The sequence below is a fragment of the Amia ocellicauda genome, chromosome 1 (genome assembly GCF_036373705.1).
Source record: "Amia ocellicauda isolate fAmiCal2 chromosome 1, fAmiCal2.hap1, whole genome shotgun sequence".
NCBI lineage: Eukaryota > Metazoa > Chordata > Actinopteri > Amiiformes > Amiidae > Amia > Amia ocellicauda.
This window is the reverse complement of record NC_089850.1, coordinates 19056745-19113699: the sequence shown is the minus strand read 5'-3', so window position 1 is coordinate 19113699 and position 56955 is coordinate 19056745. Positions and strand designations below refer to the sequence as shown.

The 56955-nt window shown below is 41.9% G+C and overlaps 4 protein-coding genes across 5 annotated transcripts; 3 read left to right on the top strand and 1 right to left on the bottom strand.

The window, feature by feature from the left end:
• Nucleotides 1-14688: 14688 nt before the first annotated feature.
• On the top strand, nucleotides 14689-16296 carry il17a/f2 (interleukin 17a/f2). The gene is made up of 3 exons (XM_066713213.1): nucleotides 14689-14721; nucleotides 15429-15631; nucleotides 16056-16296. The coding sequence occupies exons 1-3, from the start codon at nucleotides 14689-14691 to the stop codon at nucleotides 16294-16296; spliced, it is 477 nt and encodes a 158-aa protein (XP_066569310.1).
• A 1212-nt stretch (nucleotides 16297-17508) lies between these two features.
• Nucleotides 17509-24691, bottom strand: mcm3 (minichromosome maintenance complex component 3). Its single transcript, XM_066697637.1, has 17 exons — nucleotides 24504-24691; nucleotides 23294-23406; nucleotides 22956-23164; nucleotides 22511-22641; nucleotides 22129-22367; nucleotides 21890-21998; nucleotides 21598-21751; nucleotides 21318-21449; nucleotides 20902-21110; nucleotides 20580-20754; nucleotides 20290-20416; nucleotides 20025-20175; nucleotides 19649-19789; nucleotides 19114-19220; nucleotides 18789-18880; nucleotides 18624-18696; nucleotides 17509-18355 (listed from the first exon to the last, which is right to left on the bottom strand). Exons 1-17 carry the CDS (start codon nucleotides 24576-24578, stop codon nucleotides 18157-18159), a joined length of 2436 nt encoding a protein of 811 aa, XP_066553734.1. The 5' UTR covers nucleotides 24579-24691; the 3' UTR covers nucleotides 17509-18156.
• A 2223-nt stretch (nucleotides 24692-26914) lies between these two features.
• Nucleotides 26915-32314, top strand: paqr8 (progestin and adipoQ receptor family member VIII). The gene is made up of 2 exons (XM_066697626.1): nucleotides 26915-27033; nucleotides 30357-32314. The coding sequence occupies exon 2, from the start codon at nucleotides 30411-30413 to the stop codon at nucleotides 31455-31457; it is 1047 nt and encodes a 348-aa protein (XP_066553723.1). The 5' UTR covers nucleotides 26915-27033; nucleotides 30357-30410; the 3' UTR covers nucleotides 31458-32314.
• A 5619-nt stretch (nucleotides 32315-37933) lies between these two features.
• On the top strand, nucleotides 37934-56386 carry LOC136730429 (uncharacterized). 2 transcript variants are annotated; one of them, XM_066697611.1, is made up of 7 exons: nucleotides 37934-38074; nucleotides 47201-47338; nucleotides 49803-49866; nucleotides 50485-50551; nucleotides 51083-51244; nucleotides 52592-53283; nucleotides 55164-56386. In XM_066697611.1, exons 2-7 carry the CDS (start codon nucleotides 47205-47207, stop codon nucleotides 55203-55205), a joined length of 1161 nt encoding a protein of 386 aa, XP_066553708.1. In that variant the 5' UTR covers nucleotides 37934-38074; nucleotides 47201-47204; the 3' UTR covers nucleotides 55206-56386. The 2 variants fall into 2 exon arrangements, with proteins under 2 accessions (XP_066553708.1, XP_066553698.1); XM_066697601.1 differs by having other exon boundaries at nucleotides 37935-38208.
• The last annotated feature ends 569 nt before the right edge of the window (nucleotides 56387-56955 follow it).

Here is a 56955-nt window from a genome sequence, read left to right as displayed (position 1 = left end):
TTCTTGGGGTCATTCCTCCTCCTCCAAACACGGCGAGTTGAGTTGAGTTGATGCCAAAGAGCTCGATTTTGGTCTCATCTGACCACAACACTTTCACCCAGTTCTCCTCTGAATCATTCAGATGTTCATTGGCAAACTTCAGACGGGCCTGTACATGTGCTTTCTTGAGCAGGGGGACCTTGCAGGCGCTGCAGGATTTCAGTCCTTCACAGCATAGTGTGTTACCAATTGTTTTCTTGGTGACTATGGTCCCAGCTGCCTTGAGATCATGAACAAGATCCTCCCGTGTAGTTCTGGGCTGATTCCTCACCGTTCTCATGATCATTGAAACTCCACGAGGTGAGATCTTGCATGGAGCCCCAGACCGAGGGAGACTGACAGTTATTTTGTGTTTCTTCCATTTGCGAATAATCGCACCAACTGTTGTCACCTTCTCACCAAGCTGCTTGGAGATGGTCTTGTAGCCCATTCCAGCCTTGTGTAGGTCTACAATCTTGTCCCTGACATCCTTGGACAGCTCTTTGGTCTTGGCCATGGTGGAGAGTTTGGAATCTGATTGATTGATTGCTTCTGTGGACAGGTGTCTTTTATACAGGTAACGAGCTGAGATTAGGAGCACTCCCTTTAAGAGAGTGCTCCTAATCTCAGCTCGTTACCTGTATAAAAGACACCTGGAAGCCAGAAATCTTGCTGATTGATAGGGGATCAAATACTTATTTCCCTCATTAACATGCAAATCAATTTATAACTTTTTTGAAATGCGTTTTTCTGGATTTTGTTGTTGTTATTCTGTCTCTCATTGTTAAAATACACCTACCATTAAAATTATAGACTGATCATTTCTTTGTCAGTGGGCAAACGTACAAAATCAGCAGGGGATCAAACAATTTTATGGAGAAAGAAAGGCAATTAATACAAACATCCTAAAACTCTGAATGGTATTTTTTTTTCTTTTTCGCTGAGGTTACTAACACCTCATTGTGCGAGCCATAAGCACACTCAAACACTTATCTGAAAAGCCAAAATGTTGAGATCAAAGAATGTTCAAAAAAGCTCCACAATGATTAAAGGATCTGTCGTTACTTGCTTGGTTGTGGCGAACAATTCTTACTCAGGCTCTTTGGTTGAATTAACCATGAAGGCTTTTAAGGTTTGTTGTCTTGAGGTGAAGCTTCTTTAATGTGGCTTATACTTTCTAGTACTTCTTTTCGTGAATGTAGGACGGACTTTTGTGACGATCAAACTTTTTTGAACACTCAGAAAACTCACGTAGACTGACTGGAATAATATCTTTACAAAGGAAAAAGGAAAAAATACCCTCCACTATAGCTGACCTACATTTTTACATTTGCTCACATTTGCAGGGTCATATTAATTCCAGGGACAACACCAATTTAACCTTTAATGTCGCATTAAGGTTTACACCATTTTTAAAAGATAATTAAACACCCTAGAGAATCACAACAACAAAAAGTGTATTTCATATTTGTGTGTCATATCTTTACATGTAATGTCTATTTGATAAAAAGTGAAAGTGAAACAGGCCCCCTAATTAACTGAGCAGCTTTCAGTTTGTTTGTTCCTTCTTTACATTTATTTTCAAATATTTTGATTCTGTGTCACAGGAAATGTTCTCCTTGGCCAGACAGAGGGGGAGATATCATCTGGCATGCAGCATCCAACCCTGACAGGACTATGCTGGGATGTCTCTACTGGCCTCCTCCATTGCCTGGAGAAGGGCCAGACTCTCATGAGGTTTGTGATCATACACCTTCCACCGCCATGCTGAAAAAAACTCCTCTATTGGACTGAGAAATGGGGAATAGGGTGGGCGATGGAGAAGATTAATCCTGGGATGGGCATGGAACTCATGTTGTCGGGAATGAGAACCTGCATGTGCTGCTCAGGATCCCCTGGCCCTCTCTGCTCTGGCTGAAGAATATTAGTATGGAGATGGGCAGTGTTGTATGGCCTCAGAGTGGCATGGCAGTGCATGTTGTGGCTCATAGCTGCGCATATGGTGACATTTCCCTCACACTGGCCAGGTAACTCAATGATTGACCAATGATGTTCCTTCCTCTCCTCTGCTTTTCACTCTTCCTTTCCCTCTACTTCTACCTCTACAACTACTTCTCCCTCTAACTCTCGCTGCCTTGGTCAAACCGTGGTTCTTGGTGTTGGTCTTGGTTGTCTGTTTGCTCAAGTGCTACCTCCTCCTCTTTCTTCATCGCCTCCTCCTATCACTCTTCCTCTACTTTACCTCTTCCTCCAAATCTACCTCTACCTCTTTCTGCCAAGTTTGCTTCCATTGCTCTCCAAACATGGGAGTGCTCAACTGTGGCCTTTTTATCCATACTAAAGGTCTGATTGCAAAATGAACTCTTACACAGTTAGTCTTTGCACATGTGAAGAGTGAATGTGAACAGTTGGTAATTGAGCTTAGATTGTTAAACTGTTGTCAAGGTTGTGCCAAATGTAGAGAATTGTGTGTTGTGTTTTGCCAAAAGTCTGTTATAGAATTGCAATCTGTGTGGAAAGCAGAAAATGTGCCAGATTGCAGTATTGCAGATTTTATGTATTGTTCTGGTAAATTAACACAATTTCATTGTTTGATGTGACCAGTAGATGGGGCTACATGTTTTTATACCCATGCTAATTATTTGAGGGCAGACTTCCTTTCGTTTACAGTTTTTCCCAGTTGTTTATATATCCCAGTCACCACTGTGTGTAAGGTTGTGTAGACTTTTTATAATGGTCATTGTGTTAACAGTTTAGGGGTATTGGAGTATTATTCAGAGAATAGTGTGTATGTGAAAAACTTTAATGAAACAGAAATCTCTTGTTACTTGAGTAGAGAGGCAGTGCAAGAACAGTTGTATTAATAGAAGGAAAGGCTGATTATGAATCCAACTGTCAGCTATGGCAATGACTAGAAGTGACTGAAGAAATAGAGAGTCTGTGGTCACCACATTTCTTATGATGTTAATGGAAAGAAGGTAAATGTGGAAAGTCAACTGTCTACCTTGCTCATTCCATTGGCACATAAGAGGGTTTCTTACTGTCTCATGAATTAATCAACCAATGAATGAATGAATTAGGCACACACTTTATATAAGGCATCTTATAAGGTTAACAAAAGTACACTATAAATCAATACATTATATTAGTATCCATATCAGTGCTCTTGTAGTGTCATTCAAAATATATTACAGTAACTATAGTAAGTATAGTAACTATACTATAGTATATTTAACATGACACTACAAGTGCACTGATATGAATACAAAGCACACACAAACAAGGAGAGATATTCAAATGAGCTATAATACTTACCAGTGACTCATATCCCATGTAGACGTATTGGCAGACAACTAACAAGTAGATACTGGCCTGGGTGTCTAAGAGGCTGAGAGACCAGAGCTCCACACAGTTGTATAATTTTAACTGCATTCGCTTTATGTGTGTTTTTGCCCCCCACAGTTGTAGACAATTGGAAAGGCCTCATTGTCCATGTAACTCATTTGAATGAAAATATCAGCTCTACTTTTTCAGCTCTAATCTTCCTTTAAGAAAAACGAATTCCCTTATTTTATTAATTTTATATATTTTTTTCTTTGTTTCATTTTGGTTGTTGATGTTATTACCACTTTTTTTTTTTAAGACAATTTTGCAAGATTGCATAGCTGTATGTGTGTGTGTGTGTATCTTTCATTGTACACAGGCCAGAAGTCGTTCACTGTGTCACTGAAACGTTCCCACATTGCTTGATTAGACAAAGCAAGCAAGCTTATCCTTTCTGTCAATGCACTGGTTTTGCTGAGCATCAAGACAAATTGGCCTGTGGGATCATCAACCCATCTACCTTGCCTTGGGGACAAACTAGCGGGGCTTTACCTTGCACAATATGTGAAGTGAGCTGACGTCTGAGATTCTTGCCAGCAGCCACAAATAAAATGAAAATGCACGTCTGTATAATATATACGTTGAAATATTGGGTTTCATCTACGTGACATTGTTAAGGTACAGAACGGAATACGTGTTCTTCTGCAAAACAACAATTGGCATATCTTCATCCGAAATGAATTTAATAAATATTGCAACGTGCTAGTTGTTGCCAAAAAAGATAGCGAAACTTGCAGACATTGATACCACAGGCAGCTTGAGAAGCACATCTGTGTCTTGGCCGAGCTTTGAAGTTGGAACGATGGTCCTTTAATGCAGCTGCATCTTTGTTGTCACCAATAGCACATACAGTGCAATCCTCCAAAAATAAGAACAGATTTTCAGTCACAGTTCTGCTTTGAGTCCTAAATTACCGTAAAAAAAATATATATATTATTGCTTGGCACCATTCACGTTATTTTAGCTGTTTTGAAAATAAGAAAGAGTTTATTTTTTTAAATAAGGAACATATATTGCAGACAATACATAACTGCAATAATGAACAAAAAAAACTTAAGACAAAATTGTAAGGGGAGGGGCAAAGAGAAGATTCTGTGCTTTTGAATCATACACAAATCAGGTCACAAAAATGCTGATTTGGTTTCCTGAACGGAGGATGCTTACACTCATACTGTAAACGGTACGAGGCAGGAGTTCAGACCTAAAAAAAAACCACATGAAGGATCTCTGAAATGACTTCAGATGCTGTCGAGAGCAAGAGTCACTCACAGCTCTGAGTCACCACTAGGCCTAAAGCCTCAGTCGGCTATATTTAGGTCATATTTGGAAACAACCAATAAAGGAAATTCTTATCAGATTCGTATCAACTCATTTACTCAACATTTCAATCATTCCAACTCTTGCCCCCAAGGCTCTCAAACAAGGTATGGTTTTCTTGGGTATGGAAACTTCTGGGCTTCCCAGCTTCAGCTTTACTGCCAGCTCTTTACAGAGGATATATTGAAAATATGCCCCCTTTCCTGAGTTATATTGTAGCAGTGGACACCAGCTCTGCCCATTGACTCACAATCCTACAATCTGGACATTTCTCCCAAGTTCTTTTCTTCTCCTGCCCTGGACCATCGTTTCTGAGATGGCTTGCTAGACCAAATGAGTGAGCGTTTATATATACAGGCGGGGGCACAACTAGTGTTTCACAGAAGGGGGTTTAAGAGATAATTGTGCGCCCCTGAAACACCAAGATTTACCACAAAACACAACAACAAAAAAATGCTTAAAGTTTGTATTATGAAATATCGGTACTCAAGTACTGAGCGCAAACCAAGAAAATGGAAATATAAAAAATAATCTGTTGAAAATATACCAGTTAATTTTGGATTTAACAAATCACCTCTATGCAAATTATAATAAAAATAACAACAGTTTAAAGTATATGACTTAGGGTGCTTTCACACATTTTCTTGTCTCCTTGTGTGCCGTATATATATGATGTTTTAGTCATTTGCTGGGTATGGTCAGAGAAGGTATCATTATGCATTAATAATAATATTATGCTGTTTATATTAATTGAGTTTTAATCTGTCCATCCACCAATTATTGAATTTCAAACAGTTATAATTTCTGAGGTTAATCCCCTTTGAATAGAAGATGCACCCAGCGATAGCCTTGCATCTGGCCATTACTCCTGCACAAAAGCTATTACTTTGTGTAAATCTGAATGGTTTCTCCTTCTGTAAAGACCCAGTTTGCGACAACGTCTCTTCAAAGTTCAAATACTTTGTGTATTTTGTGATTTGGGAGGAATAGAACTAGATGAAGTAACGCATGAGAAAGACCTAGGAGTCTATGTGGACTCCTCACTTTCTCCATCCAAACAATGTGGGGAAGCAATAAAAAAGGCAAACAGACTGTTAGGGTATATTGTCAAAAGTGTAGCATTGAGAACAAGGGCAGTGATGTTCAGACTGTACAATGCACTAGTTAGAGCTCATCTGGATACTGTGTGCAGTTCTGGGCTCCACACTTCAAGAAAGATATCGCTGCTCTAGAGGCAGTTCAGAGGAGAGCAACCAGACTTATTCCAGGTCTGAAGGGAAAGTCCTACTGAGAGACTGAGGAACTGAACCTTTTCACCCTGGAACAGAGGAGTGTACATGGGGACTTGATCCAAGTCTTCAAAATCATGAAAGGCATCCACCACATCAAACCAGAGGAGCTTTTCCAGATCAGCAGGGACACACGCACCCGGGGACACAAATGGAAATTGGGCTTCAAGGCATTCAAGACAGAAACCAGGAGACACTTCTTCACACAGCGAAGCGTCACAATCTGAACAAACTCCACAGCGATGTGGTTGAAGCTGAAAATTTGGGAACATTTAATAATAGACTGGATAGGATCCTTGGATCACTTAGTTATTAATGGACACCAAACGAGCACGATGGGTCAAATGGCCTCCTCTTGTTTGTAAACTTTCTTATGTTCTTATGTTCTTAACATAGCTCTCGTTTGAAAATCCTCAGTACGTGAGATCTGAAGAATGATGTGAAAATTAGAAAATTAAGATAAAACGTGAATCACAAAACTAGGTGTAAAAAGAAGAAAACAAAAATTACTAAAAAGGGAAGAAAGACCAAACAATATGTATTACAAACTAATAAAATAATGTTAAATCTAACATGAGTATCTTAGTTATAGACCATTATAGCATCTGTTCTGAATATCAAGTGCTTGAATATATGCATGATATCTTACCTTCTATTAGGTGTTCCCCAATTCAGAAAAGAAGCAATAGCGGCAGAAGCTAAACTGTTAAATAAAGTGTGTGGCTACAAACTCTGGCTACAAGGACTTAAAACACATGTCAGATAGACCAGGAAAACATGAAAATATTTAAAGGGACGTCCAGAACAATCCAGAAGGAGCTGTTAGATTGCATGTGTCAAGTGTACAGGAGGACATTAAAGTGCATTTGTTGCTGTGGAGATGAGACAACAGACGTGTATAAAAATTCATCAGTGAGTGTTATTTTGACACGTATTATAGAAGAATCGAGGGAGCATGTGTTTGTATTACAATCGTGAAGATATTTATTTTTGACACATGTATTAGTATTCTACAGCACAGTTATATATGCAACATTTATTTTCTTCAATCTGCTAAATTCAGCAAATAAATCGAAACTGTGCGTTTCAATTTGCAGAAATATGTCAAGTTTAAGTTCATTCACTGCAGAGTTGTGTTAACTTCCTTTCACCAATGAAAATCAGCAAACGTAATTTGGAGAGCAGTGCCCAAACTTTTGCATACAACTGTATATTCGTATTGGTATTTTTGTGTTATAGGGGGTTGTGATATAATGTGATATTATATATATATATATATATATATATATATATATATATATATATATATATACACTCACCTAAAGGATTATTAGGAACACCTGTTCAATTTCTCATTAATGCAATTATCTAACCAACCAAACACATGGCAGTTGCTTCAATGCATTTAGGGGTGTGGTCCTGGTCAAGACAATCTCCTGAACTCCAAACTGAATGTCTGAATGGGAAAGAAAGGTGATTTAAGCAATTTTGAGCGTGGCATGGTTGTTGGTGCCAGACGGGCCGGTCTGAGTATTTCACAATCTGCTCAGTTACTGGGATTTTCACGCACAACCATTTCTAGGGTTTACAAAGAATGGTGTGAAAAGGGAAAAACATCCAGTATGCGGCAGTCCTGTGGGCGAAAATGCCTTGTTGATGCTAGAGGTCAGAGGAGAATGGGCCGACTGATTCAAGCTGATAGAAGAGCAACTTTGACTGAAATAACCACTCGTTACAACCGAGGTATGCAGCAAAGCATTTGTGAAGCCACAACACGTACAACCTTGAGGCGGATGGGCTACAACAGCAGAAGACCCCACCGGGTACCACTCATCTCCACTACAAATAGGAAAAAGAGGCTACAATTTGCACAAGCTCTCCAAAATTGGACAGTTGAAGACTGGAAAAATGTTGCCTGGTCTGATGAGTCTCGATTTCTGTTGACACATTCAGATGGTAGAGTCAGAATTTGGCGTAAACAGAATGAGAACATGGATCCATCATGCCTTGTTACCACTGTGCAGGCTGGTGGTGGTGGTGTAATGGTGTGGGGGATGTTTTCTTGGCACACTTTAGGCCCCTTAATGCCAATTGGGCATCGTTTAAATGCCACAGCCTACCTGAGCATTGTTTCTGACCATGTCCATCCCTTTATGACCACCATGTACCCATCCTCTGATGGCTACTTCCAGCAGGATAATGCACCATGTCACAAAGGTCGAATCATTTCAAATTGGTTTCTTGAACATGACAATGAGTTCACTGTACTAAACTGGCCCCCACAGTCACCAGATCTCAACCCAATAGAGCATCTTTGGGATGTGGTGGAACGGGAGCTTCGTGCCCTGGATGTGCATCCCACAAATCTCCATCAACTGCAAGATGCTATCCTATCAATATGGGCCAACATTTCTAAAGAATGCTTTCAGCACCTTGTTGAATCAATGCCACATAGAATTAAGGCAGTTCTGAAGGCGAAAGGGGGTCAAACACAGTATTAGTATGGTGTTCCTAATAATCCTTTAGGTGAGTGTATATATCTTATAATTTGATTGTGTGTTGCATTTTATTAAAATGTAACAATTTGTATTTCTTTAAGACTACAAAGAACAACATTGTGGCAAATCACACTGTATTGTTATTTATTGTTTTAATATGCTTTCTCACGATTGTTGGTGCTCACAAATTGCAGTAACTCGAAAACCTAATAGTATCACTGACCGTACTGTGACATCATTTTCACTCAGAGACCACCTACCCTTTAAACGTGTTGTACGTTTTTGCAATAAATTAAGGATTGGGGTGCAAATATTCATTATGTTACACGTGTTCATAGGTTTTCTCACGCCCCAGCAGCTCATAACCCCACAGGCCGCCACTGGTCTTACCTTAACTATGCAGTACTGAAGTTGTTGTTGCTGTTATCGATGTTGTTCATGCTCTCCTCATAATTAGTAGTTTTTTCTGGCTTTTTAGAAGAACTGTTAAAACAAAAGTTAGATTTTTCATTGTACAGCCAACTGTGTGTGTGTGTGTGTGTGTGTGTGTGTGAGCACCAGCTTTGCTCTCTCGCCAGCAACCGCAGCGCTGATTGGCTGTTAAACCAAACAGGCTACTATTTAGTCTCCATCAACACATCACGGTACACATCTGCCGCCTTTTCCCTGACCAATCATGCCAGTCTCAGGGTTAGCAATGTATTTATAAAAATCGTCTATATTGTAATTCAACACCCTCAGCACCCCCCTTCCGCACCTATGTCCATATTCCCTGTTTTTCCCAGTTTATGTTTAGACACTTTTCTTCCTCATTTGTAATCAAAACTTTCTCTGTGCTCAGTATTCAGCATTACTGTAGGTTGTGCCTGTATGTACAGTGTCTGTTATTTTCAAAAGATTATGTCAGGCAAAATATACCATCAACTTTAAAAAGTTGTGTTGCACTAATTAGTCCTGCATAATTGTTTTAGACAGCTTGTTTAAATAGTTTCACAGACATTTCCCCATTCTGTAAATCAGGCCAGGGTAAGACTTGATTCTCTCTCAACCTGCTTCCAGTTACCAAGACAAATTAAAGTCTACTGACCATTACAATCACGCCTTACATAATTGCATAAGGACCACTGCAGTGCTTTGAGGATGAGACAAGTGACAAGTGAATTACTTAAGTACATTTTCACATTCTATATACGAATGTATTATAATAATGTATTATTATCACCAGTACTTTAATGTCTTATTTATGTTATGTTTAAATTACAGATATGTTTAATGAAATTTCAAGATTTGTAATGAATGCCCAAATGAAAACCGACTGTTCTTCTCACCTCATTTCAGAGACTGAGTCTCTGGAGGAGGGACTTTTGGAACCTTAACCGGGCTATTATTTCTCAAGAGAAAGACACAGCTTTCTTTACAGTAGTTAAGCTGTTATCAGCTCCAAGGATGTGGTGATAGGGAACTAGATCGATATCATGTAGCTTTTAAAGCAGTTTGAAGATTGCTGTATGAATTCAACATTCTCAGATCAGTCATCAAGGCTGTGGTTGATGGGTTATTTTTTTAATGATGAGACATTGGACTCAAAATGTCTAAATTTCCCCATCTGAATTGTTTTATTTATATTTATATATATATATACATACACACACACATACATATATATATACACACATACATACATACATACATACATACATACACACACACACACACACACACACACATACATACATACATACATACATATACACATACAGTGCTGTGCAAATGTTTTAGGCGGTGTGAAAAAAGTGCTGTAAAGTAAGAATGCTTTCAAAAATAGACGTTAATAGATTATATTTATCAATTAACTAAATGCAAAGTGAGTGAACAGAAGAAAAATCTACAGTAAATCCATATTTGGTGTGACCACCCTTTGCCTTCAAAACAGCATCAGTTCTTCTAGGTTCACTTGCACACAGTTTTTGAAGGAACTCGGCAGGTAGGTTGGCCCAAACATCTTGGAGAATTAACCACAGTTCTTCTGTGGATTTAGGCAGCCTCAGTTGCTTCTCTCTCTTCATGTAATCCCAGACAGACTCGATATTGAGATCAGGGTTTTGCGGGGGCCATACCATCACTTCCAGGACTCCTTGTTCTTCTTTACGCTGAAGATAGTTCTTAATGACTGTCGCTGGATGTCTGGGGTTGTTGTCATGCTGCAGAATAAATTTGGGGCCAATCAGATGCCTCCCTGATGGTACTGCATGATGGATAAGTATCTGCCTGTACTTCTCAGCATTGAGGAGACCATTAATTCTGACCAAATCCCCAACTCCATTTGCAGAAATGCAGCCCCTCCACCATGCTTCACTGTTGCCTGCAGACACTCATTCGTGTACCGCTATCCAGGCCTTCGGTGAACAAACTGCCTTCTACTACAGCCAAATATTTCAAATCATGACTCATCAGTCCAGAGCACCTGCTGCCATTTTTCTGCACCCCAGTTCCTGTGTTTTCGTGCATAGTTGAGTCGCTTGGCCTTGTTGCCACATCAGAGGTATGGCTTTTTGGCCGCAAGTCTTCCATGAAGGCCACTTCTGACCAGACTTCTCCGGACAGTAGATGGGTGTACCAGGGTCTCACTGTTTTCTGCCAATTCTGAGCTGATGGCACTGCTGGACATCTTCCGATTGCGAAGGGAAGTCAGCATGATGCATCTCATCTGCTGCAGTAAGTTTCCTTGGCCGACCACTGCGTCTACGATCCTCAATGTTGCCCATTTCTATGTGCTTCTTCAAAAGAGCTTGGACAGCACATCTGGAAATCCCTGTCTGCCTTGAAATGTCTGCCTGGGAGAGACCTTGCTGATGCAGTATAACTACCTTGTGTCTTGTTGCTGTGCTCAGTCTTGCCATGGTGTATGACTTTTGACAGTAAACTGTCTTCAGCAACCTCACCTTGTTAGCTGAGTCTGGCTGTTCCTCACCCAGTTTTATTCCTCCTACACAGCTGTTTCTGTTTCAGTTAATTATTGTGTTTCACCCAACATATTGAATTGATGATCATTAGCACCTGTTTGGTATAATTGTTTAATCAGACACCTGACTATATGCCTACAAAATCCCTGACTCTGTGCAAGTGTACCCAGAAGAATTGATGCTGTTTTGAAGGCAAAGGGTGATCACACCAAATATTGATTTGATGTAGATTTTTCTTCTGTTCACTCACTTTGCATTTAGTTAATTGATAAATATAATCTATTAACATGTCTATTTTTGAAAGCATTCTTACTTTACAGCATTTTTTCACACCTGCCTAAAACTTTTGCACAGTACTGAATATATATATATATATATATATATATATATATATATATATATATATATATATATATATATATATATATCTATATCTTAAACAAGGTAGTTGCACACAGTCCTCTTTAATGACTGCAAAAAGCTGACAACAATAGCCAGGCTAACATATGAAGTGGGTTTGCTTGACTTGTGGTTCCACTGAAAGCAGGACAGGCATTTGGACTTGCCGACTCATGCCTTATCAAGTCATATCTGTTTAGTTGACACACATAATTATTTTTCTACGTGTTGTCTAGCAGGACAGCTACACTACTTTTTAAAATTAAACATACGCATATTTTTAAAGGTAGATATGGATTGTTTTTTTAGATTTATTTTATAAAATTTAGATTGATTGTAGTATAAATTATTAAGTTTTTGTATTGTTTATTATGTTTAGAAATATTTCATAGATTCTTCAAGTGATATGATTAACAGAAATTATGGATAGATTGTTGCATGAAAATAGCAACAGGACACTTTTTAGAAATGTGTTTTGTAGTGACCATACTCTATAGCGAGTACATTGCAAATTGTACATTTTGCTAAATGTGAAATTATAAGTAGATAAGAATTTCATTAGAACGCATTCAGCATAATTATCAATAAGTTATTACGGAAAGATTTACGAATGGCTACACATACAGTAAATGCAATTATGAATGCCAGGACTGCAGATGATGTTTCACAAAGCAGAATTGGTGCAAAAGCTGTAATTGTGTGTGTTAAACACTTTTCTACTGAAGGTACACCCACATTGTTGGTCATATCCTAATCACATTTTTCTTTTCAATAGCGATGGTGAGATACGGTATGTATAACGATCAAGATAGTATCTCTACATTATCTCATATACATTACATTATCTTAAATATGCCCGCCCCCACAACAAACACAAGATTTAACACCCTCAACCACTGAAAAACTGTCCATCTGCCAAAATGAAAATACTATTAGAAACTTATGAAGAAAATAGTCCAGGTTCATTACAATGTATTTTCTGTAATAGTGATATTATAGCTTGTAAAACATCAATATTTATTCATACTTCTTGTTTTGTTTGTCATTTTCACACAAACTGAAACAAATATGACAGAAGAAATCCTGAAGTAGCTGAACTTATGATCTCGCCAAATGTACACAAATGATAAAACTCTATGCCTCGAGTGTGTACACGCTGTAGTAGTTTTATTCATCATTTTAATTACATTTAACAGGTTGCCTTCAAAATGCTCTCATGTTTATTTTCCTGGAGAATACTTCCTTTATAAAGGTTTATAACAACATTAATAATGCTTTCATATGTTGCTATTCGCCATCTATTTATTCTCATATAAATGGCTTATTGACTGCTATAGATACAGAAAGTAGTATGTTTATACATATAGTACAGGCATACGGACACTTGGAATCAAAAGAATCCATTTAGACATCAACTGTGAAAGAGGGTAATGAAATATTGGTCTACTTGATAAAATAAATAAGTTCATTATCTAACTTCGAGAGCCTCCAATTGTAACGAAAAGCAGCAGACACTGTGGCCCTACAGGGACTGAGTTTGTGTATTAGTGTCCACACAAGGAATCCCCAATGGGAATGAAAACTGCCCCTGTTGTGATCAGTCTGTGTGTCTGTTTGTCAGGGAGGATCAGAGGCGCTCCCTCTGCTGCAGAGAAGGGGAGAAAGCCATTCTACACATAATAGCTGCAGTAACTCATGATCCCAAGAAGTCAGTCGGCTTCAACACAGATGGGGGAGACTGATGCAGATATGCCACATAGCTCTCTGATTGAAGGGGTGTCTCCTGCTTTCTGTTGCACATGCCTTTAGACTAGGCTTTCACTTATGTCCCCTGGGGTCCTTGTATCCGTGCTGTGGATGTTCCTGTGTATTGATATGGTTGGTACAATTCAGGATTTAGAAGACCTGAATCAAGTCCCCACTTCATCTTCACCATTCCAGGTTCAAGACTCAGTTTCCCTTATCCGTCTGAGTGAGATGTTCCCTTCAGACCTGGAATTAGCATGGTGGGTTTCCTCTGAGCTACCTTCTTGAGCAGCAACATTTGTCTTGTAGTACAGTGACACACATGAACCACCACCTCTGAGGCAAATAAACACAGACCTTACTGAAAGTGGACTAGACTTTACTGTGGGATGTTATTTATTTATTTATTTTCTCTCATACATGTGTGCTTATTAGTGCTAATCTCAAACAGCAGTGCTGACTCGCAGGTCGTACACTCAGTAGGAAAAGGACCCATCATGCCTGCCTCCAGAGCAACTTGGACTGTTTCCTGTGAATGGGTGAATCCATTGCACTGCAGTGCCAAGCTCATGCTCAGGAGTTCTGGAAAATGTAGTTTACACACTTAAAAAACAGCAGGGGTCTCCAGCCCTGGTCCTGAAGAGCTACAGTACAGTACAGGGTCTTCTGGGCTTCACAGCATCCAAGCTCTTAGTGACCTCATTGAACCTGCCCATATGGAAAACTCTTATATTTACTATTTGGAAGATTTATATATATATATATATATATATATATATATATTCCAAATTCCACTTGTCTGGGTTTGTGTGATTTATTTGTATCTCTCAGGAATGTTATAGCCACAGATGTTCGTATCAGAGCCTAAAGAGGTCAGAGAAAAAGTGTCATTTGATCAATTCAATAGTGACATCATATCAAGTAATCAGATAAATAGAGGTGCTTGCTTGCCACCTCCCCATGGTGAGGAACAGAAGCATTCTGATCATATCAAGGAGACCTCAGTCAAAGCAGAGTTTAGAGAAACGCACAGCTTAGCGTAGACGTGTCACAGCCTTTTTCGGCGCTCGAAAGATGTTTTTCAAGAACAAAGCCTTCAGGTGTTTGGTGAGTTGAAAACCTTTGACTTGCAATCATGTGGTGAAGGGAATCAAATTTGTGCTGCGCTTCCTAGCAAAGCCACTTTATGGGTTTGATATGTCTCACATGGTCTTCAGCTGAAGGCACACTGTGACAGTATCGTACATAAGGAACAGCTTACTGAACAGAAGACCAGGGTAAAAAGGGAAAACATTTACATCAGCGATGGCAAAAGGCATGTGTGAATGCGATTACATTTCATATCTTAATTTTAGAAATGTTATCAACTGACAAATGTATAATTCTACAGTTAGATTTGAGTTCCTGTCATTCTGAAAGTAACAAGTCTGAACCACTAAGATAAAAAATATAAATGTACTTAACAGAAAAATAAATGTTCTACTTTACTAACAATTGCATCGAAGAACCATTAAGGCATTGTTATTGTTTTTGTTGTTTTTTCTGATTTTTCTTTAAACATCATGTGTGGAATTTTGATCAAATTCACATTATTCAAACAGAAAAGCATGTCAAAGTTGTCGTTTTTTTCTGATAGTTAATACACATTTGCTGACATGCAAATTCTCTTCAGATTCTGAAGATATCTGATAAATGATTATAGTTTCATGAGCAACTGATTAAAACACACACACACACACACACACACACACCATCATTTGATAATTTGAGACCTCCCCAGTGCATGATAGTTGCTGTCTTTCTGCTGTCTGCAGTTGTTTAGCTGCGTGGTTCTCCTTGTGCTGCTGACTGCAGAGGCACGCAAGAAGAAGAAACAGTGCGGGAAACCAAAGAAGAATTTGCTCAAAAATGCTGTGATGCTAATCGTGGATTCCCCAGTGAATGGATTCTCAAGGAACAGCACCAACTCTCTGCACGGAGACGTCCTGGAGAGAGCTGTCGCCCCCTGGAAATGGAGGTAATTCTGGGGGTATTTGTGTAGCATAACCTGAACAAAGGTTCATCCTCACATGACAGCAGAAAAGAAAAGCCTTAAAACTAACATGCAACAATACACACACATCTAGCTCAAAGGCTATATACATGTCAAGTTTTGCTATTTTTGCTTCATCAGTGCCATCGCCCTACTGGGAAACAAACATGCTTTGTAACGTATTTTAATTGATAATTACACTGTGTTCCTGACTCCACTTGGGGGCAGTATAATTTAATTTTCATGTACGTATGGAGGAGTATTTGATATTGTGTTGCCAGGGAATAATTAGAAAAACAGTCTGGGTCCCCAGCAACTGAATATGTTTGCTTTAATGAATAAAGAAGACAGTAAGTAGTAAGGGCAAGGTGTAAAACTCTGCCCAGAACTCAGACCATGTCTCTTCCAGGAGGAACCACGATGTAACAAGGATACCGGCAACTATTTTCGAGGCAGAATGCAGCACCACCTACTGCACCATCATCAAGGGCCAGCAGGACATGAACTACAACACCAAGGTCATCAAACAGGAGATGATGGTGTTGCAGCTCGACCTCCAGCTCAGCAAGCCTGGATGCAAGTCTGTCTACCGATTGGTGAGGATGACGTTCGCGGTGGGCTGCTTCTGTGTGCACGCCCGGGTCATCTGAGAGCAGGAGCCTGCAAGAGCCAATCCAGTCTGGCTAGTGTGCAGTGAATTGGTAAGGAGCCGGAAAGTGAAGCGAAACCTGACAGACATCTAGCATGAATGTTTCAAATGAGCCCTTATTCCTGTGAGCTGTAAAACCTAAATCTCCCAAAGCCAGTAGTTATGTACGTCCAAGGTTTTCTAATGATGGTTCCTAGATGGCAGAGGACTGCCACTGAGTACCAAAGGGTAGGTCAATGGGGAGGGGGGACAGGTTTTTTAATTAGTCATTATTTTCTATGCAATATATTGAAGTAGATTAAAAATGTTATGTATATATTCATATTCTGGATATAATTCGCCCTTTGATGTAGTTATGCAACCAATTCAAGACTATTACAATGTTATTTATTGATATGTTATTGAAAAAATATATATTTATGTATTTATTAAAATCCATAAAATACAAACATTGTGTGAGATTGTTAAATGCAGGGTCATTAAAATTCATGTTCAGCAAAATTGCAATTTCTCTAAAACACTTTAAGTGCCTTAAAGATTTAACAATTCATTCCTGTTTGTGGATCGCTGGGAAATATTTTTGAAACTGAAATCAAGAAGACATGCATTTGTGTCTATGTATGTAAGTATTCACACATATACATACAGCTCTGGAAAAAAGATATCTGAACTTTTTTCCAGAGCTGTATGTGTAGTTATGGTAATGTTAAACTCACAGAGTTCCTGACGGTATGAAATAAAATTTGCCACCCTGAACTCAATGCACGTGTACACATTATTTTACAAGTTGGTAGCTTTCATTCATATGGGTGGCACGCCATGCAACTGGAAGACTGTCCAGAACCCCAGTCCAGGAGGAGACAGTATCTTCTGGCTTTGGTTCAAACCCTGTTCCCAGTTCTCATTAAGTCCAATTAATGCAGGGGTTCCCTTTTTTCTGCCCAAGGACCCCTATGCCAACCAGATTCTGGCTGAAGACCCCCACCTACAAAAATCCCTGTGGGGTCCCAGTTTGGGAACCTCTGAATTAACTGAATAACGATCCATAAATAAACTCGCCTCTGTTCTTACTTTAACACAAACACACAGACTGGAAATTCCCGTCCACTTGACAATTCTCATCCTGCATGTTCCGCGGATGCCATGAAAACATATTGCCTGTGCACATTAACGGTCATGTGGGGAAAGGAAGGAAAGACGAGCTCCAGCAGCCTTATAGAAAATCAGGTTTAATCCAAACTTGTCTGTCTGCAACAGAAGCAAATTATTTTAGATTTCTGAGAGAAGCATTACAGCTTTCTCTCCTTTTTGAAGACACTTGAAAACATTTTAAAGCAGAGGTACAAATATTTACATTTCTTTCACTTTTTTTACATTTACAAAAAAATCTCAAAAACAAAACCAAAAGGTACTGTGTCCTTAGATCAACTTGAACTGAATGCAAGTCTGTGAGGTGAAAGGCACATACAGAGTCTGTAAGCTTGGCTGGTGAATTCTCAGTAAATGCTTTAGTGCAGAATGGCAAGAGCCAGAGTGATGTTATTATTCTGCCTGTTATGATTTAAAGATTGGGAAACAGCAAGACTATGAGTGATAACTTAAACACTGTTTGGAGATCAAATTAAAAATAAAACAATTAAAATACGCTGGCTTCTGACTTGAAAAAATAAAATAAAATAAAATGGGTTTCCCCCCGTAAGGAACAGAGGAGCGGGGTTGCCTTAAGAAGCCCAAACCCGAGTCCAGGCCTCAATGGACACAACAAGACTCAACTGAGGAAAGCCCACTCTGAAATGCAGGTCGTCAAATGCGCTTCCTCTCGCTTGGTGCTTTACTCGCACTCACTGCTGCCCTCGCGCTGTCAGATGAGGAAGATGATGTCATTGGAGAGCATGACCTGGTTGTCGTCCTGCATGCGATCAAGGGCAGCGCTCACTTCCTGCTGGGTGAAGGGTGCCGAGCTGCCCTTGTTTATGGCGTCCATCAGGCTCCGCATGCTGATGGACTGAGCGTGGGCCGCCTTGAACACTTCCAGCAGCGCCGCCTTGAACTCCTTCAGCCTGCAGAGCACAAGACACTGAATACGCCGCTCTCTGGCTACACGGCCAAAAGCCTTTCCGTTCATTTGCTTATTTTTTTGTAACATAATAAAAACAACCGCCAGTACAAGTGGTTAAATTAAGATCTTTAACTCACTTTCAGAAAGCCCCACTCTTCAAATTACATCCGTTTTACTGAACTAACCAACTTTAGACTCACCAGCATTTTCAAAAGTCAACTTGAAAAGAACCACCAAATGTCTTTCGAGCTCATTGATAAGGCGCTCACCTGTCAGAGGAGAGTCCTGCAGCTTCCGCCACCTCCATTGGCTCTTCTCTGGCCTTGGGAGTGTGGGCTTGAACTGTGAAGGCAGACATTTTCCCAGAATTAAACACCAGACAGGACACAGCACCAGAGAGAGACAGAGAGATAGAGAGACAGACAAGATCTCACCTTCAGGGACATCCCCTTCACCAGTAAAATCGTAGGGGTCATAGGGTTCGCTGCTCTGTGTGGAGGGGTGGCTCTCGGCGCTTTTGCGGCTTCTGCAGACAAGAAGGGTGCATGATGAGGAGCTCTGTCCGTGATTAATGGATGAATAAATCCCAGCTAAAGTGCCTCTGGTAGATAGGCAGTGCATTCCTATTGGCCAGGCCCTCACTGATTTCTCCCAACACGACACACCCAACAAGTGCTACCCTACCCCGAACCAGTTAAGGAAATGAAAGGGTCTGTTTATACGAGGATCACACATGCTGAGAGCCCTGCTGTTCCATACCTCTTCTTCTTTTGCTTGGGAGAAGCCGGTCCCTCTTCATCCTCCTCGACCTCGGACTCAGTGTCTCTTTCCTCCGGCCTGCTGCGTTTCTTCTCTTTCTCCAGAACCTAACGACGGCAAAGACGGAAGCAGCAGCAGTTAGATCACTCTGGGGCGAAGCCGATGATGATAAAATTAAACACTAGTGTTTGACAAAGTCGTTTTAGATAAATTTGTCCACCAAGTAACTGAATAGCAATAATAACAAAATGAAATCGGCTTTAAGTTTCAGTTTTATATAACTGCACACCAGATATTACACTGGTCTTTTTCTCCTAAACAAAGCACAGAGGACTTTGCTGCCACCTAGTGGGTATTGCCAGACAATCTTCTTTCTTGCTTTTTTTCTCTGGCAAGGACAAATAACCACTTTTATGCATATTACTTCTGATAGTGGGAGGCAGAGGAAAATCTCCAAGCATCTCTCACTCTCTCCCACCTCCTCTCTCCCTCCTTCAACCAATCCCGTCTCTGATTCTCTCCGTCTCCCACCCACCTTCTTGAAGTAGGCAAACTGCACCAGCTCCACAGCCACCTCGGCATCCTCCAGGTCAATGGCTTTGCTCATCCTGGCCTTGGCGTGGGCTGTGGACAATCGGATCAGGGTCTCCAACGTTCGGGCCGTCACTGGAGAGGTCTGCCGGAGAGGAGGAAACATCAGGAAAAAAAAATAGGCACAAGTGTGGTCTCGGCCTGGCGGGAGGGGGTGACTACTGTCCTACGGGAGCTCCATGTTCACCGGTGGAAGTTCTGTTTGGTGCTGAAACATCCTACTGCATCTTAACAAATCCCAAATTCCTTTTCAAATGGTTAATGTTATTGTTTTCCCTTAAAAAAAAACAACGTGCTCTTTGTCTCTGGTTTGCTCTTACCCGGGCCACGTCGGGGCTCATCTGCTCCTGGCTGCGCAGGCGGGAGTACTCTTCCGCTATGTGATTGGCTGCTTCCTGGGTCAGCACGGGGGTGATGACCTTTGCCACGTGGATGTACTTCCTCATAAACTCCATGCTCACGATCTTCTCCCTGAAACCAAAGCAGGACATGTTGAGATCCGCACAAGAGCCCTGCCGAGACTACACAACCTCTGTACATTCAGCGCTCTGAGCTGCTGGACCACGGAGCGTGCGGTCTGGGTACCTGCGGCGCTTGGTCCCGTGAAGCAGGTTGTTGTGCTTCTCATACACCTGCAGCTCCTCTTCCTCTTCCTGGGTCACATTGGGGTCATCGGTGGCCAGGATGTCCACAGAACCTCCCAAGGACAGCGCTGAGAGACACAGGAGGTTTAGTGAATATTCTTTTATGCATATAAATATGTACATAAATAATGGCAAGACTATGCTTTGCTTTAACCATAAAATCAGGCTCTCACACTAAAACCTTTAATGTAATTTCCGCAGATTCTGCAGTGGCCCACTCCCTGACCTCACCTGCTCCATCCTGCTCTCCCGGGTTCCGGTACCGGTGCATACGGAGCACGTGGTCGGAGATCTCACGGTCCAGCTCAGGGTCCATCTGGTCCAGCATGATGAAGAGGAGGTCGAATCGGGAGAGCAGAGAGTCCTGCAGCCCGATGTTCTCCATGGGGGTTTTGTACTGGTCATACTGTGGAGAGATGAGGAGAAAATAAGTCAATAAACAAACACCAATATGGGCCAGTTCAAACTCTACACACTGTAGCCACTGCACACTCTCCACACACGACACTCCCTCAAAGCACACACACAGAGCTCCATACAGCCTGGCACTCACCCGGCCGTAGACGGGGTTGGCGGCGGCGAGGACGCTGCAGCGTGCGTTGAGCCGGGCGTGGATGCCGGCCTTGGCAATGGTGACGCGGCCCTGCTCCATCACCTCATGGATGGCTGTACGATCCATGTCGGACATCTTGTCGAACTCGTCGATGCAGACCACGCCCCTGTCGCCCAACACCATGGCGCCCGCCTCCAGCCGCCGCTCGCCTGCAGTGGGGAAGATTCTCTTAAATTCGAGACACAGAACAACAATCGAGGTGACAAACTGTGCAAACGTTTAGCTATGAGAGGTAACCTTGTAGACTGTCCTGAAATACATGTAAATATTTATTTTTTTGTAAAGGGCCTATCTGCCAGCTGGAGGACAGGCAGGGTCGGTCAGGGCCTCTGTTGAGAAGGTGGGAGATTTCTTACCGGTCTCTTGGTCTGTGGTGACGGCGGCAGTCAGGCCCACCCCAGAGGAACCCCGGCCCGTGGTGGGGATGGCACGGGGTGCGGTGTGGAGGACGTAGCGCAGGAGCTGGGACTTGGCCACCGAGGGGTCCCCTGCACAAGGAGACGGGTCGGTTAGAGGCGAGTTAAAGAAACAGCACTTAACACTCAGTCTTCCTCGTTCAAGGCAGGACGCAGTGTGGTGGAATCTGCTCCCACTGGTACATACTCTGAGGAAACCTGCACCGCAAAAAACCCTCACCTATGAGCAGCACGTTGATGTCGCCGCGGATTCGAGAGCCGTTCTCCAGCACCTTCTCCACCCCCCCCAGCAGCAGGCACAGGATGGCCTTCTTGATGTACTCGTGGCCGTGGATGCTGGGAGCCAAGGAGCGGGCCAGCTGGCTGAAGACATCCTGTGGAGGGGAGGACAGAGCAATTATTTCAGTTGACGGATGTGAACTTATATGAACTACAAATAAATTACACTAACAGTCTGCCTATAAAAACCGGGGCTGAAGCCGAAACTGGAGCGAGATATTTCTGGACCTCACCTTGGAGCGAGATTGGCTGAACTTCTTAATTTTGGCCACGTCGTCCGCAGAGAAGAATGGAGACACCTCTTTGCTCATCTGTTTCACATGGCAGGCGATCATGATAGTCCTGATCAGGGGACAGGGAACGGCAGGGCACGTCAAGCAAGGCTGATATCTACACTGGTGTTCAGTCAACGGTAAAAACCACGACCTAATTCAGCCACAAAATGCGTAAGAATCGCTAGAATCCACTGTACCTGAAGTTCCCCGAGGTGTAGCCCCCTTTCTTGCTCGGCAGGCAGCGATAGGTGCCGATCACCTGGACTCTGTCCCCGGGCTTGACCTTGTCCACCAGATCATTGTCCAGAACGATGTCCACCGAGCGAGGCAGCTGGCCGGCCGGCGCCTTCTCGGGCATCTCCTGGATGGTGATGGTCTGATGGTCCTTGTAGATGGACAGGCCGAACTCCGTCTCCAAGGGATTGTTCTCCTCGTCCTGTCGGAAAGGGGTTCATTTTCAAAGCGTTTTAACAACCAGAGCAACTTGCATGCATTACCCCACTGTCTACACTGCTAGAGCTGAACACCCTCAATCCCTCGGCTATCAATATTGAGTAGGTAGACGCGAGGGGCACAGACCTTGGTGGGGTAGATGGAGCTGGACGGGAAAGGCTCCAGAGACGTCAGGTCGCTGTATTTCCGCTCCATGGTCTTCTGTGTGGCTGGACAGTAGTGGACGCTGCGGACAACCTTGGGTCGAACCAGCGAGCCTGTGGACGAGTTGGCACAGTGTCAAACTCCAATAACATGAATTATAATCATTAAAATAATAATGGTTCCACTACTAATAGTATAACTAGTATCAATAATGATGATGATGATAGTAATTATTATATTGACAACGGTTAAGGCGTTGTCACAGGAGTTTGGTAAATACAGTGAATCTGGTGGAAGCAGACAAGAATAACGTTATAATAATATGATTAATATTTATAATTAAAGATTAATGTAACATGTAGTTCCAAGCCTATCTGGTGCAGTTTTTCCCTCTCCCACACTTAGACATTTTCTGGCAAAAACTCACACTTGGTCACGATGCCCTCCACACAGACGGCTCTGCCCAGCAGGCGAGAGGTGAGGGTGCGGGGGGTGACGTGCTTGTTGCCGAAGCTGCCTTCCAGGCCCACAAAGAACTCCTCGTGTTGCTTGGCATAGGTGGCATCCACGGAGGCCACCAGGTCCTTCAAGGCACGCTGGAAGGCCAGGAGCTCCTCAAAGGCACTGTTCAGCAGCCTGGAGAGGTGGGGGTAAGATGGACACAAGACTCATGAGAACAGCTGATGGGGTGATGTGTGCTTTGCAGGAAGATGAGTTCCACACTCTCACAGAGCGCTGCGGGTGTTTGGCGAGTGTTTGGCTCACCGCGCGGCTCGGCTCTCGTTCCTCCTCCGCAGGTCGTTGATGTTGACAATCAGTCGGCACTTGTTGTCGCTGATCATGTCTCGCACTTTGCTCTGGTAGATGCCCTGGTCTTGCTGCAGGAGAGAGCACAGGAACACACTTATTAATAAATAAGAATAAACTGTACAATTTACTGGGTTCCATTTCAATGGCTGTGCTTCACGTATATAGCGCCTTTTCATGCCAAAGGTGAAGTCCTGTCTGGTGTTTCTTTTTGTTCCACATCAACAATCAAATACTCAATGGAACAATTTAATTGCTAAACTGGGACAGTTAAGCTTCACTGGGGTGTCTGGCTTTCAGTTCATCTCAGGTCTTAATTAACTAATTGAAGTAACTGAGGATAAGAAGTCAGAGCAGCTGTATATTCCAGGTCTGAATCGGTTGCTAACTGAAAGGTAACTATAAAACCTGCAGTAGCCCAGCCCAGCCCTCCACGTTGAGAGGGAGATTTTAGTATTGAACTTGTGACTTAGTTCCATAGAGTATGGATTTTTTATTTATTTTTTTTGCATTGACGACTATAATAACCTTAATCTGTGTTTATTTGCAATTTAGGCCTAAGTTTTAAATGACTGCTTGTCTAAATGATACACTAAGATAACAACTATTCGGTAACAATACAGGGTCCTGTTGTTTTCCTAACCGCTTTAACAAATGTAGGTCTGATTGGCATTGCTTTCTGAATGAAATATGGGTCACTTAAACTTTTTAAACTTCGTTTTTTGTGTGAAAATACGATTATAGTTCTGCGCATGTGTGTCAGTGCATGCCAGTGTTGTCTTTGTCTTCAAAGCAGTCTCGCTCTCGTCCGTTTCTCCATCAAATCCACCCGAGTGGATATCAAGACTTCTGCACACACAATTTGAAGAAAATAAAAAGCCTAAAGGTTTGCAAAATAGTTGTTACCTTTAAGTATGAAAACTTAAACCATGCTTAATAAGGAGTATTAAACTACAACGTGGTATAATATTTAAAAATTGCACTAATAAATCACAATATACAGTATTATTCCGTTAAATATTACAAGACAACATCCGACGCATGACGCAATTGCAGTTTTCTATACAACAGTAAAACTAGTGCATGTTTTAAACGCCCTTTCAAGGCTACAAGCGTGGAAACCCTTTCTCCAGCCGCTCATTTGCTTGACTATTTAATCAGTACTCACGTCATCGTCCAGAAAATCCAAATAATCCCTCTGCGCCTCTCGCATCTCTCGGTCATCTACGACTTCGGTAGCCATTCTGGTAATCAGATCTTAAATTAAGTTTTAACTTGTATCAATTCAATCTGGCCAACCGTGTGCACATGTGGAGCTGCTTCCACCTTCTCCTCTGCGAAACTGCAGCGTTTTCCCGCCAGAGACGAGCACGGCGGACGGGCGTCTCGCACAGGATTGGTCCGCGGCGGCGGGGTCATTAGCATACAGCGCGCGCTGGCCGGGACTGTCCAATCAGCGGCTCTCAGGCTGAGATGTGGCGCGGATTGGCTCAGGACAGCCAATGAGCGAGCAGCTGCGGGGGTTTCCGGCTTCAGTCCGCACTGCCTCCCGGCGCGCCAAATCCACCGGAAACGACACGCACATGCGCAGGAAGGAAGTGGGCTTGTAGTGCTGGAGAGACGAAGCGAGTAGAGCCAACAATTGAGCGGCTTTTACTTTGTTTGATCAATTATCATACGCAGTATACTTTTACAGTTAGTTGAACATGTATATTGGGTCTAGTATGATTTAAGTAATACAAATTCATGTTAAAAAATAAAGATAAAAGACAGACTGTTGCTGGGCTTCCCTGTGCATGTATTTTTTTAGGAACTTCCCAGCTCTATAATTCCCACATAACAATCTATTAACATGTAATTACATTTCAGTCCAACTGTGTCTGCAATGCCAGGGTTTAGCCATTAAATAAGTAAGCTACATCTCAGGATCTCAAATTATGAGGGACCTCCAAGTATGGAAAAATGTAATGTTTTACTAATCGTTCTGATAAAATACTTGTATATTGTGACAGTTATTTGTCCTGCTGTTTATAAATCTGAAAAAATAACATGGTCTGGATGTGAAAACACGATCGGATTTGTAGTTGCGATGTTACAGTATATCTAATATAGTACATTATAATACAATACAATATAGTGTTACATAACAGTTCATCATAGTGCATTGCAGTGTATTACAGCACAGTGTGGTATGTATGGTGTATATATAGAGCGATGTCGATCTAGGCCAACAGACTAGGCAATAAATTCTATATGTAATAATAATGATGTATGACAAGATTTTCAGAGAAACTTGCAAAAACTATGCAGATGTATATGGATGCATTTTGGCTGTCCCCTAGGACACTAGTTTTGTCCCCAGCAGGCCACTGGCGGCCTGCAGCATTATTATTTGGCCCCCCAAAGCCCCCCGCTCTTACCGGAGAAAACACTGTCAGCTCCCCCCCTCTCTTACCAGAAAAACCATCGTAATATTATATGGTAATTATGTTCTGGCCCGCAGTCTATTAGCTCACAAATCTAGCTGCCGACCCCTGTCCTGCAGGTCTTTTCAGTCCTGTATGATAAGGTGTTTTGGTGAAAGCATGACATTGTTTGGCCATGTATGACATTTGTTGGGGATGTATTACACTTTTCTTACTCCTGTATGGAATTGTGATCACTTATGACACAGTAAAGTGTAGTGTGGTGTACCATGCTAAATATAAAGTTTAGTGCATGGTGGTAAAAATAAGGTAAATAATTCTAAAATATGGGAAAGTGTAGTGTACCATGGTAAACAAATATTATAAGGTTTATAGGTTTACACTTTTGTATCATGTCTTTTACATTGCTAGTACTCATGTTATTTATATCAGTTATATATACTATCATTTATATCAAGTTTTAGGGGGGCTTCGAAACGGTGTCCAGGATCGGGGGGGGGGGGGTGTTGACGGTGTTTTGTTGGACTGTTTGACCACACCATTACTTCATAATCGTATTATTTTTAGAGGGACTGAGAGAAAATACAGGTTCAGCCCCCCTATGTTGGCCCCTATGTCCCCTTCCTCTGAGCTATTAGCTATGACTTCAGGATGTAGCACTTGTATTAACTGTATATTTTCTTATGCACTTATGTAATTTTGAGCTTGTCATGTGTACTGTTTTGATCTGTAATTCTAGACTGTATTGCACTTTTATAATGCTCTTATGTTTTGTAAGTCACCCTGGATAAGGGCGTCTGCTAAGAAACAAATAACAATAATTGTGATTAGCTGTACAATTAAATTCCTTCCACTGCCCGACATTTAAAGTTGTTAGCTGAGGGCACGGCACGGCGTGTGGAGACGCTGATGTGATTATGTTCGTGTCAAAGGGAAGGACAACACTTGTGGGTGTGTCGTCCCACACATTAAACAGACGAAGCCAAGTATCGACGGTCGCGTTGTTGTAGCGCAGATGTCCGCAGTTCTGCGCAGACCTGCACAATCGCACCGCTCCCATTGGCCGAGCCGCGCAGACCCGGCAGAACTGCGCACATCTGCGCTCACGGTCCCGCCCGGAGGCTCAGTTGTGGTGAGTTGCCATAGCGCGGGTTGCGCTGAGTTGCGCTGAGTTGCGGTGCTGGTGCGGCCGGTGCCGGGGCCTGAGAGCTGGGAGACAGTGTCCATGTGCGGCGCTTCTGTTCACCAGAGCATTCATCCGTCGCCATAAAGGTAAGCTGGCAATCTTGTAGGTTGGCATGTTAGGGTACAGGGGTGTTGGAGCGCTGTGGCACATACAGATGGCAATACCACATATAGACAGATGAATTGATTGGTATTTGCAGTATAAAAAGTAGTAAAAGTATTAGTAATAGTAATAATAATAATCTTTCATTGATTTGTCGTCAGTCTTGCTGAGGGGAAAGACCGGGTTAGTTGTGAACATTGGGTTCCATGTGACTTGGATTAAGCAGCCAATTAAAAATAAAGTCTCCATAGCAGGGATGTGTTTGTTTCATTGGATTTTGGGGGCTTTTTTTATTTTTGTTGTTGTTCAATGTGTTGTTAAGGACATTATTCAATAAAAGACAATTTGTGAATCAATGGGCAGGGTATTACACTGGCTCGATTAATACGCAGCGCACGTCTGTGCAGCACTTTCTCCTTACACTTTCAAATGAAGTCCAGGGGGGACACCAAAAACAAAAAGAGCTTTTCAACCATTTCTAGACTGGCTGAACTTCTCCCGGCGTGTTTCCCCTGGAAAATGTTAAATACTACTAATGCAAACTAGCTATTGTCAATCACCGACGTGTATAACTTCTAATAAGCAAGGTGTCTGTTCAAATAGGCGACCACAGATACGCCAAGAGTACATTTTTGTAGTTTTTGTGTGTTACATTAAAAGAAAAGAAAACAACCTTAATACCGGTCTGATGTATTTTGCAGTTATAATGATATACTTAGGTATGTTGCATCATTTAATTATTGACATTTTACACAATTAGACAGTGTATGAAGTATAATGCATTACAGGTACAGTACAAGTGAAAACAGCTACATCATTTATTGGTGAAGTAAACATATATATATATATATATATATATATATATATATATATATATATATATATATATAATTTCTTAGCCAAATAAATAAATGTCGTGCAATTGAACTAATCCCTGTAAACAAAGTTACATGTATTAGGTTAATCCATTAGTGTGTGTCCAACCATTGTGGGCTAGTCATACTGTTTAAAATGTTTGATAAAAAATAATATTGCTCTGGGAAGCCTGGAGTGCTTTTCTGATCAAGTGTGTGTGTCCCAGTAAATTCAGCTGACCTGACATATTAGTTGAACGGCCAATAGCGTAAAAACTAACTTCATGTGATATAATTTGCCATCTCGATTCCCTTCATTCGGCAGCTAAAGCCGGTGGCCCCTGTGGCCCCTGTGACATATTTTTGGAATTGTTTAAATTGCCAAGCCTGTGAGTTAGTTAGTCACCATACAGGCACAGAAGTTTGCGCCCGTGTGGATACGGGCTGTTTTGCAAGTGGGTTTTATCACTGCCTGTTGTGTGTGACTATATGAATGTTTGAAAGTACATTATTCTCATACCAGCAACACCTTGTTTTGCTTATGCTTTAATTCAGTAATTCACCCACCCATCCATCTATCCATCCATCCATCCATCCATCCATCCATCATTCATTCATTCATAAGACTATAATCTTTCTTGATTCTTGATCCTTGAAGAATTCAACAGAGAAAAATCATGAAACATAAAGATGTCCTGCATATTTCAAGATATCAATACGTTTTGTGATTGTTTGTGGGTTTTTTGTTTCTTTATTTATTCATTCACTAAAAACCAATAATAATTATAATCCTTGACAGCTATCGATAGACTGAAACTAACTAAACTGTATTTCTCATAATTTGAAATCATGACACATATTAATTGTATTAGCTAAACCAGTCCATACATTTCACAAATAAATACATTTATATATTTTAAATGTATTTACTTAAAATGTTTGCACAAATTATCCATAATGAAGAGGTATGAGTTTGCATGAGTTCAAAGGAAGAATGCTCTGTCAGACAGGAAAGAACAGAAAATATAATCTGTGATGGGTCAAGGTTTTTGCTTTAGGTCTGGCCCTAAATAAACATTGTGGTTATTCAATGAAGGTAAAAATGCAAATCCGTACCACGAAATAAAGAGGCTTCCTGATTAAGATTCAGGGTTCATATGCGAGATGCTAACTGGCAGTTATCGGTCCTCTGGCACAAGGATCATGACTGTTCTTCTTCAGGTTGGGCAGCTGTGTTGTGCGTGCCAGAAACCCCTTTCCAGACACCATGTGGAAGCCCTCAGCAACTCTGAGAAACTGCTGTGGAGAGCATGCATTAAGAGACGGCTTCAGGAGCCAAGTTTGAGGAATTACAAATGCAGTTTTCAAGTGAGAATGGCCACACTCCAATATGTAGCCCGTTCTTTTCATTAAAGGGGCTTAAATAAAAAAGCGAAAAGCCCAGTCCTGATGAACTCCAAGCAGCTTGTAAATGAATTAATTAAAAAAGAACTTTACAGCAGCCCTTCCTCAGATTTGTGCTTGTTTAACAATGCAATTCCTCCCAAAAAAAGAAACCATACAGCCCCAGATCCCACCTGCTCATCAGAATGATGACACTTGGATAAACAGCTTGTTGCTAATCTGACGTTGAGTGAGTTGGATGTTAAGATGTTGTAGGGTGTTAAGAGTTGTATTTAATTAAATGTGAAGTTCTGATTCACAACTATTAATTTGTCCCTGTAACATATTTTTCATTCTTTCTCACTTTCTAATGCTATGAAACTGAAACGTACAGTATACTCCTGCTTCCTGTGTGTCTTTTCAGTGTCTTAGGATGGGTAACCTTTGTTCAGTGTGCTGGGAAAGCTTAGAACAGGCCAGTGATATTCAGCGCAAGATGTTCCTAAAACAATCGTGACATGAAGAGATTTATGTGTTGACTTTGGCCATGTTAGAATTGGTCCAAGGGTTGACAATTGGCAATGTTTCAACAACATGGTCAGCAAGAACACAAGATCAAGCTGTATGTAATGCATGCTGCAGTGCTTGTAAGAGATGTATTTAAGTTGGAGGGTTTCAGCATTGTGTAGCCCAGTTCACTTCACTGTTGATCAGAGTGGGTGCATGTGCGCTCTGTACATCCTTATCTTATATTAAACTGATCCTGTAAAAGTGAAATAATGGGACGACTTTTCCTTGAACCTGACTGAAGCAAGAAGTCGGTTTTCCTCCCGTCTCTCAGCTCTCCCAGGCTTTACCTTTATTCACAGCAGTTCATGACACTCGCCCATGATGACTCCACAACAAGAAGCTAGAGTGCATGAGTGCTGTATGTAGAGGAAAGCCAAGGTAAAAGCACAGAATTATGCAGGAAAGTAATCAGGGTGACCTTCAGCAGACATCTTTACTTAAGATGTCTCTGTGCCTTCTTCTCATACCTATCCTTTGTTTTGTGCATTTGATTTTCTAAGGACAACCTTGGCGCCCGTCTCCTCTGTCCCCCTGCTGGATCACCTGCGTTGGGAATGAGTGGCGCCACCCTGAGCGTCCTGGCTGTGAGCCTGCAGCAGCTACGGCGACTGCCCAGACGGCTAGAGATGTGCCTGCCCGCCTTGCCCGGCACAGTGCGGGACTCGGATGTGCCCAGCCTCTTCCGGGAGCCCTACATCCTGTCAGGGTACCGGCCAGTGGGGCAGTCGTGGCGCTTCTACTTCCTGAGCCTCTTCCAGCAGCACAACGAGGCACTGAATGTATGGACCCACCTGCTGGCAGCGCTGGCGGTGCTGCTTCGCTTCTGGGTCTTAGCGGGTGCCTCGGGCCTGGCGCTGTCCGCTCTCTCCCTGCCGCTGTGCCTCTACCTGCTCTCAGCCCTCACCTACCTGGGCTGCAGTGTGGCGGCCCACCTGCTGCAGTCGCGCTCTGAGCTGGCCCACTACTCGCTCTACTTCGCAGACTACGTGGGTGTCAGCGTCTACCAGTACGGCAGTGCCCTGGTCCACTACTTCTACAGCTCTGACCGGGGCTGGCGTGAGAGCCCCGCAGCGGCCTACTTCCTGCCAGGCGCTGCCCTCCTGGGTTGGCTGTCGTGTGCCAGCTGCTGCTACGCCAAGTACCGCTACCGCCGGCCCTACCCTGTGAAGAGGAAGATCTGCCAGCTCATCCCCACCAGCCTGGCCTACCTCCTGAACATCAGCCCCATTGCCCACCGCCTGCTCACCTGCCCCTGGAACGAGCCGCCCATGGGCCTCCACGCTCTGCAGGTGCTCTTCTTTCTCCTGTCCGCCTTCTTCTTCTCCGTTCCGGTGCCCGAGCGCTTCCTGCCTGGCCGCTGTGACATCGTGGGACACGGACACCAGATCTTCCACCTCTTCCTCTCGCTCTGCACCCTTTGCCAGCTGGAGGCCGTCTTCTCCGACTTCCTGGGCCGCCAAGAGGCCGTCCTGCAGGTGCACAGCTCCGGGGAGCTCCTGACCGCCTGTGCCTCCTTCCCCCTCCACGTCTTCTGCAGCCTCCTGACCGCCGCCTGCCTCCTGAGGCATGTTGAGCGCCGGCTGAATGAGAAGGTGAAGTGAGATGGAGAGATGCACACCTCTGGCCCCTCCCTTTCCCTCTCCTTCTCCCTCCTTCTCTCTCTTATGTGTGAAAAGCCCTTCAGATGTCGACTTTCCAATACACAGCCTATTTGTATTTATATGTTCAGTATTTTTTTGCTGCATTTTACAGGTGGCATACAGTGAGGGAAAAAAGTATTTGATCCCCTGCTGATTTTGTACGTTTGCCCACTGACCAAGAAATGATCAGTCTATAATTTTAATGGTAGGTGTATTTTAACAGTGAGAGACAGAATAACAACAAAAAAATCCAGAAAAACGCATTTCAAAAAAAGTTATAAATTGATTTGCATGTTAATGAGGGAAATAAGTATTTGACCCCTTCGACTTAGTACTTGGTGGCAAAACCCTTGTTGGCAATCACAGAGGTCAGACGTTTCTTGTAGTCGGCCACCAGATTTGCACACATCTCAGGAGGGATTTTGTCCCACTCCTCTTTGCAGATCCTCTCCAAGTCATTAAGGTTTCGAGGTCATTGTCATGCTGGAATATCCATCCACGACCCATTTTCAATGCCCTGGCTGAGGGAAGGAGGTTCTCACCCAAGATTTGACGATACATGACCCCGTCCATCGTCCCTTTGATGCGGTGCAGTTGTCCTGTCCCCTTAGCAGAAAAACACCCCCAAAGCATAATGTTTCCACCTCCATGTTTGACGGTGGGGATGGTGTTCTTGGGGTCATTCCTCCTCCTCCAAACACGGCGAGTTGAGTTGAGTTGATGCCAAAGAGCTCGATTTTGGTCTCATCTGACCACAACACTTTCACCCAGTTCTCCTCTGAATCATTCAGATGTTCATTGGCAAACTTCAGACGGGCCTGTACATGTGCTTTCTTGAGCAGGGGGACCTTGCGGGCGCTGCAGGATTTCAGTCCTTCACGGCGTAGTGTGTTACCAATTGTTTTCTTGGTGACTATGGTCCCAGCTGCCTTGAGATCATTAACATGATCCTCCCGTGTAGTTCTGGGCTGATTCCTCACCATTCTCATGATCATTGAAACTCCACGAGGTGAGATCTTGCATGGAGCCCCAGACCGAAGGAGACTGACAGTTATTTTGTGTTTCTTCCATTTGCGAATAATCGCACCAACTGTTGTCACCTTCTCACCAAGCTGCTTGGAGATGGTCTTGTAGCCCATTCCAGCCTTGTGTAGGTCTACAATCTTGTCCCTGACATCCTTGGACAGCTCTTTGGTCTTGGCCATGGTGGAGAGTTTGGAATCTGATTGATTGATTGCTTCTGTGGACAGGTGTCTTTTATACAGGTAACGAGCTGAGATTAGGAGCACTCCCTTTAAGAGAGTGCTCCTAATCTCAGCTCGTTACCTGTGTAAAAGACACCTGGGAGCCAGAAATCTTGCTGATTGATAGGGGATCAAATACTTATTTCCCTCATTAACATGCAAATCAATTTATAACTTTTTTGAAATGCGTTTTTCTGGATTTTTTTGTTATTATTCTGTCTCTCACTGTTAAAATACACCTACCATTAAAATTATAGACTGATCATTTCTTTGTCAGTAGGCAAACGTACAAAATCAGCAGGGGATCAAATACTTTTTTCCCTCACTGTACCTGTTTATCTTACCCATAAACCATTCTGATCTGGTGAAGATTGCAGTGTTTCATGTAATACAGTAAGTCACACATATTTTCCCTCACTGTATCAGTGTTCCATTATTCTGCACCATTGTTCTAAAATATAGTGACTGGAATTTTTGGCAGAACACGAGGAGAGAGAAGACCTCTTCCCTTTCTACAAACACACTGTGTTTTTTATTAATACCATCAGACATTTTCCCCACTAAATTAAGAAATGTGCATTTTCAGAGGCTCTGTATCGTTTACAAGCCCTGTGCTTGAAGCGGGCTGGTATGCAACACAACAGGGTGATGTACCACAATTTCTCCGTTTCTCAGAGTATCACCACGTCCCAATTCTCAATTCAAAAGAGTTATTTACCTGTGAGTATTTGTGTTATCACAATCCCTTTAATGGGCCTGAATATAATTTTGAGCACTCATTAGCCCCGGCCCTGTCATGTTTATTTTTCTGTTACAGCCGCTAAAAATACAGTCAGGTAGCACGCTGTATTTTCAGTGCCTTTATAGCTAGACTAAAAATAAATAAGAAATAGTTTTAGCTTATTGCTTTCTGGGGAGAGAAAGAGCAAACAATGAAAGGTTCACAGCAGCGGGGAGGGGTTTTGCTGATTGTCTTAATTTCATGCTTTCTTAAATCAAGAAGATTTTTAACAGATTTCCTCATTTCTAGTGGAAGATTGGAAGATTCTTTGGTTCTGTATAGCGACTCAGTGTTCCAAGTTGATAACTTTTCAATTTTAGTAACTATTCAGTGAATAGTTTTGCTCTACAACCCAAAATACCTTTGTAGAGGTGCTGAGTGGGTTTGAAATGCCCCAATGTACATGTTTAATAGTATTTCTCCAAACCATTATGAAGCACTTAAGTTTTTAGTAGGAATAGGTAAACAAAGGTATTATAAATAAACAAGCAAAAAGATCTGTGGTAGCATGGACTTGGTGTAAAGGTATAATTTTCACCTTTTAGACAATTTTCTCATTTAGAAATGTGTGTAATGAGAAGCACAGATGTTTATAGTTAGCTTTGTTGCTGGTAATTTCAGGGGGTGTTTATCTAATCTAAAGAAAGCAAACTTTGTCAGGTGTGATCACATCTTTGGAAATCATTGTACTGTTTTTAACTGAAGGTGCAAAAGAACAACCAACCCTTTTAACAAAATGAGACAAGAAGTATTAGAAAAACATACCAAGTGACTGCACTGTGGATCATTTTCAGTGCCCAATCTGAGACACTTAACTAAATAAATCTCCTCTGGCAGTTTAGGGATTACTGTGAGACATTATGAGGCACCAAGGGGTGTGTGTGACACTATCAGACGAGCCAGGATGAATGATGAAAATAGTTTTTACAACTAGACCGATATTTCCGACTGGAGATAATTTTCGAGATGATGAGATATATCGGTCGCTTACTGATGGTTAATTGTGTAAGATCACAAGTGCTATGCTTCTTGATATTTTCAGTGAGCCTAGAGCTGATTCACATATTAGCAAACACAGCGGATGGAAGGAGATAGGTATAGTGCATTGGTGAAACAGAGGCGATGAGGAGAGGTAGTGAATTCTGCTGAGAAATCATTCCCTTCTGTCCTCTGTTGAAAGAAGAGGGTACCTGTAAGTGCAGATGATGAGGAGAGACTGATTGGAGAAATTGAATGAGGAGAATGAGGAGCTTTTTAAGGGACCACTCCCTGTCACACCATTTTGCAGCCTGGAGAGAAACAACAGGTTCATCCAGTAAATCCACTAAGCAGAACAGTCAAGCACCTGGGAGCTGGGTGGGAACGAGAGCCAGAAGACCTCTCTAGGAACTGCAGGGCCCAGCTGTAACAGGAACATCAGGGAGTGCTGTCTTTACTGCAGACTCCAGCCATGACATCGTTCTGTACAATGATGTGTTACTGTGTTAAATCTGTTAAAAGTATGTGCAGGGTGTTAACCGCTGAGCTCACCCTTGCATGAAGAACACACAGCACACAGGTCTGCTGTTTTTCATACCTGACGATGACTCACCACATTTTTAGTTGTGTTGGGTGAGTGGGTAGCCATTAGAAGGAATCTATTTGCAGTAATGACAACTTAACAAGACAAAATATTCATTGTTTCTAACATAATAGTCACTATGGGGAACAATATAATTTTATAATATGATAATTTTGCCATGATGGTGATGATTCTAAAACAAGAAATCTCTAAAACACTGTGTGTAGCCATAGGAGGGAATAGACTGGTTACACTTATAGCCAGAATACCATAAAATGTGTTATTTTTCTTATATTAACTGTTTTATGTTCATTTAAATTAAATGCTGGATTGTAACTGAAATACTTGAACACTAAATTACTGATTGTGATAATCTACTAAAATAATGTATTTCTTTCTCACTTTGTGTGATTTCTTTCATGCAACATAGTCTAAACTGTAAGTTCAATGAAAAACTAAAATACATTAAAATTTTGATTAGTTTTATTCAAAATGGTGCTGACAAATCATGCTAATTGAAATGTAATAAATAATACATTAAAATTAAAAATTAAAACAAAACAGCAGTTCTGGAGTTCTGTTTATATATCTACTTAGTTGATGTTTTATGTTTTATGAGGTTTTGTATTTCTTTGGAGGTGGTAAAAAGCATCTATTGACTGTGCTACTTCCACCTTTTTTTCCTCTCTCACCTCCTCCCTTGATTCTCTCTGCCTCCTTTCCTAAAATTGTTGATATCCACATTTTCCATTACTCTGGCTGCTGTATCTGATTCCACTCCTCCAAGAAACCCACCCTCCTACCTAAAAGGTCGCACCCACCAAGTGACATGGCATGGATCTGTCCTGGACTCCCTCCTGTTCTCTCTCTACACCCACTCCCTGGGCCCCCCTCATCTCATCCCATGGTTTCTCCTACCACTTCTATGCAGATGATGCCCAGATCTTCCTGTCTTTTCCCTCATCTGACCCCATCATCCCCTCTCGCATCTCTTCCCGTCTCTCTGCTATCTCCTCCTTTATGCACTCGTATCATTCCAAGCTGAACCTTTCCAAATCTGATCTCTTCTTTCCCTCCTCCTTTTCACCTTCTTCTGATCTCTCCATTCCAATTGCCCCTCTCCAGTCCACTCCCCCTCCTCCAGAGCCGCGCCTTTTCATCCCTGACCCCTGAGTGGTGGAATGACCTTCCCTCTGAGGTCAGGACAGCAGAGTCCCTGACCATCTTCCAGCAATCACTCAAGACACATCTGTTCAGACTGTACCTGTAATACAACAGCTTAATATCCAGGGCTGCTCAGCACTCCTGATATTATGCATGTTCATTAACTTTGCTTCCTTATGTTCCTGCTTACTTATGTATTGTTGGAACCTATTTTGTGTTACTGGGACTTCTCCTATGTCCCCTCCCTTTAGCACGTACGACTTCACTGTATTGTGTCTGCACTTGTTAGCTCTTTGAACTAGGATGTATGCCTATTGTATTTTGTATTGATTTTATTTCTGCTCTTTTGTAATGCTTAACATTGTTTTTGTATAAACTGTCAATTTCCCTTAATAGGGGTGACTGCTAAGAAAGAAATATTAAGCATTACTGAAAACATTTACAGCGCTTTACTCCCCCTTGTGGCTAAATGCAACATTACTATCCTTTCAGAATCCATCCTCTTAATTTAGTGTGACACCTAAGAAACTAACTCAGTCTGGGATTCAGACTATGTCTCTGTAAATGAGGCATTAGAACGCCCAGTCTAAAGGCAGTGGGGTCTTTATCTCTGTCCATAGTGCCCTCATCAGTCTTGCACTGTGTGAGTGAGCAAGAGTCAATTGGAAGTCAGTTCTCTGAGGTAAAAGTATTCTTCAATGTCAAACTTCTTAAAGTTTACCCTTATGTTGAAACCAACTAAACCAAGTTCTACCTAGCAAAGAATCGATTGTGCAGGGTGTTTTTGCAGGAGCATTGTCAGTGTGAATATTGTTTAATGTCAGCCCCCAACAGCTATTCACAATTAGTATGCTTGGTATGAAAACAGAGGGTCATTTGGTAACACTTCATTGCAGCTCTAAAGGACTAGAGGCTGAGAATTTACAGCTGTAGGGGCTGTGACTGCAGACTGCATCACAAAGAGAGATGGGGACTGGATTGGCCTTGACCCAGCCAGCCAGGTCAACCAGACCAAGAGTCTGAGCCCAGGTTATAATAGCACAGCAATGTTTTATTGGTTTGAGAAGGCCTGCAAGCTGCTGTAGATTGACTGGTGTGACAACTGATTATTAGGTTGTCACTTAACCCATAGGAACCTTAACACATATGTCACATCCAGAGGCCTGGTAAAGTGACCTGTTATATACACATCACATGGGTTGGCACAAGGGTTACTCAATGTCACTGACTCAAGTGATTTTTTTTATATAATTTTGAGGCAGCTGATTAAACCATTTTCAGATGGTTATGTTATGTTTCTCCAATTTAAACCTTGTCACATTCACTCTCTGGCCCACCCTCACAGAAAAACACAATACTTGTTTGCATCAACCTGTGGGTTCTTCTCTGTCTCTGGCCAACAGCCACAGGGATGTGAGAGCCGATCTGTGGCTGATCACAGAGCACCCTCATGTTTTGGCTTTAAGTCACCGTTTCCATATCTAAAAATAAATCTTAACCGGTCAGCCTGGATTGGAGGTTAGTAGTAAAAATATTTGATTTTACATTTTTTAAGGGAGTCAAAACACAAGCACCGTGCCATGTAAGGGTGTGGGGGGGGTTGGGGTGGGGGAGTAAAAACACATTTATAATACACGGCCCTAAAGGCCAATCAGGTGAGTAGAACGGCAGAGAGAGCGAAAGAGAGAATGAGGAAGTCTTGCTGATCAAAGTTCTTCACTGCTGCAGTTTCAAAGGTTGTGGCCAGCTGAGCATTTAGTGCAGTGTGTTCAGACAGAGCAGCAGGAAGCCACCTAACTGGCTAAGGCTGAGGTGGCGCTCGAGGCAGGTAAGCAGAGCCGGCGCGCTCTCTCCAACACAGGACGCCTAGCCAAACCTAGTGTGGAACCTGTGAAATTAATTGAGAAGCCGTACCCAGCGCACAGGCCAGGGAAACAGGTGCCAGGAGCCTGCCGCTTCTGTGTAAGTAATTGAACTCCCCGCGACTCCTGTGCTGGCTGCTGTTTTGTGTTTGTAACTATACAGTGGAGAGAAGGGCATTTAATAATGAGCAGCTATCTCCAGCTAAGCTCCTGAAGGTTGACACACTTTTGTTCCAAACCAGTTCCCATGTCTTTATCTGGGTCTGATTAGCTGATAAACTAGATGCTTTTCTACAGGCTGCAGATTACTTTACAGGTAGTGGCACCTTGAATCGAAACCATTTTTGAAGCCATCGACAGTCACAAGAAACCTTCACATGCTGTATATCTGTCAGATTGATAATATAACGAGATTATGTAATAGAAAGAATCTAGAGACACTTGCAGCCCTGCAATAACAGCTGGATGTAGAAGGTAAATCTAGAGGTGAGCTGTGGCAATATTTTGTACTGGAATGAGGCTACATAACTTAATCAGCAATAAGTGCCTGGGCAGTGACAATGCTGATCCAGGACATAAATGGCTTTCTTACCATCCTGAGTCAGGATTATTAAGGCATGCAGCTAGCTGATCCCTTTTACAACCATGGTGTTCATGTTTAACTCATTCTTGATGAGTTTTGTGTTTGTTTTATTATGCAACTGCTATTATAAAAGCTGATTGGATCCCATGGCATCTTTCTGGTCATGTTGAGACACAGCATATTTGGTCCCTTTCTAACCAAAAATAAACTTTTTTAAAATTATACAACGGATTCAGGTTCTATCACCAAAAACCAAAATCAAAAAGGAATATAAAGTAAATAAAGATCCCTTTTTGTTTGTTCTGTAAAATGAATGCTCCAAAGTTGAGAATGAATTGTTCTCAAACCAGGCTAGTGATAATGCAACGTGACAAATGCAATAGCAATGGGACAATCCTGTTCATGCAGGGCTCCAGAACCTGTTTCTCAGCGACTCAATACAGTTTGTAATTGCAAGGAACAACCCTTCCTTCACAAAAGTATATCCTCCCTCCTTAGGTTACACACAGAATAAAAAGCTTGTGCACTAATAATAATCATTCTGCTCAATGAAGTTACATTACAATGGGGTCTCTTCACAAATTGTGTCGCTATATGTATTCTTACTCATCTTCCTTTCTTTACCAAACAATCAAAGGTGGTTGCAGGAAGCTGTGGTGCGAACTGTTAAATTGGTGGTGCAGGAAAGAAATTATTTTGAATTATGTTTGGTGCACAATTTGATGAATATAGATAATACATAAGAAGCAAATTATTTGGATTGTTCATTTTTCTAATGGTAGCCATAAACCACCATTTGTACCGTACTGACGGGTTAGTATACATTCTTAATATATTGTATAACCTGTGAGAAGGCTCAATTTATCCCAGTAGAGAATTGGAAAGTTCAATCTGAAAGTACAAAATTTGAGCCCTCTGACTCTGATGAAACTGGACATTCACACAATTGAGCAATCAATGCATCAGGTTGCGGCTAATTATAAAACAAGCCCTGCTAATAGTGGGAAGTAATATCATATGAGATTGAATATCACTGTAATGCTTTTAAAAATACATTATTTTAGCATAATCCCCCCCTGACAAAATTGATCATCACCTACATGATAGACTGATGGTAAAATGTTTAGATGCATTTAAAGTATCTTCTCAGTAATGTCACGTTGTGTGTGTGTGTGTGTGTGTGTGTGTGTGTGTGTATGTCTGGCATTGTGACATATTACCAAAGCGTACAATACCATTCTTTAGCATTTGTCCTGTTTCCAATACCGCCTGACTGATATGATTATAAACTCAATCCATTGGGTGACAGCCTTTGTCCTTAATTCCAGTCCTCAAATGCTCGGCGTCCTCAAGTAGCCAGTGTCTGTGAAGTGGATAATGTGTAGAACAGGTCCACCCTGAGCCATGAAGGCCCCAGCTCTCCTTTCTGTCCGGTTCACATCTGGCTGTAGTAAAAGTATCAATATAATATTTATAATATTATTATTATTATTACTACTGGTATTGCTTGATCCATTACAATAATTGTATTTGTATCTTCCCCAAAAAACACAAAGGGTTAAGACATAAATGACAAAAAAGTGATGTTTTTGTTTCTGCCATTCTGTTTGATTCATTGTTGGCTGGGATGATTTTAAAAGTGATAAAGCCTCTTAGGAAGTGAACTTGCATACATGAAGGAAGTAAACTCAGAACAAAAACTAAAATATATATATATATATATATATATATATATAACCTAAAACACCCAAAAGAAGACTGATTGAAAACATTACGAACTAACAAATGAATCTTTGACAATTTGTACAAGTAGGAGAAAGTGTAGAAATCCTGCCCTGAGTTATTGCACTGCCTCGCCTGAGGGAACTGATAAGAAAGCAGGAGGGGTAATTTTATCTAGAGTTACAATCTGACACTTTTGTTTCAACCCTCTGGGATGGTGCAGTGTTTTATTGTTGCCTCTGTAAAGATACCAGCTTGTAACCTCCTGATAACTGAACACCACTCCTTGACCACAGTGATCCAGTATTACAGTCCAGTGTAAATAAGCAACCTCTGGAAGTCACACACACTGAATACAGATATTAGATGGCATACCAAACATAAAAGCCACTGGCAGAGTAACTCCTACTATTGACATTATTATTATCAATATTATCATTATAATTTTGAGGTCACTCAGTCCTTGGCTTCTGAAATACAGAGTCTGCAACTGTTTAATAAACTAGACTCACTTCCTGTACAATGATTATTGGTGTACAGAAACAGGTTGGACTTTCCAAGTTTATTCTGATCGGGGGAAAAGTACCACATACTGTATGAATATATGGATACACCACATATCATGGGGTCTAATTTGAATGGCAGTGCCACAGCTTATTTCTGTCCTAGTTGCTTTTAGTGACACATTGACTAAATGCACAACGCAGTCAAAATGTTTGCTCCAGGCTGGATCTATATTTATGCAGGTATGTAGACAGCAATGCATGTTGGTCATTCTTTTTTTTTTCAAGTGCTACAGACCACTTAATTTCAATACATGAAAAGAACATTTTGTTCAGCTCGGAGTTCTCCCATATACAAGCTATTAATTTAGAACACAATGCTATCTTTATCTTTTTCATTTTTCTTTTATACACAGCATAAAGGTTACAGAAGACATGGACGTAAAACAAAGTGGGCTGTGTCTGTTTAAATACTCCACACAGACTATTATTGGGTGTCACAGCAATAGCCACTGCCTGTTGAATCAGTCAAACAATAGTCATTTCCTACTGTATGTGCATCTGTATCAAAAAGCACCCAATTGTAGATATATAAATATAGGAAGAACTGATGATCTTGTGGCTACTATGGCACACTTCAGAAGAGGCAGTGTTGACTCTAAATCAAAATGTAAGCTCTGGGTGTAACTCACAACTGCACAGGAAACAGAGAACATTAAAGAAGAAAGTGGAGACATTGTGTCAATGAGCTGCAGTGACTGTGGTTTGCAAAGACAATATGTGCTTCTTTTTAAATCTTTCATTTTATTATTATGAAGTTATTTAACATAGTGTGTCCCAACCGGTGTGCCATAGCTCTTTAGTGCACCTTCAGTGCCACAGATATATTTTTTAAAGTCATACATGATGAAAATAAATTAATTAATAAGAATAAATTTCCCATGTATTTAAATTAAATAAGTTCCCAACAGAGTACACCCAAGATTTGAGTCCCACAAAATATTTAAGTAAAATATGTGTGACTTACTGTATTACATGAAACACTGCAATCTTCACCAGATCAGAATGGTTTATGGGTAAGATAAACAGGTACAGTGAGGGAAAAAAGTATTTGATCCCCTGCTGATTTTGTACGTTTGCCCACTGACAAAGAAATGATCAGTCTATAATTTTAATGGTAGGTGTATTTTAACAATGAGAGACAGAATAACAACAACAAAATCCAGAAAAACGCATTTCAAAAAAGTTATAAATTGATTTGCATGTTAATGGGTGAAATAAGTATTTGATCTCCTATCAATCAGCAAGATTTCTGGCTCCCAGGTGTCTTTTACACAGGTAACGAGCTGAGATTAGGAGCACTCTCTTAGTGCTCCTAATCTCAGCTCGTTACCTGTATAAAAGACACCTGTCCACAGAAGCAATCAATCAATCAGATTCCAAACTCTCCACCATGGCCAAGACCAAAGAGCCGTCCAAGGATGTCAGGGACAAGATCGTAGACCTACACAAGGCTGGAATGGGCTACAAGACCATCGCCAAGAAGCTTGGTGAGAAGGTGACAAAAGTTGGTGCGATTATTCGCAAATGGAAGAAACACAAAATAACTGTCAGTCTCCCTCGGTCTGGGGCTCCATGCAAGATCTCACCTCATGGAGTTTCAATGATCATAAGAACAGTGAGGAATCAGCCCAGAACTACACGGGAGGATCTTGTTAATGATCTCAAGGCAGCTGGGACCATAGTCACCAAGAAAACAATTGGTAACACACTACGCCGTGAAGGACTGAAATCCTGCAGCGCCCGCAAGGTCCCCCTGCTCAAGAAAGCACATGTACAGGCCCGTCTGAAGTTTGCCAGTGAACATCTGAATGATTCAGAGGAGAACTGGGTGAAAGTGTTGTGGTCAGATGAGACCAAAATCGAGCTCTTTGGCATCAACTCAACTCAACTCGCCGTGTTTGGAGGAGGAGGAATGACCCCAAGAACACCATCCCCACCGTCAAACATGGAGGTGGAAACATTATGCTTTGGGGGTGTTTTTCTGCTAAGGGGACAGGACAACTGCACCGCATCAAAGGGACGATGGACGGGGCCATGTACCGTCAAATCTTGGGTGAGAACCTCCTTCCCTCAGCCAGGGCATTGAAAATGGGTCGTGGATGGGTATTCCAGCATGACAATGACCCAAAACACACAGCCAAGGCAACAAAGGAGTGGCTCAAGAAAAAGCACATTAAGGTCCTGGAGTGGCCTAGCCAGTCTCCAGACCTTAATCCCATAGAAAATCTGTGGAGGGAGCTGAAGGTTCGAGTTGCCAAACGTCAGCCTCGAGACCTTAATGACTTGGAGAGGATCTGCAAAGAGGAGTGGGACAAAATCCCTCCTGAGATGTGTGCAAACCTGGTGGCCAACTACAAGAAACGTCTGACCGCTGTGATTGCCAACAAGGGTTTTGCCACCAAGTACTAAGTCGAAGGGGTCAAATACTTATTTCCCTCATTAACATGCAAATCAATTTATAACTTTTTTGAAATGCGTTTTTCTGGATTTTTTTGTTGTTATTCATTCTCTCACTGTTAAAATACACCTACCATTAAAATGATAGACTGATCATTTCTTTGTCAGTGAGCAAACGTACAAAATCAGCAGGGTATCAAATACTTTTTTCCCTCACTGTATATCTTAAGGATGTCTACTAATTAAGCAATTAAGTGTAGAAGACCCTTTCGCAATACAATATCTGCTCCTACACTATACCCTGTACAACTAAGGGCAGTTTAAGCAAACAGTTTCCATTATGTGGTCTCACTTCCTCCCCTCTACTCCAGTTGCTCAATGTCACTCCTTGAACCCATTTCTATACATTTGTACATATAGCTGTGTCAGACAGTTTTTGTAACCCCTTGTATTCTCTTGGGGAACAAGTAAATAAACAAATCATATATATAGATATAATTGTATGCTATATTGCATATATTGTTTCAAGGGCAAAAGCACAGCATAATGGTACTAGTGTGAGCCTGGGCATATACAGTGAGGGAAAAAAGTATTTGATCCCCTGCTGATTTTGTACGTTTGCCCACTGACAAATAAATGATCAGTCTATCATTTTAATGGTAGGTGTATTTTAACAGTGAGAGACAGAATAACAACAAAAAAATCCAGAAAAACACATTTCAAAAAAGTTATAAATTGATTTGCATGTTAATGAGGGAAATAAGTATTTGACCCCTTCGACTTAGTACTTGGTGGCAAAACCCTTGTTGGCAATCACAGAGGTCAGACGTTTCTTGTAGTTGGCCACCAGGTTTGCACACATCTCAGGAGGGATTTTGTCCCACTCCTCTTTGCAGATCCTCTCCAAGTCATTAAGGTTTCAAGGCTGACGTTTGGCAACTCGAACCTTCAGCTCCCTCCACAGATTTTCTATGGGATTAAGGTCTGGAGACTGGCTAGGCCACTCCAGGACCTTAATGTGCTTCTTCTTGAGCCACTCCTTTGTTGCCTTGGCTGTGTGTTTTGGGTCATTGTCATGCTGGTATACCCATCCACGACCCATTTTCAATGCCCTGGCTGAGGGAAGGAGGTTCTCACCCAAGATTTGACGCTACATGGCCCCGTCCATCGTCCCGTTGATGTGGTGCAGTTGTCCTGTCCCCTTAGCAGAAAAACACCCCCAAAGCATAATGTTTCCACCTCCATGTTTGACGGTGGGGATGGTGTTCTTGGGGTCATTCCTCCTCCTCCAAACACGGTGAGTTGAGTTGATGCCAAAGAGCTCGATTTTGGTCTCATCTGACCACAACACTTTCACCCAGTTCTCCTCTGAATCATTCAGATGTTCACTGGCAAACTTCAGACGGGCCTGTACATGTGCTTTCTTGAGCAGGGGGACCTTGCAGGCGCTGCAGGATTTCAGTCCTTCACGGCGTAGTGTGTTACCAATTGTTTTCTTGGTGACAATGGTCCCAGCTGCCTTGAGATCATTAACAAGATCCTCCCGTGTAGTTCTGGGCTGATTCCTCACCGTTCTCATGATCATTGAAACTCCACGAGGTGAGATCTTGCATGGAGCCCCAGACCGAGGGAGACTGACAGTTATTTTGTGTTTCTTCCATTTGCGAATAATCGCACCAACTGTTGTCACCTTCTCACCAAGCTGCTTGGCGATGGTCTTGTAGCCCATTCCAGCCTTGTGTAGGTCTACAATCTTGTCCCTGACATCCTTGGACAGCTCTTTGGTCTTGGCCATGGTGGAGAGTTTGGAATCTGATTGATTGATTGCTTCTGTGGACAGGTGTCTTTTATACAGGTAACGAGCTGAGATTAGGAGCACTAAGAGAGTGCTCCTAATCTCAGCTCGTTACCTGTATAAAAGACACCTGGGAGCCAGAAATTTTGCTGATTGATAGGGGATCAAATACTTATTTCTCTCATTAACATGCAAATCAATGTATAACTTTTTTGAAATGCGTTTTTCTGGATATTTTTGTTGTTATTCTGTCTCTCACTGTTAAAATACACCTACCATTAAAATTATAGACTGATCATTTCTTTGTCAGTGGGCAAACGTACAAAATCAGCAGGGGATCAAATACTTTTTTCCCCCACTGTATATCTTTGTTCTACTTACATTCCATTATATCTGTTTGTATATTTATGTACTGCTGGTACACAAGCTCTTCAGTGCGATTCTAAAATAATGATCTGGTTCTCGCTGTTCCTATTTGCGTCAGCTTGTGGCTGCTGCGAGAGACGGATGCTTTTTCATCAAACCAAACATCTCTAAATGTTGCACCTCTTGGTAAATTATAGAACAATGCTCCAATGTGGGTTTGTTTGGTGACATCACACTGAGTTGAGAGGCAGACACAGAGACAAATGTGGGAATTAAATGTCCTTAAGCAAAGAAGCCAACAGAGAGCAAGTGAGAAACGTCCATCTGTGTTTCCTAAGCTTGCTTTGCTGCTGCTGCCGGTTTTGTTTTGGCAGAGAGACTCATGACGTCAGATTAGACCAGCAAGCGGCAAGAATGGAAACATTTTAGGTTCCGAAGGACTGGAGTTCAAGCCAGGCCACTCATTCCCCCGCGTCACACTGTGTGCACTGCGGCGAGAGAGCTGTGAGTCAGTGACCCTGTCTACAGCACGATGAGAGCTCCTGCACCTCCACCAGATCTCAGAAACCTCTTTTCCCCTTCGGTTGAGCTTCTCAGGTGCAGGGGAATTAGACTGGCCTGGGGGAAAGGAGGCCAGGGGGGCAAGGGTGTAAAGTCCAGGGTTTGAAATGTGTCAATCATAGTTAAGATTCCTCTGTAGCCTGCAGAGAAACCTGTTCCTGTGTCAAAGTGTCAATGGCTGCCTGTCCAAAGCCTCCATCTTCAGTCAAGGCAAATTAAATTCAACAGCACAATTGCATCATAGGGAACAGAGAGACACAGAGTGAGAGTATGTTGTTAGTCTTATTCTTCATAACAGTAACTAGAATAATTCATACAGTTAACCCTATTAGTATTACTATTATTGCCACACCTGTTATTTTATATACATTATTCACTTGATCATTGTGAAATCAAGTTAACAAGTTGGCTGTTGTTCAGCCAAACAAAACCATAAAGCAAACCGCAATCAAATGTCAGCAGCACGAAGAGAGAGCCCACCCACTCTCACAGATCAAACAAAACAAACAAAAAAACATTGCGAAAGTCTGTCGAACAACAGTAACCCCAGAGCGCAGGCTTGAACAGAGACAATGAGGCCAGAGTACCTCAGGGACTTCAGGAAACATCACTTCTGCCCTTACTAAATCTGTAAGCTGTGAAGCAGCTGGTAGAGAAGTGTGAGAAGCAGATTTTAAATATAAAGTCTTCAGTGGTTTGACAATCCAGCGCAGAACTGGCTTTGTGGTGAAACACGGGACCTGGGTGTGAGGCAGCGTTACTATTCCAGACACTGACAGATAAGATTAATTGATAAAAAAAGCAAAGAGAACACAAGTCATCCAAGGTCTATATAGGCTCTATTTCCTAGGATTAGATGGTAAAGGAGAGGCATATTTCTTAACACCAATTAATGATCTGTTTTGACTGGCACTTTTTCCCCACAGCAGCCTTGAAAAGGAGCAAAGGACCTTGCTCAAGGGTACAACAGCAACACATTATCTGGGATTTGAACCCACAGCCTTCCAGTTTATAGTCTAGGTCCCTGTCCACTCCCCCAACCCATGCCTTGGTGTTGTAACAATATGATTAATTCAAGCCAGGGCTCTTCTGTGTGTTTCAGGTCCATGGCTCCAGTGGGGACAGGGCTGGAGGCCTGGACGGCAGCGAGGGCCTTCTCTCTGGAGCTGCCTCTCTTGTCCGCCCTGGTTCTGCTCCTGCTGCTCTTCTCTGCCCTGTTCCTCTGCACAAACTGTGGCAGGTGAGTGTCTCAAGGCGCATTACACCAGCGTTCGCCTGTGCGGGCTGGTTTTCACACCCCAGTTGTTGTCCCCCTACTTACCTGACCGCTCTCCACCGATTGAAGAGATGAAAACCACTGATGGTATAAACAAGACAACCTGTTTGTTCAGTTAAAGGTGCAATTAAAAACTCTGGTGGAAGTCAGAATTTTCAGTCAAAGGTATTTATCAGGACGTAGCAGCAACAGAGCAGAGGATGCAAAACCTGGACTAAACACAGAGAGTTTGAATGCTGAGTTACAGTTTTGCTGTATAGGGAAAAAAAAATATTCCCTATGGTTCCAGGGTGTAATCATGTGTTATGTGTAACAAACTATGTGTTATGTAAACAAGACAAACGTCTCTATTCAGGCTGTGCCCCCGATTGCCCTAGACTCGTCCATTAATTTTTCTCACTCATATTCTGTGGTTCGTCAAATGGACCCTGGATCCAGATATTCCTGTCCACTTGACAAATCTGTCTATCTTGCTCATTGCTGGGCTGGTCATCCTGGCACACAATGAAAGCATCGTTCAAGTTGGGAACCACTGCTTTACACAATCCACTGATATTTTTTTAAGTTAAGAAAAAAATTGATTGAATTGATTGATTGTTAGCCTGATCAAACAAATAAAAAGGGCTGCATCCTAGATTTAAAAGAGACCATGTTTTTGTGGTACTGAATGCAAACACCCATTTAAAAAGATGTGAGAATTGCATTGCACTTCTCTGAAATTATTAAATGCTGACCCATGAATCTGTGCTCAGATTTTAGGCTTTTTCAAACAGTTGGACTTGGCCCTCTTCTTCAGCTAATAAATCCAGATCATATACCTCAGCAACAGGGCAGGCATCTGTAGCAGAGGTTTGAACTTAAAATGTTTTCCATTGTAGCCCCACAGTGGAATAACCCGTTTGTGCTTATCTCTGCACATCTCAAACGCCCAGTGAACTAGATAATGCCCACACAGGCAGGAGAGAAGGAAGGGGAAAAGAGTAGGAACATTCCTGACTTCACAATCCCAACCGGTTCTTAGAGCTGTGCAATGGTATGCGTCCGCAATCCACTGTGATAAATAAACAACGCACACTTCTTCTTTTTTTTTTTTTTTTTTGGTTTGTTTGTCTGCATGACCAGTATCATGCATCTCCTTTGCTTTCCCCACCGGTGGCCACACATAGTTGCACCTTTCGGTCAATGAAAGACTGCTAAGGCCTCGTTTATTGACGCACAGACTTCACCTGCGTTCACACATGTGAAATATTTCTGGCTCCATTATATTGCAATTCCTCTCACAGTGACATAGCGCATACACACATTTTTTGTATAATCGTTAGAAGGCAATTCCTTCCCCTGCAGCAACCTTGGTCTTGTTTAACAATCTGAGAAATGTTTATTTAGCCCTGCAGAACGTGGGTCTATATATAAACTTGGAGAGTTGTGTGTTTAGCATGAAAAGGTCTGTGACTCACAAAGGTCTTTGGGGTGGAACATTGAAAACGCTACTCCCATAAGATAAAATATCCCAATACATATCAAACAAATGCACACAGAGAATACAAACCAATCTCCCATGTGCACATAAGCAACATTTTTCTCCTTCCAAAGTGTTAACTGCTGTTAATAATAATAATAATTCAGGAATTATGGGATTGCAGGTGGAATCTTGATTTGTGACTTGAACTAAGACAATTCAGGTTAAATGTGATTTATTACAAGAACATAGATCACAGTGTACAGGTATACTGAGTACAGCAAGGCAAAACTGATACAAAGACATGATGAACAAGTCTGTCTTTTATTAGTTGAACCCATCCAACTCCACCTTCAGCAGTAACCACCAAAGCCTCTCGGAGGTGATTAACTCACACCCCTCCCAACAGCATGTTAGACAGGCTATCCCTTTACTAATCTTTATCAATAGCTTTTTATATGCTATTGATACAAGACTGATAGACAGACCAGCTCCTCACCAACACCAACCTTTTGTTGTGCGATTGATACCAGGGACACCCTGCCCTCAGCCAACCATGTCCATTTTCTGTGAATCAGCTCACCACTCAAGAGCATTTAGGGAGACTGTACTTGTAATCTGTGGAATATTACCAGGGTGGAATTTACCAAGTTTCAGACTTAGACCAGTGGTACTCAGCCCTGGTGGACTTTATTTCAGCCAATCTATCTATCACATCATTGAACTCATATTATGCCTGATTACAGCTTTTTGATTATTATGACCATTGGAGATGTCAAGTTAAATATAAAATGCTGTAAGAAACTGATTCTCAAATGTTTTGTTACTATAAAAAAACAAAATGACACACATTATTAATTCAATTAGGAATTTAATTAAGTAATTAAGAGCTCAGTAGGAACAAAACATCCCCAGGACCAGTGTTGAGAACCACTGACTTAGACTGTCTTCTTTCTGTACTTCTTTCAGCCATTCCTTTCAGCTTCAGGACAGCCTTGGAGATGAAAGGTTATCGTCTCAGCTGGTGAGAGTGGTACGTTCTCACCCCCTCCCCCACCCGAATGTTCCAAACAGCTGCATGAGACATTTCACAGGAATCTCCTGAAATAGACCCATTTACATATTAGTGTAGTATTTGTAATTAAAATTTTCCAGATTTGGGGCTTCAGAGAGAACTGGACATCAACCATGGGCTGATGGTCATGGTTGAGAAAACATTCATGTGCTGGACCTCAGGCCCTAAAATAAAATGGAGGAACATTCATATTCCTACTGGTGGCCATTTCTAACCCTGCTAAAAAGAAAGGTGTAGGTCATCAGCTATACCAAGGCAGGCTTGAACAGGCTTTATTGGCTTGAAAGTTACATTTGTTTCAGGTATTGTGTAGACGTTTATGATAAGTGTTGATATGTTTGGTAAATGTTTTAAGCCCGTGATACTGTGAAGGGGTGTTTATCCTAGCTTTGAATCATCTGAATCATCAACGCTGGGAACTGCTTTCAGACTTGTTCCATTAGGCCCAAGTATTAGTCTAATTAGGGAGATAAGAGTGAAATGAAACGCTGAAAGCTGTCCTACACCAGAACGGATCCTCTCACCACTGACCTATGACAGTGACGATGCTAGGTAATGTGTGTTTCTGCCCCACAGACTAAACTGGAGGATGTTGGACCCAGAACAAACCCAGACCTGAATGGGATTTTAAAGGACGAGATTGGTAAGAGCCCTGCTTGCTAGAGATTTCTTGGCTGCTCTGCTTAGACACGAGCTCTGAATCAGATCCACAAACAGGATGGAGTGCGCCGATGCCAACATTAAATGGGAATTGGCAGGTTATATTTAGTAATAGTAGGTAAAAATACAATAGACGTTGCAGCAGACATGTAATGTATAGAAGTGCAAAATTAAATGTATAGATTTGTAGAATAACCTTAAGCATTGCTTTTTGATATAAAATAATATCATACAACATCCAGTTGGCACGCAATTCACAATTTTGTTATCAATGTCCTTACTCCAGCGTATTAAAAATTACAACAACAAAAAATCCTAAACTGACGTTTCCACTCAAGGAGACCTCCTCAGTGTTTAAGAGTTCAACAAAACAACCACATCTTTTATATAGTCATTAGCAAACAATTATTTATCATTTTGAAGAGCAGCCCTTTGATACAATTTTCAAGTCAGTTGTTCTGGTTTTGCTAACCAGCTGTTGTTTCCATTGTTTTTTTCTGTTGTCTTACTCCAGCACTGCGTCCTGTCCAGGTGGAAGTCAGTTCCCAGCTGTCCAACGGCCAAGACCAACTCTATGTCCAACCCTGGAGGAGCCACTTAGGAACTGTCAATCAGCAAGTCAAGCCAGTCATAGACACAGGCAGCAGCTCGGCACCCATACTTACAAATTCCTCGAGTAAGGCTTTGGAAGTTTATAAAAGTGACTAAGGAGGGCTTTCCCTGCACATAAAGTAGTCCATCCATTGCACAACCTTGCCACAGCATTTCAGAACGCTGCTGTAAGGTTGTGGCTTGGTAGTGGCGGACCTAACCCTGTCTCCGCACGTACACAATGTTTAGGATTTGATCCTGAAAGACATTAAGTTGTAGCAACATTCCAGAAATGCAAGACAATTTAGTTCTACAGGGTATATGTGTCACGTACCGGTGGCCAAGGGAAGGATCCCAGGTGCAGAGTGTTAGGGAAGTCCAGGAATGGGTGAGGATATTGGGCTGGTAAACAGGGCAATAAGGACAGTCCAGTACTCGAATTCAATAAGGCAAGGCGGTAGGTCAATCACAGGGCGAACAAGATAATATGGAAAATCCAGGAGACCGTGGTCGGAGAAGCAGGCAAGGGGTAATCCAGGAGAGGGTGGTCGTAGAGACAAAGAAGTGATCAAAACCAGGAAGACGCACAAAGAAGAGCTTTGAAAAGAATCCATAGGAATACAAGACACAGCGTAGAAGGAAGTGACCAGGGGATTTAAATAGTGAAGCAGGTAACCGTGGCTGAAGTAAGTGACGAATGAGAGCAGAGAGTGAAGAGTGGGTGCACAGAGTGTAAAGGAATGTAGAGTGACTGATTAAAACTCAGGCGATGATGGCCTCTGGTGGTGGACAGTGTCAGAACATGTTTTTAAATGGCATGACTTTTCTGTACTTTATAGAGCAATGTTAGTATTCTACATCATTTATACAAGTGTTCAATTTATTTCTTCATGGAAACACCCCTGTAATACTCATCCATTCTGTAATAGCAGCACATATATAACAAATCAGCCAATTTTCCACCACATTTAACAAAAAATTAGCAAAGGTTTAATTTTTCCTCTAGTGAGGTTAGGTGCTCCAGGTTAAACGAGATGTGAGGTCAAGTGAGTCCTGAGGGTATCATCCAACCCTGGCCGTGTGCAAATAACCTCGGCAGATTCGACAGGTCAGTGAGAATATGTGGATGTTTACTCAAAGGCGCAGGAGCAGCAGTAGAAAGGGTAGACGTAAAATGTATTTAAGAACACAGAATATTCCTAATGCTCAGTAAGTGTCCATTATTTTTATTTTTTTTTAATAAAAGAACTAGAACCAGAGCTTAGACTTATTTTTGTGTTTTCAGTGATTCAAACAAATGGATTAACTGGGGATCCACAGATCAGGACACACTTCCACTCTGAACGTGGAAAAAGAAATCAGACACAGAAACCATTACCAAATGTTTTGTCTCTGCTAAACCACTTGTTGGCTTTCTTGTTTTCTGCTACAGATACAAATGCAGAATTCACCAATCAGAAGAAAACCTTGGGCGTGCGGACAGAAGAGATGATTCGCAGTGGGCTTCCACCAATCCCAGCATCTCAAACCACTTCAGGAGGAAGTGTCGCGGTTCCCACAATTGAAATCACTACTCCGGTGACAAGCCCCTGTATGGACACAGCATTTTCCGGAACGGACAACTGGAGGACTCGTCCTTTCCTGGAGAAGCGCAGCAGCACCAACACCTACGAGACCATCTCTGAGCTCACAGATGCAGCAGAGGGCCACCAGCTCCCGCCATTACCCCAAGGGACTTCGCCGCAATTCTGCCTGCCATCTGCCCCCTATTTCGAGGAGGACTTTGAGCACGAGGACCCAGAATACCATACGGTGGAGGAGCTGAGGGAGTCTGAAGAGCTCCCGTCCCCTGCGGACCTGAGTCCAGACCCAGGGGAAGCAGCAGCCTTGGATCGACATGAGATTCAGACGCGGTCTGGCTTGGTGTTAGAGGAATTACCCATGGGCGGGGCACACTTGGTCAGCTTATATGCCAAGATCAGCAGAAAGAATAAGAGCTCGGTCAAGGTGAAGGACTCCCCTGAGGAGCCAGCCAACCCTCCCACAGAAGAAGCAGAGGCAGAGGAAGATCTCTCGCCACCGCTACCAGAGAAGAGGTTTGACAAGTCTCTGGGGCTGCAGCAGGTGAGTGGGTAAAAGAGGAGAGGCTCCTCTGCCCAGATGGCTACACAAGTTCAGCTCCTGTCGTGTTCACGTTGGCAGGAGAACCTCACAGTTGAGTCTGGAGAATTAGATGAACACACTTCCTGCTTTCTACAAGAGATACAGTCTCTCCAGAGCAGGAACGGCCAGAAGTAGTTGGTAGAAAGCGCTAGTCTTGGTATTCACCTTGTACCTCTTCTAGGAAAACTCAGACTTCACTCTCCAGTATCATGTATGTATGTATGTATATATATATATATATATATATATATATATATATATATATATATATATATACACTCACCTAAAGGATTATTAGGAACACCATACTAATACTGTGTTTGACCCCCTTTCGCCTTCAGAACTGCCTTAATTCTACGTGGCATTGATTCAACAAGGTGCTGAAAGCATTCTTTAGAAATGTTGGCCCATATTGATAGGATAGCTTCTTGCAGTTGATGGAGATTTGTGGGATGCACATCTAGGGCACGAAGCTCCCGTTCCACCACATCCCAAAGATGCTCTATTGGGTTGAGATCTGGTGACTGTGGGGGCCAGTTTAGTACAGTGAACTCATTGTCATGTTCAAGAAACCAATTTGAAATGATTCAACCTTTGTGACATGGTGCATTATCCTGCTGGAAGTAGCCATCAGAGGATGGGTACATGGTGGTCATAAAGGGATGGACATGGTCAGAAACAATGCTCAGGTAGGCCGTGGCATTTAAACGATGCCCAATTGGCACTAAGGGGCCTAAAGTGTGCCAAGAAAACATCCCCCACACCATTACACCACCACCACCAGCCTGCACAGTGGTAACAAGGCATGATGGATCCATGTTCTCATTCTGTTTACGCCAAATTCTGACTCTACCATCTGAATGTCTCAACAGAAATCGAGACTCATCAGACCAGGCAACATTTTTCCAGTCTTCAACTGTCCAATTTTGGTGAGCTTGTGCAAATTGTAGCCTCCTTTTCCTATTTGTAGTGGAGATGAGTGGTACCCGGTGGGGTCTTCTGCTTTTGTAGCCCATCCGCCTCAAGGTTGTACGTGTTGTGGCTTCACAAATGCTTTGCTGCATACCTCGGTTGTAACGAGTGGTTATTTCAGTCAAAGTTGCTCTTCTATCAGCTTGAATCAGTCGGCCCATTCTCCTCTGACCTCTAGCATCAACAAGGCATTTTCGCCCACAGGACTGCCGCATACTGGATGTTTTTCCCTTTTCACACCATTCTTTGTAAACCCTAGAAATGGTTGTGCGTGAAAATCCCAGTAACTGAGCAGATTGTGAAATACTCAGACCGGCCCGTCTGGCACCAACAACCATGCCACGCTCAAAATTGCTTAAATCACCTTTCTTTCCCATTCAGACATTCAGTTTGGAGTTCAGGAGATTGTCTTGACCAGGACCACACCCCTAAATGCATTGAAGCAACTGCCATGTGATTGGTTGGTTAGATAATTGCATTAATGAGAAATTGAACAGGTGTTCCTAATAATCCTTTAGGTGAGTGTATATATATATATATATATATATATGTCTTTCACAAGTTAAAAATAAACTCTAAAATTAGTAAATGTTATGTTTATTTGTTTTTATTGTCAAGACACAAGAGAATATTATTATTTGATTAATTAATGCCAGTATAATAGTTCACACATGGAAAAGGTGAAATAGACACATTGACAAATACTGCGGAGAAGCTGTGTCGTGACTAGTTATTGGATAAGCACATTGAAAATAAACCCACCCACAGACATCTGATGTCGTCAAAGTCAGGCAATGTTCGACGTGCAGGACTCCGGGGAAAATTGATCGAGCAAGAAAATGTATTTCTTCATTTTATTTCATTTGTAGATGTTAAGTATATACAAATCACAGCCAGTCCAAGACAAATAAATGCAACAGACTCGTGGAAATGGTCTCAAGGAGGAGACATGGGGTCTGAAATAAAAGATGAGCCAAGAAAGAAAAGAGATGCCAACCAAACAGGACTGGCTACTGAACAGTGGACTATGGGATATCAATTTCATGAAGTAGTTGGAAACAGAGGGATCTTGGACATAGACAGCAAGAGGGGAACTTTAAACACACAACAAAATCCAATTTAGGTGACTAGAGGCTCCATGTTGGGTTCGCATGTTAGACTCTGTGGAAAATTGAAGGTTTTGTGTTTTACTTTTATTGCTTTGCATGATGATTTAATGAAAATACTTTACCCCCATCAAGGGGAAGGAAAATGAAACAAACAAACAATAAACTGCTGTAATGTTTTCAAATACAAACATGCCATTATGTATTTTCTAACCATTTGCCCTTGGGCTCTTAAGTACATTAACTCCATGAAAAGGGAAAAGTTCTTTAACCTTCAGAAGCAGCAAGTCTTACAAAAGATTAGCTCTGGCCCCTCTGTGTGTCCCCTGACAGGGTGTATGACCTCTGACCTCTGACCTCTGTTTTGCTGCTCCTCTCACGGGTGATTTTGTATACAAACAGCACTTTGGGGTTAGGGTTAGGATAAGGGATAGGGATAGAGCACTATATAATATATATAATATAATATAATAATATATATAATATTATATTATATTATATATATAATAATAATAATAATAATAATAATAATAATAATAATAATAATAATGTATATAATAATAATAGTAATACAAGTTGAGTTCCATCACAAATGCATGTTATTGTAACACCAAAATACCAATAAAGCAATAGAGCAGTTATTGATGGGTACATTTATTATAATTATGATATATTATTATAAACTGCACAGTAGTTTTAGACATTGGAGTTTGACTGCCATACAGATTTGGCTGCCTGTATGAGAAAACTTCAGGATTACCAATCTTGTGGCAGTGAAATGCTGAACCACATGAGCCACAATTGGATTAGAGTGTCACTGTTATATCTGACATGCAGAGTTTCTCTGTCCTGACACTGCCACAGAGCACTTTACAGAGCTGTACAGAGCACTGCCGGTTTAACGTAGGGTAGGATGGGTAATTTGTCATCCCTTATGACTATGTGAGTTGTATCATGGAAAAAAATAAATAGATGTTGTATTTGCATTGTCTTTGTGTGTGTGATTTGAGTTTGTTTATAAGGACTAGCCATAACTGCATAGTCATTACACTGGCTCCAGGGTCAAATATCTTAAACAGCAGATTTTTGTGTTACATTACAAATGATACTACATAGGAACACATTGATGGATCACTAAATACTGAAATTAAGACCCTTTCCTATGGGAATAGTAAAAGAAAAAAGCTCTGTGTTTTATTTCTTGACTGTTGCTGTACTGAAAAATCAATCTCTCTTAAATATTGTAGTATTTTTAAAGCTGTCTGAAGATCGTAGTTTTACTGTGCTGAAGCTTGCTTTGTCTGCTGGTAAAGCCAGTTTAAGCCAGAACAAACAGACAAAACAAACACAACAAACACAAACAGGGAAGAAGCTGTGCACTTTTTTTTGGATACATAACGTGATGTTGTATTACAATCTTTTAGATGAATGTCAGTCATCTGACATAAACAGCTCGAGAATAGCTGCATCAAAAATGAGAGAGAGAGAGAGAGAGAGAGAGAGAGAGAGAGAGAGAGAGAGTAATTTGAACCCAATCCAAGCTGAAGCAGTCACT

Excerpts from the sequence above, each read along its gene's own strand:
- paqr8 (XM_066697626.1), top strand. The coding sequence starts at position 30,411 with ATGAGTGGCGCCACCCTGAGCGTCCTGGCTGTGAGCCTGCAGCAGCTA.
- il17a/f2 (XM_066713213.1), top strand. The coding sequence starts at position 14,689 with ATGTTTTTCAAGAACAAAGCCTTCAGGTGTTTG. Across the intron at positions 14,722-15,428 it reads ACAAAGCCTTCAGGTGTTTG|TTGTTTAGCTGCGTGGTTCT; the intron begins GTGAGTTGAAAA and ends TGCTGTCTGCAG. Across the intron at positions 15,632-16,055 it reads GTCGCCCCCTGGAAATGGAG|GAGGAACCACGATGTAACAA; the intron begins GTAATTCTGGGG and ends TGTCTCTTCCAG.
- mcm3 (XM_066697637.1), bottom strand. The coding sequence starts at position 24,578 with ATGGCTACCGAAGTCGTAGATGACCGAGAGATGCGAGAGGCGCAGAGG. Across the intron at positions 22,642-22,955 it reads GGAGGGCATCGTGACCAAGT|GCTCGCTGGTTCGACCCAAG; the intron begins GTGAGTTTTTGC and ends ACTCGTCCACAG. Across the intron at positions 18,697-18,788 it reads TGAAGGGGATGTCCCTGAAG|TTCAAGCCCACACTCCCAAG; the intron begins GTGAGATCTTGT and ends CTGCCTTCACAG.
- LOC136730429 (XM_066697611.1), top strand. The coding sequence starts at position 47,205 with ATGGCTCCAGTGGGGACAGGGCTGGAGGCCTGGACGGCAGCGAGGGCC. Across the intron at positions 47,339-49,802 it reads CTCTGCACAAACTGTGGCAG|CCATTCCTTTCAGCTTCAGG; the intron begins GTGAGTGTCTCA and ends TACTTCTTTCAG. Across the intron at positions 50,552-51,082 it reads GATTTTAAAGGACGAGATTG|CACTGCGTCCTGTCCAGGTG; the intron begins GTAAGAGCCCTG and ends GTCTTACTCCAG.